The sequence below is a fragment of the Lycium barbarum genome, chromosome 1 (assembly GCF_019175385.1).
Source record: "Lycium barbarum isolate Lr01 chromosome 1, ASM1917538v2, whole genome shotgun sequence".
NCBI lineage: Eukaryota > Viridiplantae > Streptophyta > Magnoliopsida > Solanales > Solanaceae > Lycium > Lycium barbarum.
Window position 1 is genome coordinate 164,750,275 of NC_083337.1, and position 72,089 is coordinate 164,822,363.

A 72,089-nucleotide genomic window follows, 5' to 3' on the forward strand; every position below is an offset into this window, starting at 1 on the left:
TTTATAATAAAAATAATTTTTGGGCATTAGTTCTGGAAGCTAGACCCAAAAACAATACACAGCCTAACCCAATTTAAGACATTTGGAATTTGTCAACTGATCCTTAATCCAAGCCTCATAAAGCTCACTGTGCTGACCATAAGATATTAAAGAGGCATTGGTTTTTGATTTGTGAAAAATTAAGTTTGCTAACAAGGCTAATTTGAATTTTTGCAAATGTGTTTTTTAGCTATATATGCAAGATAAAAAGAGCAAGTGCTTTTTAGATATCCAAACTCAGTTTTTCAAAACTTTCAAAAACACAAGGCCTAATGACGTTTCCAGGAGCACATCAAGGAATTGGGATTTTTTTAATGTCAAGATTGTCCAAAATGATCATTTTTTTGTGCGGATTGTCCTTCAAACGCACTGGTCTTTAATTTTTGTCCCTCAAATTGCTGGTCTTTAATCTTTGTCCTTCACTTAAAAAAGTGACCGAAAATATCTCGAGGTTCTGGGTTCGAATTCCACTCAGTAAAAAATAAAAAATCGCAAAGCAAGGTTTTCGCGAAACCTTTGCCTTAAGGTCTAACATTTGTCTAAAATTAGGCCTTAAGGTAGAGGTTTGTCTTAAGGCCTAATTTTGGACATAGGTTTGCCTTTTTGCTCAAATATGCCTAATTTTTGCTACGAAACTCTGCCTTGCTATTTCTTTTAATTGAGCCAGAGTTCGAACCCAAAACTTCGGGGTATTAGGCGAAGGACAAAAATTAAAGACCATTAATTTGAGGGATAAAATTTAAAGACCACCCCAGAATAGGGACAGTCATGCAAATTGCTAAAATGGGCCGGACTAGACTGCCATCGTATCAAGGCCCAAGACTATTTGGTCAAAGAATATTTTTGGGGGAGAATAACCTATATGTACATAAGAATAGAGTATATTTACGAAATATGACGATATTTTTCAGATTACAAAACATATCAATAGATTTCTTACACAACATATACAAAAATTTATGTATGAAATGTGTATATCCCGCTCAAAGCTTAAAATTTTCGCGCATAATTTTGTGTATGAAATATGTATGTCTCATTCAAGGCTTAAATATTTCGCTCATTTTTTTGTGTATGAAATATGTATATCTCGCGCAAGGCTTGAAATTCTCATTTTTTTTTGGTATGAAAACTGTATAAATTTGTAAAAAGTTCATGTTAGGTTTTTGGAAATTTAATACAACTACAATAACATTGTATACAACTTTCATACAATACTCATACAATTTTTTTGTGTATGAGGTTGTTCTCTTGATGACTGTGATTTTGACCTCCCTCTTCTTTCATGTGATTTTTTTAGATGCATAAAACTAAATATTGACTCACTTATTTTCCATCAGGAAAGTCCTGCTAGGGCCAATGGTCACAATTTTAGTGTGCGCTATCCTAACAATGACGTTACTGTGCACCAATTATCACCCATGTTCCAAAATTCAATTTTGAACAAAACCCAAATATTTTTCTGCCTAATTATGACCGAAAATCGGCGAAGCGGGATAATGAAAGCCTGAAATACAATAAATTGCACAAGATCCAGAAACTATTTTGCCCAAAAGAAGCAGAAAATCTGCAAAATTGGCACCGTAAATGGAGTTCCAGGTTCTTGATATGATTGAAAATGGAAATGCAGATTCATGATATACTATGAAAATCTCACCATAAACACAGATTCACAACTATTGTTTTGTAAAAAAAATGGAATGAAATTGGGAAAAGGGAAAGGGAAGGGTGGCGGCTGGGAAAAGGGAAAGGGTGGGCAAGAAAATGGGAAGGGAAGGATGGGCTTTTATTTTTTTCAGATTCGATATGTTTTGTAATTAAGCTGGTATGTTTTGTAAATAAGAAAAAATATTCTTATGTTTTGTAATATAGAGTCTTAAGTAGTCTTATTAGGTAATTTTCCCTATTTTTTATGTTAAGATTATCCAAATGATTGGTAAAAATTATGTGGGATGATCAGCTTTCGCATTACCTATGAATTTTTAGCCATTATATGGAAAACAATAGGGAAATAGACACTTTAATATGGAAATAAATTTTGGATAAAACAGAGACAGTGTTAGGATTTTGAGTTTTACGAGTTCTAAATTCTAGAAAACGCAACTTCTTGGGTTCTTGATAAATTATTTATGCATATTAAGTAGATTTTTAAACATAAACACGGAGTTTGAATTAAAGCTATTGGTTTCTGTCAAACCCAGAATAGAGCTTCGCCCCCTGGATATTCACTTAGAACACCGAAGAACTTATAAAGGTTTGAACAATTGAACCCCGTTAATCGTTTCTTAATTTTAAACATATAAAGGTTTGAACCCCATGCATTATTCATTAATTTGACTTTTAGAATTTTGAACCCCATTAATTATTCCTTGATTTTAAACTTATAAAGGTTTGAACCTCATGAATTGCTCCTTGATTTTAAACTTATAAAGGTTTGAACCTCACAAATTGTTCCTTGATTTGAACCACATGAATCGTACCTTGGTTTGAACTTACAAAAGATTTGAATCCCATGAAATGTTCCTTGTTTCGAACTTATAAAGGTCTGAACCCATGAATTGTTCATTTGAATTTGAAACTCTAGCAAAGTTTTAAACCCCAATTAATTCGAACTTCAACATTGTCAAGTGGAGTTTTTCATGTTTTATCTGGGGTATTTTTGTCCAAAGCTTTTTGGGGAAGTTACATAAATACTTTTGACACCCAGTTTTGTCCCTCCTTTATTCCAATTTATTTCCTTGGGCTTCTAATTTTATTGTTAATCTAAATACTTTTATTCACTACTATGTTATTACTATTGCTGCTATTATTTGTAAGTATCGTCACTTTATTATAATTACTATTTTAATATCACCCTCACATTACTACCTATTTATTGCTTGTTAATCATAAAGTTAAGCTAGATAATATTTCTTACTCCATTATTACATTATCTATATATTTATAGTTTTGCTATTATTAGTGAATTAGTAAAATTGAATTGTATTCTTATTACTATTAATTACTAATTGTGTGATTGTTACATATACTTTCCAAGTTATAAATTTCTATAAAGAAACATGAGGAATTGGATTAGAATATGGAGAAGACCAAGCACATAGCCATGAGATAGCCCAATTTTCGGCCAAATTAGCAGCCCAAATACCACAAAAGCCCAAACAGACCAATCCATTACCCACTCACCCGACCAGTCCAGCCCACACCTTCCAACACCCGACCCGATCCGGCCCAACTACTACATCAGCCAAACCTAAAAGAAACAAAACCTACTTGTTTTCTCCTTCACGCCTCCTCTGGCCTCTCTCTCTTTCCCTCACGCAGCCGCACAACCCTCTCCCCTTCCATTTTTGCAAAAAAACCTAATCATATTTCAACCATGGCAGATCATGTCCACCCCATTTCCACACCAAATTGTCGCGACGCCTGAGCCGCCTGTCGTTGACAGAAAGTCATTCCCTTTTCTCGCTTCAAAACACAAACGATTCATAAAGACCAGAGAATTCGGTCCACTTGGGGAAAAGGTTGAAGCAATCACGTGAAATGGACTCCAACGTTCAGATTAGCAGAAGCTTTGACTCGATTTCAAAGTTTAGTTTCAAAATCTCCAACCCGTGACTTTTCTTTTTCTACAAAAATCTCGAATTCAAAAGTCGGAAAAAAACCCTAGCCTTTTACCTATAAATATGATCTTAAGTCATAGCCGAAAGGGGGGACTGATTTTGGAAAAACAAAAAAAAGAGAACACGGATTGGGGGGATTCACGGGAAATTATCATCGAGCCACAGCCTCACTCTAAAAAACAGCCAACATATTACTCTATTCTCATTTTTGGTTTGAAACTTTAGTTAATTTAATCGGGTTCGGGTTCGTTCGTGTTCGAGCATAAATCCGAGACCTCGACGCCCCGTTCACTGCACCCACAAAAGGTCGGTGAATCTTAAGCTTTAATTTTTCCTCTGTTTTCTTTTACTGGTAGTGCGTAATGAATCTGTTCGTTTGGAAAAGAGCATGAATTAGAGTTCTCTAGTGTAAAATCATGCCTTCAGAATATGTTAATGTCGTATATCTGATGCTTGTGTTGATTTTTGACATCTGTTATGTATGGTGAGAATAGACGTCGAGCATTCCTCTTGTTGATACCTGTGTCGTCTGGATTAAATCATGTGGTTATCTACTGTTTTTTTTTTTTAAAAAACCTCTAAATCAGATAGTGTTCGGATGTAAATAGCATTCGTGCCCCCAACTGAAGATTAAGTGTAGACACTGTGCTAGAAACCATGCTTAGGGGTTATATTCTGGTTTGTATGGAATGTGCTATTTTGCCTTGACGATACGCCGCCGACGTCTTTTATTTATTCTAAGACTCATAGTCATTCGGAGATGTCTAGTTTGTGTTGAGTAAATCTGATTCTGCTTTGTTCATTTACACCCTCCATGCCTACTGCCTTTGTTGGTTTAGAAAATCCATGTTCATGATCTTATTTTCGTGTGTTCTGGCAGCGAACGTTTAAAGCGTGAATATGATTCTGCTTGGTTAAATTAATCTGTTTTTTTTTTCTTCTGCTACATGTCACGCTTAAATCTTCCTGAAATCTTATTTCTGGTTTCTTTCATGTACTACGTGAATAAGCATAAATGTTAGGAAGGCTTGGAAGATTTATTTTGATGGGTTATTTTATTCATCCCTTTAATCACATGTATGAAGGTTTGATAAAATGTTAGTGTCTTGGTTCACATTTCGATATGCTACTATCTCGATTTATAGTTTATTATACGGAAAAAAGTATGTTCTTAGGTCTCTGTTTGAAGCTCTGGTTATGAAATCATGGTACTTTCCTTGTGGACATTATTATACTAGCAGTAATGGCTAATCTTTAAACCAATACCAAAATGATCCATGACTTCCCTGCTCGTGTAGTTCATACTGTCTTGATGCATTATGGCCTGAGTCGAAGTGGGTGATGTTAATTAATCTATCTCGTTATGTCCGTAATTCAAATGGTTAACACCACAAGGAATCTGTATTCCGCATATTAATGTCAATTAACTTTATGTTGTTCTTTTCCCTTCGCTTCACTTATTTATGTTATTTAACGCCTACTGGGCTGAAAATCTGTTTTCTTGAAAATGGAAGGGACCATCATTTTTCTTCATTTTTAGTTTTGTCCCACGCGTGAAGTTTATTATTTGACAACTGTTCGGGATTTTAAAAATGAGTCAAAAGACTGCTGTATTCATTGAAATTATTTTTCTTACTGTTCTGTTTGGAGACTGTGTCAACAGGATTAAACATGGGCAGCCCCTGTTTCGAGTAAAATTATCAAGAGATATAATTTAAAAAGTGTGCCCTCTAGCTGTGTTCAAATTTAGCTTGTTGTGATCTTATTGCTTGAGCTTTCACTGCCAAAAGAAAAGTATTCATTGAAGCCAAAATTTTCTTTTATTTCTTGTTTCTCTTTGAATTTTGTTAAATATTTTGCGGGTTACATTCTAATGATTTCATCTCGTCTATTTATTTTCCATATTCAAATCTGCTTCTCGTTCTAATCTTCTTCCTTTTTTTTTTTGCATGTACACCGGAGCCGAAGAGTCTCATTTGAGACTCAACGACGCCGCTACCGCATGAAGCCCGCACATCCTCGATCGTTTCCAGCTCTACATCGCTTAAGAGCGAACCATGAAATAATCAAGTCTTTCTGTCGGGAGCCTATTTTGGCTGTCGATTATTTGTTGTTGTTGTTTGTTTACTTGTTTGGTGTGACTACATTTTACCTTAGTTGTGTGGTTATTAGACAATGCTTAGGTGCTTTATTTTCACCCAGTCTCATTTTAGGAGATCTTAATCAGCAAATTTAGGTCTTAAATCCAGTGGAGTTTAATTGTCCTTCTTATGGGTTTGGGCATTTTTTTAGTCAGAGGGGGAGAGATATGCTTCAAAGTATCACAAATTTGACACACTAAACGTTAGCTTATTTTGAGAATAAAAATACAAACTAGTTTTAAAAGAGAACTTTTAGACTTTAGCCCCTTTTCCAATGTTCGAAGCATGTTTCTTGCAATCTTCAAAACTAATTCAGAAGTCTAGAATTTCTTTTTCAAAACTTAAATGCAATTTCCCGGAATGGAATTCTCAATCAAAGTTTGTCTTGATATATGTCTTTGTTAAACTAAGCCATTTTGGGCCTTAAACAGAATCCAAAATCCTTTTCCTCTTAAGCTGAAACCATACAAGTGTTTAAAATATTAACAAGCGTTTTTTCCCCAAAATTTATTGAGTTCGCTACTTTCATATGAATATATGTGTTTTTTTTTTAAAATGCTTCCACATTTGTATACTACAATCAGCCTCAATTTTCTCAAACTTAAGTCCGTGGTTAACCATTATTAATGGAATTTAGAGGATGCCTAATACCTTCTCTCTAGGTTAGTTGAACCTGTACCTAGAATCATTTGGTTTCGTAGATTTTAAAATAAATTCAACTTTAGATAATTACTTTAATAAACTTTAGGTGCCTTAATTCACCGTAAATAATTAGGTGGCGACTCCTGATTTTAATTAACTCCGGAATTATCGGGATGTTGTAAACTATTTTAACCCCAATTAAAATAGGGTATAACAAATACAACTAAATTAATAAATTATTTTGTAATCTACAACTATTAACTAAATTAAATAATCTACAATATATACCGATGAGTTATGATATGTTGTCGTTTTGATGATTTAACAAACACACCAAGGACCAGGTCCTTGATCATGTCCCTGGGCACTATAAGAAACATGACAGCTGGAAAAGCTGTGTGCACTGTTCTGACTGCAGTAGCACAGGTGCAACACGCTGGAGGTCAAACTTGTAACCAATGTAAAAAGATGAAAGGTCCCTATCTATGGTCACATGCTTCTCACATGTTCCTCACTTGGACCCCTATATATACAACATGTTGGCATTGTTTAACCTAACACTTGCAAATCTGAAAATTATATTTCTCTCAAGTGCAACCACCACCCCTATCAAGGTGCTCTCAAGAACAAAGCCTCAACAAGCTAAAGGACCAGATCTCTGAATTGAAGATGCTTCAAGTCCTTAGGTTGTTGAGTCTTTGTTCATTTGTTCTATAAATTGTAAACAAACTCTTCTCTTTTAAGAAGTTGTTTGTAGGTGCTTAAATTCTCAAAGGCTATTTGCAAGAAGTTTATCTTCACAAGCTTTTGAGTGGTATACTAGGCTAGAGTTAGTTTAGGTGCATTGATCTGAATTCTCAGAAGTTAATGTGGGATGTTCACCTACTTAACCTTTGAGTGGTACACTTGTCTTAGGATAGACAAGGTGTATTAGTTTGCTTGGTTAGAGGTAGTCAAGAGTTGCTTACAATAGGGATATTGTAAGGGAGAGGGATTAAGAGTTTAATTCTTATGTTGCAATAGGTTATAATCTGAACATTGCTCAGTTTAGTGAAATTGAAAATCCTACTTGGGTAAGTCGTGATTTTTAATCCCTTGAGCAAGGAGTTTTCCATGTAAATATCTTGCCTTATTTACTTTCCATCATTATCTGTGAAAACAGTTTAGGGACCAGGTCCGTTAGACTATTTTGGTGAACTTTCAGGTGGTGAACCAGAAAGGGTGAACTCATAGGTTCTTTCATATACTCTATATTTAGGGTATATATATGATTTTATACCATAAATAAATAAAATGTTGCTATGAATAAAAGGCTAATAATAAGGTGTTTCCTATATTACTGGTAACCAAATTAAATACATATCAGAACACATTAATTACTTTTCTAAACATCCCAATATACTCAGCTAGCATTTTAATCCATAAAATAGTATACTACTGTTTATATGATATATATTATACAATTCCTTGAACAAGTATATATATACTTGTACTTATATATTACGTATATTTCACTATTATATATTATATATAATTGTTTTTTATGTATATTAACTAGTATATACTATACAGGAGTATAAAATAATTTCTTATGTATAGTAAACAAATATATATATATATATATATATATTTAATTGAGTTAATTTTCCAATTTCATGGAAGAGAGAGAGAAAAATTGATAAGTAATATGTGATGGCAGAAAGGAAGCCAAGTTTTATTGGATGGGGCATCAATTATTAATTAAGATATTATTTTAGTGGTAATCCGTAAGTAATTATATTATTCTTTCTATATATTGCATATTTTATATGTTATTGTAGAGTACAATTGGTTGACACATAGAGTAATATATTCATAGATTAGGTATATCATAATACTATATACTATACACTCAATTAATATTATTGTATTATATACTGTATATAATATACAAACATAAATATACTAATTTCTACTATTATATTCACAAATATTTTGGTATCATCTTTTTAGTTAAATATAACAATTTGAATATACCATATACCTTTTGAGGTATATTTTCATGTGCATTTCTTATACCATATCTTTTCATGTACTTTTCTTAATATTAATATATTCAAATAATTTCTTTTAGTCACAAAAAAATAATTGAATCATCATCAAGTGAAATTAAAAAAATAAGAATAAAAAGGAGGAAACGAAAGAAAAAAAAATTCTTTTTAAAACAATAGATGGAATATGGGATTTCAAGTTGATTTTGTTGTGTTTATTTGGAAAATTACATTTTAATAATTTTGAAAAAAACAGAAAGTAAAAAGTGGATATGCTTTAATGGTAGTAGCTCCTAAAATTAAGTATTAGTAATATTTTAGGAATGTAAAAAGTTGTATTTTTGTAATTAAGAATTCAAAATTTTGAATAAGTTGTATTTGTGTAATTTTTTTAAAGTAGTTATAATATTTTTAATTACCATTTGAAAAAGCTGTATTTGTGTGACTTTTCCAAGCTTTTTCCGTAAAAAAGGTTAGTTAATGTTAATAGCATTCAAAAAATGTTAAATAGCTTTTTAAAGTAGTAGCTAAATAGTTGATTGCAGGTAATAAGGTGGCAATTTAACATTTTCTTTCCCCAAATGATCGCTTAAATGGGCTGGTCTAGATTGCATCAGTCAAGGCCCAATTCTATCTGGTCAAAGGCCTTATTGAAGTCAAGACTGTCTCCAATATAGAAGCCACTATCCGGTTGATAAAGAAGTACATTTTAGATGGAAAATGTATTGACATTTTGCAAAGAAATTTCATGGCATGCAAAAAACGATTATCTTCTATTCAAAAGCTGGATTAATTAGGTGGAAGACTAAGCTCAAGTAGTGGAAAATATGCTTCGGCTCTTCTCATTTTCATATATAAAACGGAAACCATTGGATTCTAATAGATGTTGGGTTGTGATATGTGCAGCTACATTTGGCCCACAACTAGGGTTTCCAATGCTTTAAGTACAATATTGTTCCTAGATAGTATAACACAACTATTCCCCCTTTTTCTACCAATTATTACTAATCCAAATATGATTGATTAGCTAGTAAAATCTTTCATTCTCCCCCCGCTATTGTCTCCCTTGAAAGTTGAAATTAATGGAATAAAGAAATTCATTTCTTTGGATTTAAGGATTCTAAATACATATACTTTTTTTTTTTAGAAAATCATTCTTATTACATAGGGGGTAGGGGAAGGGAAAATGGGAAAGGGGATTACAATGTGGGATTCGAACCCTCACCAACAAGGTGAGAGTTCAGGTAGCCAACCAACTGAGCTACTAGATTCCTACTTCTAAATATATATACGATAACACAAGTATGAAGAATTTTTATACTATTAATATAGTGAAATTTATTATAACTGATTAATTACGCATTATTTTCTAATTAATTCTTATCATACGAATACTTGTCAACATGACATGATCGGATAAATATAAGTGAAACCTGAAAAAGAGAAGAATAAAAAGATCTCTCTTATTAGTACTAACCAGTTTAAGTACCCGCATGGTGTGCCGTGAGGCCCGTGATACCTTAAAAAAATAATTATTCATATCATATTATGATCTGCTTATTGAGCACGTTAGATTATATTACTTTACTATAATTTCAGCAGCCATCTTATTTTTCAGCAGTCATCTTATTTTTTTAATCAATACTGAGTGACAAAATCTCCTAATAACCTTATATTCCTTATTTTCCATTATTACACTATGAACCACTTAGTATTACATTGATAATATGATTTTTTATTAACTTACCACTGGATTTATCCATCGCTTTTGTTTTAGATAAAAAATTTAAATTTTAATCATTGAAATTACGACAGAAAAATTCAAAATTTTATTTTATATTCAACTTATTGCTTATAATCATTTTTTAAGAAAAAAAACTTTTTAGCATTATTTAATAAGATTTCTTATAACTATAGTATGGCTTTTCTTAGCATAATTTTTAGAAATAATTTAATCTCAAATTAAAATAAGTCTTAACCTTCTATATTTCTACACTTAGAGATATAGTATGACTTTTCTTAACATAATTTGTAAAAATAATTTATTCTCATATTAAAATGAGTGTTAAACTTCTATATTTCTACACTTAGATTTTGATTACATTTACGTCAAAACACAAAATCTAAAAAAAAAGGGCGGGAACATGTTAATAACAGAAAACTTAAACATTTTAAATTTACAATAGTAGAATAAGACTTCCAATACTTGATGCTAGCTAGTGAGACAATTTTCTAATTACCAATAAGATAAGCTAAAGTTTAATGTTGTCACCAAATTTGTGTTAGCCTCTTGATATACAAACTTGGCTTTAACAATAAACAACAATTCGAAGAATATTCTTTTTTATGAAATTATAAATAAACTCAAATTATGGGTATCTTGAGAAAAAAAAAGTTAGAAAAGAAATCAAACCATTATTATTAATAGTCTATTAATTTAGAAATCAAGCAAAAAAATATTAAATTTAGAAAAACATCAAAAATTTAAGTATAATAAACTTACGTCATAAGTTCCACTCGCTGCTTTATCATAACCTTATGAATCTGCAATAGATGAAGATATAGTAGTCAGTATTGATAGTCTCGTGGACTATAAGTAGAAATTAATAATTAAAACACGATGAAACTTTTGATTTATGGATAAATAAAAAATCATAGCATATATACATGTTTAAAACTAATTTAGAATTGAATCAACCAAATAACTAATTGCCAGAGTACTATTTATCGAGTAAGGAAAATGCACAATTCACTGATAAACCTATAAAAATCTAACAATAAAGATTTTGCATTGTTACAACTCAAAAAACACTTAAATAGGGAAGACTTTTGTATTCGTAAGCGAAAATTCAGAGGGAGAAAGGTAATTTTCTCATTTATTAGAACTTTCTTCTCACTTGTGAAATACACTGGTATGTTGTTGTTGTTGAGAATTTTACATTCTATCTTAATAAGAAATATAATTCTTTAAGCAAAGAAGAAGTAATTTCTTTCATCAATAGCATTCTTGCCGTTTCATCTCCCGATTTATATGATTACAGTCGCTTGCAGTTTTCAATTCAAAAGTTTGGATATAAACCGTGCATGTATGTTTATGAGGTAGTGGGGTAATGGGGGTGAGCCGGTGAGGGACGTGCACATAGTTTTATTTAGTTTATTATTTTTTCTCTTCTTCTCTCTTTTATTTTCTTTTTTTAAAGTAAAAATAACATGCAAAGTAAAATAGGGTACTAACCTGTACTAATTATAATTAAAATTCAGAAGATTTTGCTACATGACTACGATTAATTCTTTCACAATTATGTTGAATGCTTTTATCCTTTAAAATTGTCTTAATTGGTGGAACCGTTCCCTCTTTTTTGGAAGCATATGATTGCAACGTTATTTTTTTTGTTCAATATTAATTTTTTTTTTCAAATTTTTTTTTCTATATATATATATATATATATATATATATATTTTAAAATTCCGAATTATTTATTTAGTTATCTTTTTTATTTCTATTCTCTACTTGAATTTTTTTGGTGATGACACTTGTCATCGTAATGTTGTTTTGCTTCTCCTATTCTTATAGATAGAAGATAGATAATTAAGATTGTACCCAGGGGCGAATCTAGGTATAAAAAAGGGTCACGTGAATCCATCATCACCTGACTAAACTTGGTATATTATGTATATAATCCTTAAAATATATCTAAGATTAGCTGAAGGAACATATAGTTAAACTAAACTGAGTGGAGCACTGGTTAAGTGTTGGGTTCAATCCCTTAAGGTTGTGGGATCGAACTCTTCTAAATGAACTTTTGCGTCTTTTTTTCTAAAAAAAAAAAAAAAAAAAAAGGTGAACTCACCCTCTTGAAATCCTGAATTCCAATAGTTTATGTGGATAGAGACGCTCATGTGAGTTGTGACACACCTTAACTATCTCACTAGATACATGTTATCTCCAATTCTCCATTAACCTAGATATCGAATAATTTTTAAAGAGGAGTCTTGGCGTAATTGGTAAAGTTGTTGTCATGTGATCAGGAGGTCAGGGTTCAAGCCGTGAAAATAACTTCTTGCAGATATGGAGGATAAGACTGTGTACAATAGACTCTTGTGGTCCGACTCTTTCTTGGAATCCACACTGTGTACCGAGCTGACCTTTTTATAGATATCGAATAATTTGAATCATCAAAATTTAGGCAAATGGATAGTGCTAAACATGGAGCGAAGCACAAGGATACAAAGTAGAAAAAATTCCATGTCAATTCTATCTATATCAACATGCACTGGGATTTGGTGTACAATTCCAAATTCCCAAATGGCATCCAATGCGTACTGTAATATTCTCCCAATAAAGACAAGTTGCCACAGAGAGATGAATAGATCGGTGAAGAAAGAGATAAGAAAGCCACGGTGCCCGTGACATCAGGCGGACACTATTTGCCAGCTAAAATTAGGTGGTCGTTCGGTTTTTCGGTTCGGTTTTATCAAATTTCGATTTGGCTATTTCGGGTTCGTTTTTTTGAAGGTGGACACCAAACACCGAACCAAACTAGTTCGGTTCGGTTCTTTCGGTTTTTTAAAGTTTGGTTCAGTTCGGTTTCGGTTTTTTCAATTCGATTTTTTTAATATAATATTAGAAGCGATTCCATTGACACTAACTCATAGTCTCAAAAGCAATAAAACATAAAACTGATAAATTGAAATCAAAATCAAACAAACAGGATACACAAGAACAGAAAACTATAATTATGACATATGATTACTAGGTGTTATATACATACCGTAAGAATAATTAAGAAAACACATAAAGGACATACATTATTCCTAAAGAGACATCCTAGTTACCTTTCTTTGTTAAGGATATTTGATTTTTTTCAATTGAAGTGGAAAATTAGGGATACAAATGCAAAAGAGGACTTATTACAATTGAGTTTTTTTTGCTTTAAACTTAATGGGCCTGGACTATTTTAATTTTTTTGGGTAATGTATTAAATTTCGGTGCGCGTTCGGTTTTTCGGTTCGATTTTATCAAACTTCGGTTCGGCTATTTCGGTTTCGGTTTTTTGACGATGGACACCAAACACCGCACCAAACTAGTTCGGTTCAGTTCGGTTTGTTGAGGTTTCGGTTCGGTTCGGTTCGGTTTTTCGATTTTCGGTATTTATGCCCAGCCCTAGCTAAAACTACTGCATGTGCTTTTCTCTCTCTTAAATTTAAATTCTCAAACAGAAATTTGTAAGTATACGACAATGGAAGACAAATATTCTGCAATACAATTCAAATTTGGAACCATATTGTATTCTTGGGGTATTCACTAAATCGATTATGCTTTTAATTTGTCGATTCCTGGTATCCCCACATACTTAATCCTTGCCACAAGCACAGGAGGAGCTAAGAATTCAATTTTATGAGTTCTAAATTTAATATAACAACTTTAAGTGCATAATTAGTTTTAAATTTTAATGTGTACATATTTCATGAATTTCTTAATATAAAAGATTATTTGAGCAAAAGCTACTGATTCAATCAAACCGAACGTCTACCTCCGCTCCTGGCTAGAAGTCATGTTGATGTACATACATACCGACCATTTTCTCTTGCGGTTAATGTATTAATTTTTATTTGCAACCTTTCAAAAATAAGTTTATTACTATGATATAATTAAAGTATTTCAACGACTCAAATAAATTAAGATGTGTAACTCCACAATATCAGTAGTCCCAAACTTCTTTGTCTAAAGTGAAATTTTGGATCAAATTGATGTTAAGAACATCACAGAGAAGGACACCTAATCGATACTCTCTTCAATCGATAAAGAGGAATTTAAAATCTTAATCGATCAATTTTCAAACAACGAAATACTTGAGCATTAGATGCGGGAAAATGAAGGAAATATGAAGACTACGTAGGATTGAAATAAATCGATTTACAAATTACATAATATATACTTTATAATAAGTTGTTGATCATTATACAAAGTTATTTTATTTTAACAAAATATACCGCATGATCTTTTTCTTTTTTTGAAAACCACTTTCCCTTTGAATCCGCGACTTAAATAGCACAAAAAATAAAAAGTTGAACAAAACTAATATAAAAAAAAAAGTACATAAGTAGTATTCACGCACGAAATTCGTGCGTGAAAGGACCAATCTACAAAAACATAGTTTTGGCCTTTCACGCACGAATTTTGTGCGTGAATGGGGTCATCATATATTGACCCCATCTTCCCCACCTGACCCGACTTGCTCCCTTCCCCACCGTCATTAAAGCCTGTTCCAGTGGTCCCACCCCCCTTAAAATGGTAATTTCGTGTTATTTTTCAATCCAAAACTCAATATTCTTGGTATATTGAAGTGTAGGAACAAGTTTCTAAGGTTGGATTTCGGAATAGAGCGACGTATAACACATTTCAAAAACTCAAAAAAAGCTTCAATCTAGATATTTCACTACGAATTTTCTATTACATTGTTAAATATATCATTACCCTAAGCATGATCATTGTATAGCTGTGGTGGATTACTCGTTTTGCTTTTTTTTCTTTTGCGTTTTTGGGCAGTCCGTGCACTGTTGGGACTGCCCATTTTTTCGTTTTTTTTATTTGTTTATCTATTGTTAATTAGTTAATTATTTATTGCTTGTTTATTTAGTATTTGTTAATTGTTGGATTAGCGACTAAAGTATTTATTAATTGTTAGACTAGCTATTTCAATTGTTAGACTGGCTAATTATTTATTTTATTTTTGTTAAGCCAATTGTTTATTTGTTAATAATTTCTTAATTGTTTCATTAGTTAATTAATTGTTTATTTGTTAAATATACGATAATAATTTATTAATTTTTTGATTAGTTACTTAATTATTTATTTATTAAATATTTGATAATAACTTGTTAATTATTTGATTAGTTAGTTATTTGTTTATTTATTAATTATTTATACTAATTGTATGCTAATTAATTGTTAATTATTTGACTTATCTTTATATTTTAGGAATGAAAACCCTTAGTTTAGGATTCTTAACCCGTAGCTTAGGATTGAAAACCCTTAATATAATTTTCTATAAAAGATTACATAACTAATATTACTTGTTAATGATTTATTTAAAATACGTAAAACAGATGAGTCACCACAATCTTTAATAAAATATTCGATAAAAGATTACATAACTAATACTAATACTACTTGTTAATGATTTATTTAAAATGCATAAAATAGATGGATCACCACCCTCTTGATCCGGGGCCCTTCGACCGATAGTTACTGTATCTTCAGCCCGAGCATAGGTCGCAACATATATGGACATCCGACCTGCAGCCTGAGTCTCAGGTCCGTACCCGGTTAGGGGACTCAGCATGGGAGATCTTAGCTGCTCGCCCCCCACATCCTCGTGTCCTGGATATACTACGTCGGGGCGGTATCTAGCGGTGCGTCGAAGTTGGTCGGGTACAGCACGATAGGTCGCTAGTGACAGCATTGATTGAGAGGTGGCGACCGGAGACGCACACATTTCATCTCCGTACCGGTGAGGCTACCATTACCCTTCAGGATGTGGAGGTTATTTATGGGCTACAGATTGATGGACGCCCATTGTATATTGAGGAGCCTCCTGTGCTGCCGCCTTACCGGGGTGAGTTGATTAGGCTCATCGGTTTCGCGGCTCTGGATGGTCATATTTCTGGCCAGAGTCGGCTTTTGTTGTCGGCCCTTTACGCTCACTTGCGCCTCACAGACATGCAGCATCCGATTGGAGAGGACACGCCTCAGGCTGATGTTGATCGACGTGCGCGTCTATACCTACTAATCATATTTGGGGCCATCCTATTGCCGAACACTTCGGGTTCGCATATGAGCTTGAGGTATCTTCGGTATATCGACGATCTCGCTGAGATAGGATGTTATAGTTGGGGCGCTGCTGTGCTGGGCTACATGTATCGAGGATTATGCCGATGTTCTATGGGCACGAGGGTAGAGGTCCCTGTATTTTGCTCGCTTCTTCAGGTAATATATTTAAGTGTGTGTAATTATACACAAAATATATTTTTTTAAAACGATGACTGATAATTTTTTTTTAATTGACTATATTAGATATGGGTGTGGACTAGGTTGAGACCTTTTCAGCCCATACCAGCTGACCCTCCCGCTGACTATCTTACTATCCCGATGCCATACGCGCGGAAATGGTCGCGAGGCGTACGCCGACGTGTGGAGACGCACCATAGCCTTCTCCCGTTTAGGGATCAGCTAGACCGCATGACGGCGCAGACGGTATGTTCATATTTTGGATTCACACGCTAGACCACATAACTATTATTTTAGTCTTTTGTTGTTAACTAGTTCAATTCTTTTTACAGGCTTTTATATGGACGTCGTATGATCATATTTTGGATGAGCTGCCGGCGTTTTGTAGGGCTCGTCAGCACATGTGGATGTCGCGGTGTCCATTGATACATATGGATATCGTTGAGTATCACGCGCCCGACCGCGTGTTACGGCAGTTTGGGTATGTATAGAATATACCCGTGGCTATGGTTTGGGAGCATGACCGCTATGCGAGGGACGAGCGTACGGGCGTCGATGATGCATGGCGACTCCATATGCAGCAGCAGGTCCAGAGTTGGGATGTGAGGATGGTGAGCCTAGCGGTGGTCAGACATGACACTCCCATCCATGTGTACATGGAGTGGTACATGCGGATCACTCGCATCATTATTGGCAACCCCTCTAGGCGTCGTCCAGATGGCCTGGGATATGTAGCTCTCGCAGGAGCGTACGAGGCGCTGGTAAGTTTTATTAGTCTTAAACTTTAACCATCGTCTTATGTACTACTTCACAAATTTATTCAATTGTTAATATTTGCAAACATATCCAGGTACGGACCGTTCAGACGATGCGCTATGAGAGCACTGCCCGTACGGAGTCCCCCGAGACGGCGGAGTATGCAGCACGGATGATTAAGCTTGCCGAGACTGGTATGAGACAGGCACATGACTTTGAGCGTCTCCATGAGCGTGTTCCCGGTGCCCCACCTGGGGCAGCAGGTGGCCGTGGTCGCCGAGGAGCTGGTGGCCGTCGCAGAGGTGGTAGGGCCGGCAGAGGTGATGAGGGTCCATCGACAGATATCCTATCGACTTCTCATTCCCGGCCGTCGACTTCACAGACACCTCTGTATACGCCGGGCCTTTTTTCAGGTTATGTGCCCTGGCCTTCACTTTCAGATCCACCAGTTCGTGATCCATAGGGTGAGCGGCCGGTTCGTGATCTACAGGGTGGCCTACATTTGCAGTTCGACGACTCCATGTTCGAGGACTTCGTGTTTGATGTGGCACCATCTGCATCTCCTGCTCCAGGGGCCGCTCAGGAGCCCTCTCCCCAGGCATCTCAGGAGGCCGTCGACACACAGGTTTGACTTTTACAATAAAGTAAAATAATTTATTAATTATTTTTTATTTCAGTTCCGTTTTAGAATAAATCAAATCTAAATTATTTATATATTATTTCAGGTTCATTGTTCTACGCCTGTGGGTCCACAGGAGCGACCCATTCAGGAGACTACCTCATATTCACCACCACACCCATCTCAGGAGCCTACTCAGGCGCCCGTTGACACACATGTTCTATTAAATAAATAACGTTAATGTTTCAATATAAATAATAAATGGTGCTAATTATTATATACTTTTCAGGTTCATCGTTCGGCGCCTGAGGTGGCGACTCTCGACGAGGTAGAGGTCGAGACACCAGACCTAACTCAGCCTGAGGTTCTGAGTGTGCCAGCGGGACCAGATCCTAGGAAGAAGCACGTTCTAGTCAAGGGAGCACGGGTCAGGCGAAGAGATGATGATCATGACTTGGAGCGCCCGGTTATTAAGAGGAAAAAGGGCGATGGAGACGATGACGAGGGCGGTGGGGATGGTATGAGCCTTAGGCCTAGGGATAGTCTCCGGCATACTACATGTGGGACCCATCCTCGATAGTGTATATATATTAGTGTTGTAAAATTTATCGTAAATAACATATATTTTTTGCATATTTAGTGTTTATTATTGTTTCACATCGTAAATTGATAATAAGAAAGTGGCCCCCTTTCAGGCACAAAATCTGGGCGTGAAAGTGCAAAAAGTGCAATGTTGCACATAGGTCCTTTCACGCACGAATTTCGTGCGTGAATACTACTAATGTTTTTTTTTTTTGTACTTGTTTGGTCCAACTTTTTATTTTTTGTACTACTTAAGTCGCGAATTCCTTTCCCTTTAAAGATCACCCAAAAGTTATAAAATAGATGCTTTTATCTGACCACCAAAAAGAGTGAAGGGCTCCATAATTTAATATCAGAGGCAGAGGAAAGTATTAATAATTGGATACCGTGAACCCCGAAAATGTATTTTTTTTTATAAATAGCATTTTACTCTGACATTTGGATAACAAAATGATTAAATAAATAATACTGGCTGTCATATCTTAACGTGAAAGCAGTGTCATTATAGACGAGAAGTCGACTATTGATGAAACAAGACTACATCAGGAAAACGGAACGAACATTAGTCGAGAAACGAGAAGACGTAATCTCCCACAAGAAGATAAGAAAGAAAATAAAAAGACAAATATTGAACACCCCCCCCCCCCCCCCCAAAAAAAAACTGTTTCTCCATCTATTTTCAACCTAAGCTACTTTTATCATTTCATCTACCAATATTCCATTTCCAATCCCTTATTATACTTCATGTCAGATCCTCAACTTATAAATCAATTTTTTCACAAAGGACGCGATGAAGATAATCCAGAAGGAATATTAGACCCAAACATATTACTAAACAGTTCTAGTCATACTGAACAAGAGTTGTGTCGAACGCCAACTTGTCGGAAAAACAAGATTCCGATAGTTGGAAGCTGCCCTCCACCGGCACCGAAGAAATCGGGAAAAATATTGCTTTGTAAGAGGAAATTTCCACAGTTTGATGAATTTTTTGAAGCTAGTGGAAATGAAGAGTTAGAGAAGTTCTTCATATCATGCACTCATGACCTTTCTCGAGGTATGGCTGTCAAGAAGAGACTTCTGTTGGGTTAACAAATATTTAAATTAGTTATATATGCGAAGTATTAATTAATTCCATGTGAATTAGTATAAGAATTATACCGCCCTTTATATTTTAGGGTTTTGCTAAGTTCCTTATTCACGAAATATTATAGGTAGCTGATTATATATTATTTCTGTGTTAGTTTTTTCTTCTGGGAAGGGGTAAGAGAAGGTGATGAATAAAATGATCTGTGGAAATTATGGTATGTAATCGATATGTATACAAATTGTTGAATTATATGTTTCCTTTACTATGAACAAGTTGAGCGGATTTTTTTTTTTCGATTCCCCAATTAAATAACTATTGGACGAACTAAGCTTTTACCTGGAAAAATAATGATTTTTGAATTTTTACCATTGGTTACTGCCTTACTGGTTGAGTCAAATATGTTGCTTCGTAGTTATGATTGGTTGGAAATGCTCATAAATAACGTATGAATCTGGTGAGATTTAAACTCTTGTTGATGTAAAATAGATGAAAATTTCAAGTATGAGTCTTTCCACCTCAACAATTGAAGTGTTATATTAACATAGAATTAAATCCTCGAGCAAGTACAATGAGTCTCGCGAATGTTTTTTGTTTGTAACAGTGATTACAAATTGATAAATAGGACGATTGCCTAGCCACCCACTCACACAAGGTGGCTTCCTTTAGACAATAACCAAAATTTAAACGAGAGTTCAATGGCGGCAATTAATGTTGGCTAAAATTTTGAATGAGCTGGGTGTGTTTTGTATAAATGGAAAACATTTTGTGGTGTGTACTTTTTCATGTTTGATTGATTAAAGTTTTTGCATAATATTTTCTCTAGGAAAATAGTTTCTTAAAAGAGAAAAGGTTCAAATATATCCTTCTACTTTAGTTTATTAGTCATATTTGCCCTCCGTTGCTAACGGAGGGGTATATTTGGTTATTTTGACTAACGTAGGGCAAAGTTGACTAATAAATTAAAGTAGATGGGTATACTTAACCCTTTTTCCCTTCTTAAAATGAAAAAATGACTTAAACCCAGATTTTTTTTTATTTTTTTTTAAATTACTTATTTCTTCATACCAAACACATCCTAAGTTACTCCGTTGAGTCTTTCAGAATGCGATTAACCAATATATCAATTACGATAAACTGGATCAAGTTTAACATGAACTCTAAGGCAGTTAGCTCGTAAATGAAAATTATAAATTCTTAAAAGTAAGAAGTAAGAAGAAAGCGGTAAGCTGAACTAATTTGAAAAGCAATGACAAGAGTTTTTGACTGTAGTACTGGCCCAATATGTTTTCTTTGGGTTTGTCTATATAATCCACTGATGATAGTACGGTCCGTTACAGGTTCGATATTATCAAATCCAGGCAGCAAAAATCGACTCAACGAGACCGAATTTTTCCATTTAGACACATGCATTTGGGTATTAACGTACAATAGTACAGTAAATTTAATGATGCGATTTTGTTTTTCAGATCAATTTGGAAGCCTTGAAGAGAAAAAATATAGTGATCTGCGGCTTAAACTAGCCAATTTAGGCAATCTTTCTTTAGAAAACAACCAGACATGTTCAATGTTTCCACCTCGAACAACTTTTTTGTGGACCAATAGGATGTGACAAGAGCATAACTTAAGCCAGACAAGGGTTCTATCATGTAGAATGGTAACGTGACTCGTTATTACAATTTTATCGTATGCCTTAGAATGTTGCACACTGTATTTATAATATGGGTGCAAATGAAAGTCTCCCTCAAGATCTCCAAGTAATTGACACATGCAAATAAATTCCGATCCCCACATATATTCACGTAAGATAAAGCGACAATTAAATACCGGAAGTCATTGCTAATAGTAACAACTTGTAGAAATGACTCCATAGCAAGGCCACTAAGGCATGCCTTAGGCCCCATAATTATGGGGCGCCCACTTTTGTTATTAATTTATTTAAATTATGTGTTACTCTTTTTTATTTAAGTATTTTTAAAGAAAAATAAAGTTTTTTGTACAGAAAAAGTAATGATAACGTTTCTTTTACTGTAAATTATAGTTACTTACGGGCCGTGCTTTTTTACTTTTAATATATATTTTTTGTTAGTTTCATAATTCTGAATAATTTTAACAAAAGTCAAAATTTGTTGCATAAAAAGAAAGAAATTATAAGAAAATTGTTAACAACTTTGCATAGCTAATAACTACAAAAATAAATTTCAAACAAGCACATGTGATTGATTTAAGTTGAAGGCCCTGCATTAGAGTTTGACCTTAGGTCACAAATGTTGTTGAGACGCCCTTGACAACTTGTCACGATTCTTTAGTTCAAATCGAATCTATTTTCAAGATATATATAAGGATTGAGCAGCTAGAGAAATACAGTGCATTTTCTCAGAAATGCAATAAATAATGCCTTTCCTATAGTGGAACTGAAAATTATTTGCCTCTTTAACTTCTTTAAAATCAAATACCGCTTCAAATTTTTGAGTAATAGACATTATTTCATACCTATCTTAAATGTCGTGTTCGGTCAAATGGGTTCACATAAATTAAAATTTATGATTCAAAATAAGTCTTGAATATTTGTGTGGCTGTAAATCATTTCATAAAGTGAATTTATTTCCAAATTAGGAAAGAGGTCATTCATTTTGGCACGGACTAAAAAGAAAATAGGTTCACATAAATTGAAACAGAGGGAATATTATATATGATATATTTTTATTTTTTTTCACCTACGTAATTTGCATAGGATAATTTAAGATCGTTGAATAAACTAGTCCTCAATAATTAATTATAATAGTTTGCCACCAAAATGCAAATTAAGATGCATCCCCATTTAATTCTCAATAAGCTGTTCAAAATATTCGAATTTGTGTTCCACCGGCCAACACATTTCACCACGATTGCATATCGTGGATTGTCGCCGATTTTAAATTTATTAAAAGAAAAATGAAAACAATGCTGAATCTTTTTTCAAACAAAACTTACTTCGGGTACCTTTTCAAGCCCTAAAATGACGATCCGAACGTCTACGTATCCTTGATGTATTGGGCCTACATTATTGTACGCAGAAAAAAATATCAGGTTCTATATAAAATATTGACGTTTCGGAGTCTTGACACACGACTAATCATTGGTCAAAGTATGGAAAAAACACTAAGTGTTGCAAAAAATAAAGTTGGGCAATTTTTTTTTGTACTGTTTATATAACGCAGTATTTTACTGCGTTATACAAAAAAAAAATTGGTACTTCTATAACGCAGTAAAATACTGCGTTATAGAAAGAAAAAAAAAATTGATACTTGTATAACGCAGTATTTTACTGCGTTATAGAAGTACCAAAAAAAAAATCTATAACGCAGTAAAATATTGCGCTATAGCACTTAACGACTCCGTCTCCATTAGTGCTATAGCGCAGTATTTTACTGCGCTATGAATAATTTTATAACTTTTTTTTTATTGAATATTTTGGTTTGAAATGTTTTTTAGGGAGCATTTTGGTTCCGGACTCAATCTTTCTCTGGAATGTTGCTTACTCCATTTTTACCCCACGTATCTTTTAACTTACAGTACCTCAACACCTGTCTTCCACGTGTCCCTCTCCTAGAAACCTCTCCACAGTTAAAAACCTGGCTTCATAAACCTTATCGTTCCACGTTACTTTTTCAAACACACTACAGAAGGAGAGGGAAAAAACATAGACCAAAACAAAGAAAACCGACATGGCACCAAAGAAACGTGGAGGAAGGCCACGCGCCACCGTGTTCACCGCCCGAAAAGTGGTAGAAGAAACCGTCTCCGTCGTCGTAACTCCAATCGCCGGTGAAACTGAGACCGAAAGTCAAACTTTGACTCAGAGTCAACAAACTGAAGAAAATCAATTATTTGAAATATTAACTCCACCACCTTCTCAAGAACCAACACCTAAGAGAACCATTAATATTCAAGAAACATCTACACCACAAACACAGAAGAAAAGGGGCCAACAAAAGAAACCCGACCCGGCCCAGAAGGAACAGGAAAAACAACAAGAAGTAGATGAAGATGAAACGCAACCAGCTGAAGAGCCAGAAGAGATGCCAACACCTCCCAAAATGGAAGCTGATCAAAAGAAGGCCCAAAAAAGGAAACCCGACCCGGCCCAAAAAGCAAAAGGAGGAGAAGAAGGTGGTGGAAAGAGGAAAAGGAAGAGAGCTAAAGTGGGTGGAGGAGTAGGACCCAGTGAAGGGTATAGAAGGTATGTGTTTAGGGTGTTGAAGCAAGTTCATCCTGATAAGGGAATTTCATCAAAGGCTATGACTATATTGAATAATTTAATGGGTGATATGTTCGAGAGGATCGCCAATGAGGCGGCGATCCTCTCGAAGTACGCGGGCCGTGCCACGTTGGCATCGGTGGATATTCAGGATGCCGTGAAGTTGGTGTTGCCTGGAGAGCTAGGGAAGCATGCAATTGCTGAAGGGACTAAAGCGGTTACTGCTTATGTCTCTAGTATTGGCAAGTCCAAGTGAAGTGTGTAGTATCATTAGCGCTTTTGTTGTTGGTATTGGTGTAGTTTCTTACTAAGTAACATTTAGTTTGTGTTTAGTTCATTTTATCCTACTCTTTTGTAGGTGCATTTGCTTCTTGGGAAGTCACAGCATGCAAATTCGGTCTCTTTTTGTGATCTTTTGTTATTTGCATGCTTGTAGAGTCGCTGTGTGGCGATGCGGATGTATTTGATTACGTTGTTATCAAATATTCAGCCTTTGTTGTATCTAATTACTCCCCTCCTTTTCCTCTCTTGCCTTTAGTAAAATTTTAAGCAATTACTTGTGGCTGGTGAGGTCTATGAGGGACGTCGGTTTTCTTTTTAATCAAGGTGTGGAGGAGTTAGGCATGACTTTTCAAAAATGATAATTACAAGGAGGAAGATATAAAAACGATAATTACAAAAATGATACGGAGGAGGATATAAATCTTAGCCTCGTTTACCAGATGTAGATTGAAAGTCTCCAACCTAATAGCAATCAGCTTAGAGTACATATACAAAAGTTTGAGGGACTCCATCCTCTACAACGTTGGTTGATTGTGGTAATTCGTGTTTAAATTTAAAATCCCATCGATCACCTCAAACTGGTAGGAAAGCAGAGATGATGAAAAGAATATGACTATTTGATGGTAGTAGGAACAACACCTTATCATCGACTAAGTACAAATGTTTTCAATGTTCTTCTACAAAGTTTAGGGTAAGAAGGTATACCAGATTTAGTTTTAACTTCAAAACAGAATTAAGTCGAAACTTAAAACAATACAGCAACTACTATAAAATAGCCTTTAAACACACCTTGCTCAGAGGTAATTGAATTGGTAAGTTAATTCATGTGTATATTAAATTTGAAATACTCCATAAATTTATTACTTTGTTCAAATAATCATTGAACAACTCGCAATTTTAACACACCCATTCAAGGGTGATGAAAATAGAGTAATTGAACATCTAGGTTCCACATAAAAATGCCTAGCAGTACAAGGAGAATTATTAGGGAATGCTGAAAGCACAGAAGTGTAATGCTTTTCTAAATCTTATTATTACCATATACTAATTCTTTGCAGAAACAGATTAAAAAGCTTTCACTCAATTGAATACATCATTCTAACGACAATTACAAATTAAACACCAAAAACCAAGATATTTTACCTTGCCCGGAGATAAATAATTTGGTATACTTTTCAAGTGTATATCACGAATTTGAAATACTCGGTAAATTAATAACTTTGTTCACTTAAAACAATTTTTACCAATACCCAATTGTAACGTACCAATTCTAGGTAAGGAAAATAGAGAAGAAACACACAACAAATAGAAAAATTATTGGGAAATGTTAAAAGCATAATGGTTTGTTCCTTTTCTTAAATCATAACATTACCTTAAACTAATTCTTTACAATTTATTAATATTGTAAAAGGCAATATACCACATTTATGCTCTGTTGACAAATTCAGGATGAAGAAACACAGAACAAATACCGATAGAATATAACGAAACAAAAACAGATCCAACACAAGGAATTTCAATACAGAAAAAGATACCATTCATTTGCATTAATCATTCTAAGGCCAATTACATTTCAAAAATCAAAAACCAACAACCTTTACATTGACCTAAAACACCCCCAAATCAAGACCTAACCGCTAGTAAACTTAGTAACAGCCTTAGTCCCTTCAGAAACAGCATGCTTGGCCAACTCCCCAGGCAAGACAAGTCTAACAGCAGTCTGAATTTCCCTACTAGTAATCGTCGGCTTCTTGTTATACCTTGCCAATCTAGAAGATTCCTGAGCAAGCTTCTCAAAAATATCATTAATAAAGCTATTCATGATCCCCATAGCCTTGCTGGAAATACCAATATCAGGATGAACTTGCTTAAGCACTTTGAAGATATAGATCTTGTAGGTCTCAACGCTCTTCTTTGACCTCTTCTTCATCTTGTCGGCTCCTCCAGCGTCCTTTGGAAGCTTCTTCCCGGCTTTGGGCTTCTTCTCTGCCGGAGCTTTCTCAGCTGCCTTCTTTTCCTCCACTGGTTTTTTCTCAGCTGGCTTCTTCTCTGCCTTTGGTGCCATTTTAGAGAGTTTTCACAGAAAGATGGAGAGAGGTTTTGTTTTGTTTTCTGGTGAAGAGATTGTGTGAGTGATGGGGATTGAAATAGGGGAAGTGAATTTTATATAGGGTTTTGATTCTGTTGTTTGATTGGTTAGTTTCGGATGACGCGGATTGGGTATGTGGGCCGTTGATGAAGTAGAGAATGGACGTTCAGTATTGGCTCTTACGAATAGTTAGGATCCATGAGGACTTTCCAAGTGTGTTACTATCTGTAGCGGATAGTCAAGTGTATCTAAAGCATTACCGCTAGTCCTTGTTACAAAGAGTTCAAGCCAGATTTACTTGAAACCAATTGTCGATTTTTCAAAATTCAAAAATAATTTTCTTCTCCTTTCTGTCGGCAATAAGGGACTGTTTGGAAAACCACCCAGCTAATTGAAATTGGGTGTAATTACACAATTTGACTTATTTATTTGATCAAGTAATTACACAGTTAAGTTATAATGAGTATAATTATACTCTCCAATTCTCAAGGAGGGTTGAGAATTGGGTCTAATTACACCCTGTAATTACAGAGTTACTTTTTATTTTGTTTCTTTTTGTTTATTTTAATTTCTTTTTTTATTTTTACTTTTTAATTATTTTTATTTTTTAAAATGTATTTTCTTTTTATATTATTTATTTTTCATTTCTTTTCTTTACTTCTTGTTGTTTCATGTAATTGCTCGTATTTTTTTTTATTTTTTTATTATATTCTTTTAGCATAACCCTGTTATTATTCTAATTTTTTAAACTACAGCTCTTAATGGAAAGAATTAGTCATTAACTATCTTGGCATATAACGAGTGACGTTATTAAAGTAGAATTTTGTTGTAAATAAAGGAATAGACTTATATTTTTTCCTTTCTTTTGAATTATTTACTCAAGTTATGTTGAAATTTATGTAATGCTGGAATTTGACATAAGAGTATAGAGGTGTCAAAATGGGCTGGCCCAGCCCAACCCTAAAGGGCCAAAGAATTAAATGGGGTAGGACGGGTTGACCCTTTTAATTGAAGGGCCTGCAAAATGTTAGCCCAACCCAGCCCTAAGCGGGCCGCGGGCTAGGACGAGCCAGCCCTTTAAGTTTTTTCGTCTTTCGAAATAACATTTTCTAAGTGATTTTTGATATAATTTGAACATGAAACTTTTGCAATATGAAATAAAGTCTTCTACCACCCATTCTTGCGCAAATCCATATCATAGAAGAAAAAATTCAAGAGAATAGATATAAATTATTATTTTTAATCACTAATTTAAATCACGTTCAAAAGAATTTAAACATAACATAAATTCTAACACTAAAAAGTATTACTCCAGTTTCTAATTACTACTTAGTAATAAGTACGTTCTTTTTTCTCATTACTTTTTATCTTTTTGTTTAATTTACTTATATTTTTTTAAAATTAATTAATTTATTATTCTTTTCTGGCCTCAGCCCAACCCTTGAGGCCGGTGGGCAAAGAGAGGTTGGGCTTTTGAGCCTCACTTCTATACGGGCCAAAGAAATCTTAGCCCAATCCTACTTAAATGAAGGGTTGGGTTGGTCGGTCTCACGGGCCAAGCCTATATTGACAGCTCAATAAGAGTATTATTATGTTAAACTTTTTCTTTGGATTTTGAATGTTATATTTTGAATTTTAAGTTATTTGCTTTCACATTGCATGTTGTTTATTTTTCACTTACATGTGATGAATTTTTTATGTCAAACATTTGAATAATATTATGGCATTATATTTATAAATATTATTTTTTGTCAAACATTCAATCCATGACGTTCTCACAAAAAAAGTCTTCTTTTAAGTTTTTAATTATATCAATCATTTTTTACAATATTAGTTACAAATATATGATTATTAATTAATATATTTTCAAAAAATAATGTGTTATTAAATAACTAATTTAATGTCATTTATAAAGGCAAATATTTTTTAAATATTAATTTTAATTTTTTTATAATTAAATTTTATTTTTAAAATTAAATTAAATTAACTGTGTAATTACACTTGTGCAACCAAACAACACGCTTGTAATTACACTATAATTATGTTATGACAAACAAACAAATCGTTGTAATTACAGTACTGTGTAATTACTACCCTAAAAATTACATCAATTGGGTGTAATTACACCGTTTGACCTGTTTGTTTGACCAAGTAATTACACCACCCTACCCTCAGTTTCAATTTATATGAATCCATTTGACTAGACACGAAATTTAATAAAGAGTGAAGACTTTTGAAATTTATGGTTCAAATAAGTCTTAAATATTTGTGTGATTGTAAATCACTTTATAAAGTGAATTTCTTTTCAAATTAGGAAAGAGGTTATTTATTTTGACACGAACTAAAAAGGAAATAAATTCACATAAATTGAAACAGAGGGAGAGAGAGTATTAGAGAACATATACAAAAGTTTAAGGGACTCCATCCTTTACAACGTTGATTGATTGTGGTAATTCGTGTTTAAATTTAAAACCCCGTCGACCACCTCAAATAGGTAGGAAAACAGAGATCATGAAAAGAATATGACTATTTGATGGTAGTAGGAACAACTTGTCATCGACTAAGTACCAATGTTTTCAATGTTCTTCTACAAATTTTACGGTAAGAAGGTATATCAGATTTAGTTTTAACCTCAAAACAGAATTAAGTCGAAAGTTAAAACATACAGCAACTACCATAAAATAGCCTTTGAACACACATTGCTCAGAGGTAATTAAATTGGTTAGGAGCGCTGAGGTGTCTTGCCACGTGGCATCCACCTCATCAAATGACAATGCCACGTAGAATTTGATGGCCACCTTGGACAAACTTAACCGAGGAGGGTATATTTGAACCAATAGTATACCGGCAGGGGTATATTTGGACTCAAAGTATAACGAGGGGTATATTTAGACCTTTTCTCATGGTACAAGGGTATATTTGGCCCTTTTCCGAATGATCTTTTCATCAAGAATGAAGCTGTTAATTTACCAATAAGGAGGTTGATAAGCAAGCATGAGTTGACAAATGACTAAGAAGGAAGTTGAATATCGACAGGTTGATGATCAACCACGAAGAGATGTTTTTTTTTTCTATATGTTGATAGTCGCCCACAAAGATGAATAATCATCAGCCAAAAAGTAGATCAATCAATAATAAGCTACTAATCGACCGAGAAGGTGATTGATAATTGACCTTAGGTCAAGAATCGATAACAAATGCAGTTGATAGGACGATAAATCATCAACCACGAAAGAAGTTGATAAACTACCAATAAAGAGGATTGATATAAGCTATAGGCATATAATTGATCAAAGGAGGAAGACGATCAAGTTGATAGCTTTTTATTTTCCTCTTTTAATTCTTAATTGTAATAAAAGTCATCCACCTAATATAAAAACATTTTCCCAAAGACTTGAAAGGGGTCATTAAAATTGCAAAACTTTTGTCATTACGAAGAGCTTTAAACTAATTTTTTATGACAACTATAATAAATCACAAAAATTATTAGAGGGAAACAAAAAAAAAAAATTATACCATATTTAGGCATCCGATTTTTCATTACAGAAAATACAATGCTTAAACTGGCGTCACACACACCAAGCGCGTACTACACATCCTACAAAAAGGACAACCCTTGGAAAACCAAAACCACTCTTTAACAATGAAAGATGATGAACAACTTTCCAAATTGAATGAATCCAACTAGACGTTACTCTAAACTTTTCATGAATTCCTTCTGAACAATATCCAGATGTTTCTCAGACAATTGTATTCTTTTCAAATAGAGTTTTCCTCTTCCTGTTTGATCAAACGCAATTCCTCCTTCTTCTTTCCATCCAGCTGAGCTTTCCTTATGTTCAGCTCTACCTCTTCCCCTTTCAGCAGCATCCACTTCTCATTCATGGCCTTCAACTTCTCTGGTCCCAAACTAATTAAGGCCTTTCTAATGGACTCATTAACTAAGAATAAGCTAATTTCGCGGGCGGCCAACAGATACGGATAATCATTCAAAGAGACTTCTTCAACTGCATTCTCAGCTACAATAGAAATTAATTAGATTTAGAACATTGTAATACTAATTAGAGATGTGAACGGTTTACTTACCTTGTGCTACAGTGATGCGTGAACTGGCTACTTCCTCGGAAGAGCTTTCTGTTAGAAAGGTGAAATAAAATCTTAGTTAAAAAATCAAAATTACACAAAATGTTAATCTTAGAAGAAAACCACAAAAAAAGATGGACCTTGTGCCATGAGGATCTTCAGCTAGGTGCAACTAACGCCTGCGTTTAGCCCTACACTTTGTGCTGTAATATGTTAAAAACATGGATTAAAACTCCTTTATATAGTACTAAAGTATTCACGAATAATCCAACTTAATGAATAAGGTCATCAATTTTTCATTCAAATCAAACGAATTTCTATGCGCATGAATTTAATTTATAGTTAGAAATCAGAGAAAGCAATTAATAACTGCACCACTGGAACTTGAGCTGAAGATTAATGTGTAAGCAAATACTATTACTTGTCTACTTTTGACTTTGCACACCCTTAAATTAATAAACAAAGTATATATTTTATCATTATACTCATATTAATTGGTTTATAGTCTCAATAGACTTGAATATTAATTTGAAATGAGCAATTAATGGTAATGGTAAAACAAGAAGAAAAAAAAAAAAACCTCTCTTAATATGTTAAAGTGGACAAGGAAAGGTAAACATTAATTTATCCTATCATGGACAAGGAAAGGTAAACATTGATTTTTCTTATAATGGACAAGTAAGGTGCCGTTTGGCCATAAATATCAAAAATAAATTCTTTTTTCAGAATTTTTTAAGTTAGAGTTCTGTTTGGTCATAGTTTTTGAAATTGTAATTTTTGTGAAATGTAGTTGTAAAAGTAAAAAAAAATTGAAAAATAAGTTTTTGAGTTTTTAATATTTCGGAATACAACTTCAAGTTGTATTCAAAATATTTATGGCCAAAGGCCCAAAAGTGAATAATTTTTATAGCCAAACAGAACCTAAAAGTGAACGCACAGAGTAAAATGGCGCTTTACTTGTATAATCCCTTAAATATGGTCCACATCTTTATTTCTTTTCGATTTTCCAAGTCTTTACTCAAGTTCCAACAAGTGATGAGATAAGAGGTAATTAAACATGCAAGGTACAGTGGACTGTATTTTTTCAAGACTGGCCCGAGTCCTCTTAAAGTTCCAATAACTAAAGTCTAAAGAGATGACTAAGAAAGTAGGTTGACAGTGGTAATCCGTGTTTAGATTTAAAACAATCGACCACTTCAATCACTTACCAACATTTGAAAGTAAATGTTCAGAAAACAGAGATGGAAAGAAAATGACTATTTGATGGTAGAAGGAACAAGACCTTGTAATTCAAAACTTATTTGCATTTCGACAAAGTATGAAATGTTTTCCACGTTCTTCTACAAAGTTTTATAGAGTATAATTGATTAAGTTCAACTTTAAAAAAAGATTTAAGTCGAAACTTAAACATACAGAAACAATCATGACCTTTATGAAATGCTTAAACTAGTCTATATTATATAATAGCCCCTAAACACCTTGCCCAGTGGTAAATTAATTTATAATTTTTTATCATTCTCTAAATTAAATTTGTACGATTATTCAAGTGCATCACCAATTTGAAATAGCCGGTAAATTTAACAATTTATTCACATAATCATTTACCATTTCACAAATGTAACAAAACCCATTAAAGCGCTGCCAAGTACAGTCACAGCTACCCATAACGACAACTATTGGGAAACGTTAAAAGCATATTAGTGTCAAGTTTTGTAAATCTTGATATTACATTATTCTAATTCTGAGCAATTTATGTATGGAATAGACCCAATCAACATATAGTAAAAAGTCATATACCACGTTCATGTTCTGTTTCAAATTCTGAATGAAGACACATACAACATGACGAACGAAAACAGATCCAACACAGAATTTCAATACAGAAAAAGATACCATTCATTTGCATTAATCATTCTAAGGCCAATTACATTTCAAAAATCAAAAACCAACAACCTTTACATTGACCTAAAACACCCCCAAATCAAGACCTAACCGCTAGTAAACTTGGTAACAGCCTTAGTCCCTTCACTCACAGCATGCTTGGCCAACTCCCCAGGCAAGACAAGTCTAACAGCAGTCTGAATTTCCCTACTAGTAATCGTCGGCTTCTTGTTATACCTTGCCAATCTAGAAGATTCCTGAGCAAGCTTCTCAAAAATATCATTAATGAAACTATTCATGATCCCCATAGCCTTGCTGGAAATACCAATATCAGGATGAACTTGCTTAAGCACTTTGAAGATGTAGATCTTGTAGGTCTCAACGCTCTTCTTTGACCTCTTCTTCTTCTTGTCGGCTGCTCCAGCGTCCTTTGGAAGCTTCTTCCCGGCTTTTGGCTTCTTCTCTGCCGGAGCTTTCTCAGCTGCCTTCTTTTCCTCCACTGGTTTTTTCTCAGCTGGCTTCTTCTCTGCCTTTGGTGCCATTGTTGAGAATTCTTAAAGATAAATAGAGATTTTTTTTTTTTTTAATAAAGAGGATGTATTGTGTGAGTGATGAGGAATGCGTAATGGTGAGTGAGGATTATATAGGTTTTGGGCTCTGTTGTTTGATTGGTTGTTTTCGGATGACGCGGATTGTGTATGTCAGCCGTTGATGAATTAGAGAATGGACGATCAGTATTGGCTGTTAAGAAAGTTAATGAGCCACGTGGTTGTTTATGATTCGTTATTTGTTGTTTTCGCGGATCGTGGTTATCGCAGCCGGTAATGAAAGAGAAAGTGGCGGTAGATTTTAAAATGTTCTGCGATCCATGTGAAAATTTTGTGTGGCGCTTTTTGAATTTTAGTTTCTAGTTTCTACATGGGCGGGAATAGGAATTTGCCCGCTTAATTAAGTTTTCCCTATTTCAACTGCGGGGCATTTATAATTTGAGGGAATTGTAAATGTTTTTTAAAGGCTTTCGTGAAATAATTTGTATTTTGTTGGAATCGGATGATTTGTGAAAGTAGAAGACAGTAGTTTTGATACATTACCAAACATTCAACTTACGCCCTCGTTATTCAGTTAGTGTGCATCGTATAACTTTTTTAACGACTAATTGTATAGAAATCCATTAACATATATATATGTTACATCCCAAATTTAAGTGGTTCTATGAGACTATGACCGGTATCTGTTGGTGAATATACCACAAATAACATTACAGTTGAAAAATAAAATAAACAAAAAATGAATAAATAAATATTTTTCAGATTGATGCGTGAATATTTCGTTCTCTTTAAGGAGATTCAAGTCCACTGCGGCATAATATTCATCGGCCCAACAGTAATACTCTGACTTGTCCCTTTCAAGATACAACAGTCCATCAACGTCGTGTGATTCAAATAACTCCGGACTAGTTGAGGAGTCCAAAACTCCACCAAAAGAATATCTTCCTTCAACATATATAAAATTACTCTCTTTTCACTAGTGAATAAGTTGGACACTTAGAATATTTTTCTTTGTCTAAACTCTCTCTCTCTCACTACTCGAGTCCGGAACCAAAATAACCCAAAAAAAAAAAGTATGAATCAAAATACCCCAGGAAAAAAATGGGTACAAAAGTACCTTTAACGCATGATTTTCATGCGTTAAAGGACTTAACGCGGACGGAGCCGTTAAGTCCTTTAACGCATGAAAATCATGCGTTAAAGGTGTCCCTTTTTTTTGGCAAATTTCTCTCACCTTTAACGCATGATTTTCATGCGTTAAAGGTCTCCCTTTTTAAAAAAAAAAAACTTTCTTCTTTTCTTTCTTTTTTTCTTCCTTTCTTTCACACTTTTTTACATATTTTAGACATAGATTAATTATGCTTCGAGACTCCAAAACTTGAATATTTTATATAGAACCCTATTTATTTTTGTGCGATTAATAAGGTAGGCTCAACACATCAAGGATACACAAAACTTCGGATTGTCGTTTTAGTGATTGAAAAGTGCTCGAAGTCCATTTTTGTTTGAAGACTTGTTGTCATTAGCTTTAAGTTATTTATGTTTTAGGGTTATACATTATTTTTATATTAATGCGTAACTTTATTTTGACAATTTCACAAATAAATAAATTAACAATAAATAAAAAATTAACAAATTAATAATCCATAATCAATTAACAAATATTAATTCACAATCAATTATTTCTGTGTATTTTTTATTTTATTTTTTTGCGTTATCCCCTTCAACACCCAACTAATTGGAGTCCGCAACTTAAATAACTTCAAAAGTGGGTTTGGGTACCAAAATAATCCATTAACGAATAACGAACAATAAGTTAAATCCTGAATAACGAATAATAAACTAAATCTCGAATAACGAACGATAAACTAAATCCTGAATAACAAACGATAAGCTAAATCCTTAGTTTTAGATTGAACATCATTAACAGAATTTCCGAAAAGGATTAGTTAGTTAACATAATTTTTTGATGAAGGATTAGTTAGTTAATATAAAATTTTGTTCGTTATTACTTTAACTAGATGAATTAAGTAAATTATAATCGACAATACAATATCATGGATTATTCAAAATAACTAATTAAATCCTCCATAACTTATCCTAGTTAAGTAAGTTTCAATTAGAGATTTTTTTTAGTTAATTTCAAGAATAATGAATAATTTAGTATTTACAAATACGACACCTCCATGGATCTCCGTTAATTATTTGTTAATTATGGCATTGTTAATATTTGTTAATTATGTCATTGTTAATATATTTATTTCTGAAATTGTTTTTCCCGTGTTATTTACTTGTTTATCCCATGTCAATCGTTAAATAAATTAGTTCATTTTTTTTACTAATAATATCTTCTCAACGCTCCCGCTGAGGTTTGATCCATGGTGGATGAGATTAAAAAAAGTCAAAAGCCAAAGGCTTTACCACCATGCCAAGTTGCTTAAAGTAACAATGTAGACACTTTTTATTATTTTGTATGTTCACTAATGCTATCTAACTTGTTTTCTTAAATTGAATTTGGAACCTTGAAATTGACATTGATCTGGAAAAAATACCCAAAATAAAAAAAAATCGCATCAAATGGACATCCGAGCACAAATTTATGACCATTTAAAATTTCACCAACTTACAAATAAATTAGTGCGCAAAAGGTTTTTTAATGGGTTATTTTGGTACCCAAATCCACTTTTTGGGTTATTTAAGTTGCAGACTCCAATTAGTTGGGGGTTAAAGGGTATAACGCAAAAATAAAAAATTACACATAAATAATTGATCATGAATTGATATTTTGTTAATTGATTATAAAAATAAAGTTATAATCACTAAAAATAAAGTTACGCATTAATATAAAAATAATGTGTAACCCTAAAACATAAATAACTTAAAGCTAATGACAACAAGTCTTCAAACAAAAATGGACTACGAGCACTTTTCAACTAAAACGACAATCTGAAGTTTTGTGTATCCTTGTTGAGCCTACCTTATTAATCGCACAAAAATAAATAGGGTTCTATATAAAATATTCAAGTTTTGGAGTCTCGAAGCATGATTAATCTATATCTAAAGTATGTAAAAAAGTGTGAAAGAAAGGAAGAAAGAAAGAAAGAAAAGAAAAGAAAGAATTTTTTTTTAAAAAAAGGGAGACCTTTAACGCATGAAAATCATGCGTTAAAGGTGAGAGAAATTTGCCAAAAAATGGGACACATTTAACGCATGATTTTCATGCGTTAAAGGACTTAACAGCTCCGTCTGCGTTAAGTCCTTTAACGCATGAAAATCATGCGTTAAAGGTACTTTTGTACCCATTTTTTTTCCTGGGGTATTTTGGTTCATACCCTTTTTTTTGGGTTATTTTGGTTCCGGACCCTCACTACTCCAACCTCACTACACACTACATGCAACGACTCGCTAGGTCGTATGGGGCTTTGACCATTTTACCCTTACTAGTACCTTCCCAAGAATAGAAAGAAGTTTAATGCGAACTCGAAAAGTTAAAAGTCTAAAAACTGAAACTTGTGTTGGTTGTTGTTGTGCATTGTCTGGAACTTGTCTTCATTTCCGTTGGGGCTGACTTAGTAAATTAGACGTCCATTGGGAATTCTGATGCCACGAAAGAGTTCGTAGCGTGTTTTTATGAATATGTACATGTTTGGTTTGAGTCTGTAGGGCCCCGGATTAGTGTTGGGATTTTGGGTGGAAACCCCAGAGCTATTGGTCAATATGGACCGCTGCAGCGGTAATAGTATTACCCTTGTAGCGGGTCCGCCGTAGCGGGGAGGTGGTCGCCGCCGCGGAGTCGGTGAATTAAATGAAGTCCGCCATACCGGGACTATTTCAGCTATAGCGAGACCGCCGTAGCGAACGTCGACCGCTGCAGCAGTCAACGGGAGGTAGAGACAGTGTTTTATATTTCATACTTGGAACCGATTCCCCACATAACACAAAAAATAGTTCCCAAAAATACTAAGGCGATTCTAAGTCTAAAAGATAGTTGTTTAGAATTTGATTCTTGCTAGAATAGTGTGTAATATCAGTTCCACTTTTTATGTTAGAATAGCTTAGCATAGATTTTGCTTTCTTTTTTGGATTCTTCTATAAATACTTGGATTTCTTTAATAAATTTCCCACCATATTGGTGGTTTCATAAAAAAAAAGGCGATTTTTATAAGGCTAGGGCACCATTCTTCATCATTGTAAGTCTTCACCTTTAACTCTGTTCATTCCATAATCGTCTCAAGTCCCTACATCGTTTAAGGTTCTTTAATGGTGAATTGAAAGGCTAGAAACCTAGAACTTATGAAACCCTTGAACAATGTATGGGTATTGATTTTATTATTGTTTAATCATCTGGGAGTATAGATTATCACTTTTTAGATAGAACGCATGAATTGTTATAGTGATTGTGGAGATTTATTTTAGGATGAATTCATGCTTAATGATAGTTCACCCATTGAAAAGGGGTAGAAGTAGTGGGGTTTCCTTCCCCAAATTGTTATTCTGTTGAGTGGATAATTCAATACTCATTGAGCGTTATCATTTCTAGACTTTGAACGTTCCGAAACTTTGCGAAAGGGGAAAGCGGTTGCAAATGTCACGCCGCAAAATAAAAGGAGATGTGGCACGGCACTTGATGCCTGCCAACTTGCACCAAACGAACCGATTTAGTATAGTGATTACCCATATACCGCAATTCAATTAATTAACATCAATATTAAGTGAGTAAGCCGAAGTGAACAATATTAATCAACATGCTCGTTAACCAAGTCATAATATAAAAATTTTCTTTGCAAATCCAAATGGGATTCTATAACCTAAAAGTAATACAAGTTTATCTATGGAGCCTCTATGAAACTACGAATGAAATTATACAGTTGCGAGAATAGCTTGCACTATACAAAAATAAAAATATACAACAATGTGAATCCCAGCTCGCACATTGACCACCCTGCACCTGACCTCTTGCTCGACCTAACACCATTTACACAAATGATGTCTGAGTATTGGAATACTTAGATATGAGTCATAGCCACCATCTATGATGGGGCAGTAGTTATAAAGATATATGAGAAAATATTAAGTGCATGAGAGATGGATTATATACACATTTCAATTCATCAAAAATATATGATGTGAACACGATTTATAAATACATGGGAGATAAAAACAAGTACAAAATTTAATTTATCAAAGCACATAAGAAGCAACAGTCACGTAAACACGTGTAGGATCTTTCTAAAACTTCTCAATTTAACAAAAAAAATATCTATGTCATAAGCTAGGGTTTCATAATCCAACTTTTCAATTAATACAAATGATTTAAATCTTCTCAAATACTCATAAATTACTAGTTCGAGTAGTTGGAATTACCTTAGAATATTTGAATCTTGAAAATCCCTCTTTTGGAGTTTTGGTGTTCTAGAGGGGATTTCTTGAAATCTAACAATTTTGCAAGTTGAATGCTCTTAATATATGTGTTAACCACTTTAAATCAACACAAAGTATATGACAAACTTACCTTAGGTAGCATAGTAGGAGGCCTTGGCCGAGAGCCACTCGAAGAACCAAGAAAGTGTATGTGTGTTGCTCTGCTATGTCTATTTCTATTTTGATTTTAATAAATAAACAATAGGATATTTATGAGCCCAAACTTGGTAATTGCAAAGGAAATGGACCTGAATAATTTAGTCCATTTAGTCACCACTAAAGAGCATATATGCAGAGGCTAAAATTAGCTTTCAGTTGTGGATATTTGTTTCCACGTTCTTCTCCCTTCTTTCCTTTTTTATAACATAATTGAATATTCATATACCACCCATGTATCCCCGCCATGTTATATAAGTATTAACATGTCCGAAATATTTTTCTGAATTTGTCGTCGTCGTTGGTACAATAACAAATATTTCCTATATTTGTTAGCCCACTTAAAGTGTTAAAACTTAAATCGAAATTTTTCAAGTATGCAACAACCAATCAATGAGAACAACATGTTCGTATGAAATTATCGGGTATAATCACTATATGGTTAAGTCAATTGCATTGAGCAAAAACTTGTTAATAGTCAACTGAAAACAAAAATAACACGGCATGACCTAAGCCTATCGCTTTAGCCTTTGTCAAACCCTGCAAATGCTAAAGCAAAATAATTGCATTGTTCCAGTTCAATTTCGAGGTAGGTTACGATTTACTTGAGTTACACTTTGATTAGTTGATTGTATATGTGTAATGAAGTTGATAGGATAAAGTATGATTGGTTGTATAAATTCTGACTATGCGGGCTTGTGTCGTTCCTTCATATACCGAAACTTGAGATAGAATGGTTGTGTTTTGAAAAGGAAGCAGTCAATATATACTCTTTTTGTTGATTGAGATGGTTGCATAATCATGTTGTATTGAGTTAATTTATCTGAGTCTTGTTATGACTTGTGGCATGATGTCTTGTATTCATTGACATTGATATTATTGACTGATCATGTTCCATATTGACTATTGCACTGGAAATACATTGAGATTCATATTGTGACCAAATACAGAGATATAAATATATAAAGGCACATTTGACAGGGGGTGAGGATGTGGCCTAGTTATGGGCTAGTGATCCGAGATCAGTTCCGGAGCTAGTGGTACATGGGTCCCCTGCAAGTCTTGGCTATTTAGAGGAAAAAAATAACATTCAGCATGTGCGTACACAGTTGAGATACTTTCATTATTTTATTGCATTGCATCGGACTCATGTAATTCCGTTATTGGCTGATGATCGAACTTATATCAACTCGGTGATTGATTGATAGCTGCACTTATCTTATTCATGTGTTGGCTGATTTATGTTGATGACATTATTTCTGTTGTTGTGCCTATCTTATTGATTTTATGAAGTATGCGTGATACTAATCTTAGTCGGCATTGATATCTACCAATACCAGGTGTTTGTACTGATACTACCTTGCTGTACTTTTTATTTGAGTGCTGATTATGTTCCAGAGACATCTTCCAAACCTCATATCTAATGTGAGGCCAGTTCCCGATCAGATCCAAGGGTGAGCTCCTATCCATGCAATGCCGCCTGAAGATATTTCCTTATTTGGATGTCTACTTTCATTCCAGACATTTATGATTATTTTAGATAGTTATTTCATTCATTAGATAGTTTTATGTTCTAGAGTCCTTGTACGATGACTTTCAGATTTTGGGATGGTAATAATTAGGATTTCTGCAGTTTATTTGTTTATGGCATGATTAGACAGATTATGATTTAATTTGGCTATTGATTTGTGATTGTTTAAATGATTAAGTAATTGGGTAAAAGGGATGGTTCGCCCACTAGGGGAAAATAGTGCCGGTGCCGCTCACGGCTAATTGGATCGTGACACTATAGTATTTCCCACATTTCATACAATACAATATTTTTCTACTCACCACAAAATAAGAATGACTTCTATTTATAGGTGAAAAATTCATCCTTAGAATGAATTTGATGAAAAAGTGGAATAGTGGGATATTAAATTTGTAAGAATGTGGAGTAGTAAAGAGTTGAAGTTTATGAAAGTTACAAGAGAAATTATGGTCACATTCATCCACTAACTCAAATGAGTAATGCGATGGTGGTTATGAGTATTTCAAGGGGTAAACACAACCATACCCTGTACTTAGGGGTATCAAATAGGCGGGTTGGGCTGAAATTGACCCAATTAAAATGGGCTTAGGTAATAAATGGGTTGGGCTAACATTGGCCCAAAAGTTACTTGGGCTGAAATGGGCTAAAAATGGGTTGGGTAATGACCCGCCCAACTTGACCAGTTTTTTTGAATGATCTATTTTCTAGAAAAACATTTTTCGAGAAAAATATTTTTCTTGAAAATTATTTTCGCGGATTTTTTGTGAAAAATATTTTGAGGAAAACATTTTCCGTGGTAAATATTTTCAAGAAAAACACATTTTTCGTGAAAAATATTTCCCTTCATATTAAACATACCACAACCTTATAAGATACATGATACAAGAAAAGTGTATACATAAAAAAAAAAAAAAAGTAAATCTCAAGTAATAAATCCAAATTTAAGTAAATCTTAAAAATGAACTAGAATTGGACTAACATTGGGCTAAGTTGGAGATCACTTTAAAATGGGCTATGTTGGGTTGGGCTAAAATCATCCCAATATGAAATTATCTTGAACCCAACCCATAGAATTTTGGGCGGATTGGGCGGGCCATCACCTTTTGAGTCAAATTTGACCCCCCTACCTGTACTACACGTGAAATGGAAAAATGCAGCAAACTGTGTTACTTTAATAACATACAATTTAATATGAAAATGCTCTTTAACCCTACAGTATCTAATATCGTCAACTCGCGCCGAGCAAATCACAATTATACCTATATCAAAAATCACTCAATGCATGCACATGTGATTTTTTATTTCACATAAAATTTAAATATGTTTGAACAGATGTTTTGGCTCTTCTAAAATTATCATAAATCATATTTTTATTTCAGATAAAATTTAAATATGTTTGAACAGATGTTTTGGCTCTTCTAAAATTATCATAAATCATATCAAAATGTTCATATCCCATTCATACAATCATGTAAATTAGGTGTGTGCATCGTTTGAATAAACTAGATTCAAATTAAAACGTTCTTTACAGAAAGTTTCTTTCTCCAACGATGGTAAATTCCAATTCCTCTTCATCCGATGAAGGAAACCAAGCGCTAAAGGAGTGGAGGCTATGGTGATCTTGTGGTGCTTTGGCAAGCAACAATGAGGCTGTGGTGTCACTGTGGAGGAGGAAGAGGCGGAGCCAGATCTGGCCGGAGAGAGGCACCGAAAAGAGGGAAAGTTATTTGGCAGGAGAGAGGGAAATGTATTTGGCCAGAGAGAGAGGGGTGAGGGAGAAATAAGTCATAGAATCTAATGTATTTGGTATAGCTATGATAGGTAAATTGAAAATTCAATGAAGCTATGAAACATAATTAAATTAAATTAAATAGTACTAACTATGAATGCCTCTTAGAGTTAGCTATGCCAAGTAAATATTCCTTAAAATTAATTACAATTACTTTTACAAACATTTGGCCACACTAGCCAGTCCAGCCACCTTCATGAGGCCGTTAGCTGCAGCGGTGGGCAGAATAACTTCGGGTTCATTCTTTTTAGCCCAAACCCTTTATCTAGCAAGTCGTTGGGTCAACTTCACTGATCAAGCCCATTAAAAAAAAAAAAAAAAATCTAAATAACCCACTTGAATACCTCATGATATTCCAATTTATACTTTTTCAAATTATGTTCAGATCTAAGTATCATTGGGATTTGGATAAGAATGAGATAGCTGATTGAATTATCAAGAGACATTTATTTGAGTATCTTAATTCCCGTAGTAGCATACATGCTATGTTATTTTACAAGATATGTCTGCATATAAGTAGGTGCTCATTTTTAATAAAATGCCAGCATTATGTCCCACAGGAGCCATATAACTATAAATGTGTAAACTTTCAGCTCTTTCTTAGATAATTGATGGTCTCAATTAACTTGATAAGGAATTCTTATCCATAAAGTCTCTCCCCACTCTTCCAATTTATCCTTGTCATGTAGGGAGGATAACATTAAAAAAAAATGTAAACATCCGATTGAAAATCTGCTAATGGACCCAAAATCAGATAAGTTCCTGTTCTTTTTATTTTATTATTTAGACCTATATGCTGATGAAATATAACATCTTCTCATCTTTTAATGCCCTGTTATTATCAATTGTAATTGCATGTTCTTACTGACAGTGGTGAATTTAGGATTTTAATTTTGTTAAGCATATTTAAGTAAAAAATAATTGGTGTCTAAAATCACAGGATTGGATATTGTTTGGGCTTTTAAGAAAATATCCACAAAAAAAAAATCGAGATATATTTGACTAACTGGATTTGTAAGGTCACCTAGTCCTCATATGATATGATGATTGGGTTGCCAAATTTTTTATTTTACACCCTTTTTAACAAAAAATGTTTTTGGGGGTTAAAAAACAGTTAAACGTCAGCTAATTAATTATACTACAAACTAATCCTTCATATGATGATTTGACTTGGACCATTTGCACTTGTCTTGTAAACGTGTGTTAATTCATTCATATCAACAGCTGAAAACCTTAAGTGAGATTAGTTCGATGAAGTAGGTATACTTGTTTTTATTAGGAGGATTCTCAACAGCCATAGAACATGAACCGGTGGTTACATGAAACAAAAATATAAAGTCGACAAGTACTACTTAGGCCTCACCAATCAATTATTTCTAATTACGTACTTAATTACAGGTGTTGGTCCATTAATTAATTGTCTACAGTACTCTGGAGTTCTTGAATTAAGTTGGATTCACATTTGATCAGTTTTTTTTTTTTTTGTTACAATTTTTTTTTGAAGAGTTTTAGGAAAACTAATTGGAAAAAAATTCAAAAATGTTTTCAAGGCATGGGCACTGATTCATAGTTTCAACAAAGCAAATATTTTACCATTTCAATAGAAAAAAGTAAAGAGTTCACTTGTTATAAAGGAGTTATTGCACAAGAGTTAGAGAGCAGAAAATGCAAAAAAAAATGCTTTCCATGTTAATTAGAACATGAAGTCTATTTAATAGCAAGATGCAAATGCATTGCCGGTATAATGGTCGGCAAATGGCATACTCTGGGATTACATCAGCCCCTTCCACACTCGACAGTTCACATTGACACACCGTACGAATTCAAGATAAGATTTCAACTCTATGAATTCAACTTTTAAGATTTTAGCATTAAATTTATTGTATTCTTAAAATTACTGATTTAGAACTATTAAGTGTTTGTCACATTTTTAATATATTTATACACATAAGTTTATGTTCCTCATTGAAAGTACAATATTCAAATAAACCTAGCGGCACAATCTATACACCATCTGCCCCTGCTCCTTCCTTCCATCATTCAACTATTTTTATCCATGTTTACAAATGTGGATTGTATACCTTAAAAGTCTAGAACGTACCCATTAAAGTCTAGAACTTTAATGCGTAAATGTGTACAGATGAATAAATATTATCATGAAAAAGCTCCAGTATAGTATGCTCAAGTCAAGATGGTAAATTTTGTCTCTATCTACGTTTGGCCCCCTTAATTTTAGGTACTAGAACTACATTTTACTTGTATAGAAAACAACGGAAAACAATAGAAAAAGGGGAAGGAAAAAAAGGAAATAACCTAAACTCTTGGACATGATTTTTTAGTGGATTTTTAGATGAAAAACAAGCAGCTGTCGAGTTGAGAAGCACGCCATCTCAAAGGATCAATTCTGGTGAGCTGCCCACATGATATATGCTTCCAATGAAGTATGAACTCAATATAGTCACAAATTCTATAGCCACTATGTTGCCTCACTGTCACTTGCTTTTGCTTTGATCATCATAAGTTATACTCTAAACTACTCTATTATACCCACTACAGTAGTTCAAATATAGCAATGGAACAAATTAAATTTCACTCAGTGTTCACAAAGAATCAATAAATATTAATGTGTTTGCACATAATTTTATCACTTAATAATCATTAATTTTACAATATATATTTTTATTTTACTTTATTTTATTCACATAATAAGTTAACATAATATGATATAAATAATGGGGCAAACTTACAGATATAACTACCTTATATGAGACTCTTACTATACGTAGCTACCATTTGTCAAATTACAATTCGTAGCTAATGTATTTGACTTGGTCAAATACACTCATCTCATATGTATTTGGCTGGGTTCGAACCTGGGAAGGAAGGGGCAAAGCCACGCCCAATAACCACTTCATCCACTCCAACTTGATGATACATATGATGAAATACACTTAATACACTCAAAATATAAGGAGAAGAAGTTAGGAATATATAAGAAAAGTAATGTTATTGGCTGGGTTCGAACCTGGATTAAACCACTCCAACTTGATGTATTTTGATATAACTACGAATGGTAATTTATAAAATTCTTGTAGCTACTAAATATAAATAAATTGAAAGATAATTATTATCAATATTTATCTTTTAGAAAAAGTTACACCAATTAAAATTTCTGAATGGTCTGGTTTTGTAGTACGTTTTTGTTATAGCAACGTTGCCATCGTACGCCGTCACTGAAACCTACAACTATGGGCAGACAATCACGACACGTTGACAACTTACGGACTTTCCAATCTGTAAATTGTGCATCAGATAACTAGAGCATTGATTTTGCAATGTGTCTTAGTATTTGCTATTCCACAGTAATTATTTATACTCTCAATTTTCCATTTGTTTGTTTATAGCTTGGATGGCGATAGAAGAATCTACGAGATGACTCTTTCTTTCTTTCATTTACTGGTCTAAATTAAATTAATAATGCTTTTAAATGATGAATTTAATTCAATTTACTGATGATTTAGAGATTTTTTACAGAATTGACATAATCAATCTTGCGCCAACATGGATTTCTAATACATATTTAGCCTAGTCTGACGAGGTTTAACATGCTACTTAACTTCCTTTTCAAATTACCCCTCGATTCTAAATAGTTTGATATAATTTGACTTTTATGCAATTAAAAATATTTGATAATAATTGAAATTAATACGAGATCATTTTGAAGTTAATGTTGAATAATTAGTAGTCCCCACTACATGTGCAGATCTAAAGGAAAGCCTCAATCTTTCGCATTTATTCCCACTCTCTTTCACACATACAGTCATACACACACATTGTATTTGGACATTATCTCAAAACAAGGTATCAATGTATCCACATGCTTAGCTTAATTACCAATAATCACGAAACGTGCACATAACAAACATCTTTAAATAGTAACATTTTTTAGGCGACTTATGGCGTCAATTGCTCCCCCTATCTCCCCTTAAAAAATTTACTCCATCCATTACATTTTAAGTGTCGTTTTAGCAAACAAAAAAATTGTCCTCAAATAACTGTTGTTTTAAAAATTCAAGACAAAGTTAGTAATTATTTTCAATTGTACCCATAACATTAAAGAAATATGCACAATCGTTAAGAGAAAAAATTAGTCTATCTCTATTTAAATATGGGTAACATAATAAACTGTACCTTGTATCTGCTGTTTTTCTTAATGAGCGTAAAAAGATCTAAAACTACAGTTAAATTAGGACGGAGGGAGTAGTAAAAAGTTCTTACTGTATTTAATACTTTGATTATGTACGTGCCGAACCATTCAGAATGTTTATACCATTTCCATCATCTCTTGTATATTTCTGCCATTGTCTTTATACTTAAGTATTTAGTTCTATATTAAGCTATTCAAAGGAAGCCTTATCACTATGGATACGTACTAAAAAAAATATGTTTTTAGCGGCAATTAGTTAATGACAATAACTTAATTGCCGCTAATTATATTCTAGAATCAATTATTACCAGCAATACCAAACTTTAGCCCTAACAATAAATGTCGCTAAAGGCTTTAGCGACCTTGGATCTAATGACATTTAACCAATTACTGATAAATGTTTTTGTGGCAATAACTATTACCGCTAAAAGGAAAGTATATTGTCACTAAAAGCCTCTTTTAGTGTAGTGACGGAGTTTTAATAAAATTATTTACTTGCTTTATAGTTTGTCATATCATTTGTTTTTTTTTTTTTAAGACGAGGTCAATGGGGCATTTCATTTGTGTTACTTCATTTTTTATCAGATTGTGGTGTAACCCAAACAAATGATTGTAGAGAGTTTCTCCCTTTAGAACCCACGTTTAAAAGCACAATAATTAGATGTGGTGTAAACTTTAGACCTCATACCCAACTGCTTGTGACGTGTGATTTGTAACGCCTATTTCTGGTATGACAAATCTCACTGCACAAGTAAAGTTTATTGTTAAGAAGCTTGAAAATTAAGGGACGATAAGATTAAAAATTAGGTGTGATGGGTATTGGTTGGCTGAGAGCTACTACATCTATTCCCAGAAGGACCCAAAACAGAGAAATATTTCCCTAATACACTGAATTGCTTTGCAGCTCATGCATCACACCAAAGAGCAACCCCTAAGCATAGTATACTTAAAAAATGATTTTGAACAATGAATGACATTATGTCCTAATTAGTGATAGGACAGCGACCAAATTATGATTATCACAAAATAAAAAGATAAAATTAAAGGTATTGATACTGCGACAAAACATGAAATCTGTCACTAAATCATAGTACTAGAAAAGAAGAAACACATATAAGCAAGTTAAGAGCCCGTTTGAATTGGCTTATAAGTTGCTTATAAGCTGTTTTCAGTTTTTTTGAGTGTTTGTCTGACCAGCTTAAAGTCATTTTGTGCTTAAAATAAGCTCAAAAAAATAATTGGGCCCATTTGACTTAGCTTATCTAAAACAGTTTATAAGCTGAAAACAATTTATAAGCCAAAAAAAATAAGTTAGACTACCCTAACTTATTTTTTTAGCTTATAATCGGCAAACAGCTTAAAGGCATAAGCCCATCCAAACAGGCTCTAAGAGCCTGTTTGGATGGGCTTATACCTATAAGCTACAAACAGCTTATAAGCTAAAAAAAATAAGTTGGGGTAGTCTAACTTATTTTTTTTGGCTTATAAGCTGTTTTCAGCTTATAAGCTGCTTTAGATAAGGTAAGTCAAATGGGCCCAATTATTTTTTTGAGCTTATTTTAAGCACAAAATGACTTTAAGCTGGTCAGTCAAACACTCAAAAAAGCTGAAAACAGCTTATAAGCAACTTATAAACAACTTATAAGTCAATCCAAACGGGCTCTAAGTTGGTTCTTAGGTGAAAGAAACAAAGACAAGAAATTGTAATATACAGGTGGCATTCACATGGTATTGGCGATTACCCAACCCATCTTCCCTATCCATTTATATTTAATTTTATTGAAAAAGAAACAACTGAACGAGCTCCTCGCTATTTTCTCACTACCTGTTTTCTGCTACTAGTGATCACAAAAACACACAGAAAGAACCTGATCCACAGGCTTTTTTGGTTATATATAGACATACAGAATATCAAAGGCACACTTACGAAAAATTCAACTGAATTCACTATTTTCGATATGAATTAAATACAAATATGCAAATCAAAATTTACAAAAATACAATATGTTCGGCGACAGAAATTTTAAAGATCGAATCTATTAAATTTGTATTGTGAATCCGTTTTTGACCATACTATAAATGTTATGGAAACCCTCCTCTTACGTACTATCCCTTGTTTTTTCTTTTTGTGGGGTGACAATGTGTTATACACATCGCTTTCCACTCAAGAAATAACCAAAAAAAAAAAAAAAAATTAAAGAAGATATGGAAAATACTTCTATGTTTTTTATATATCCGTATCAGTAAATTTAAAAGATGCCCATCACTTCACTTTTCGTGAATGAAAAGCAACCATGAACACTAACCACTTAAAAGTAGTAAGAAACTTCAAATAAAGTAGATGAATCAACATTGGTGAAAACAACTTCTTCTCCCGAAAAGGATATATACACAATCTACATTAAAATTCTTCATGAATAGTACTAACAATTATAAATAGCAATAACAATGATTGTAAAAATAATAATAATGACAAAAGTGTCAAAAAAAAAAAAAAAAATAAAACTGATCTCTTCCGTTTAACTAGTAATGACAATCCACCAAAGTAGCTGCCGAGAAAACGAAATTAGTATCTAGGTGATGATCATCTTCAGGTGACGCTGGCAAGTTCAGATCAAGCGATAAAAATATTTTTGGCTTCTCCTTTATCGAATTTTCATCATCATGTGATGAATCTGAAATATTGCTCGTTTCATGAACCATAACTTTGGTATTTGTTGTTGTAATTGTAGGTGGTCTATGTCTTCTCATATGACCACCCAAAGCTTGACCTGATGAAAATTCTGCCCCACAAATTGAACACTCATGGATTTTACCTTTGTTGACTATTTCAGTAGAAATTGATGGCGTAATAATCCTATTAAATTTCTCTTCTTGTTGTTGATGAGTATGATGATGATCTTGTGATTGTGAAGTAGAATCAGCCGTTGATTTTTTCTCTTCGGTTTTGATTTTTTTGTGACTTGTTCTATGTCCACCAAGTGCTTGAAAAGATGGGAAAGTTCTGTTACAAGTTTTGCACTCGTAGACATAGAATCCAGCTTTTGATCCAGTGGTTGTTGTGGCCATCTCTGTAAATTTCCGGCTACTTATTTTGACCATCTTACGTTCATGAGTACTACTTTCCACTTGTAGTTTCTTGCATCGGTGGCCACTTTGTGCTAATAGAATTAAACAATTAGCCATATCTTCATCTTCCTCTGTAGTACTACTGCTAGTTGATATTTGAGTTGTAGAAGTAGCTGCTGAATACTGAATTGATGAAGAATAATTATAAACATCATCGCCGCCACTTGCACCGCCAGCCACGTCACCGGTTGATGACGTGGAAGCGACCATCGCTACCGCCATGAACTGACGTGGCCGCTTACTACGCTTCCCTTTGAACACTAACGTGCGATCAAGTGAGTCTTCTGAGAATTCCATTAAGACAAAAATTGAGAGAATTGTAGTGAAGGAAGTGAAAAAGAAGAGAAAAGTGATGTGAAGGAATAGAGAGGGTGGTGTGAGATATCAAAGTGCTTTTGTTAGTTGTGTATATATATTGTGTGTGTAGTGAATGGTATGAAATATGTTTGGACAGTCAAAATACCAACCTAGAGTTAACTAGTGGATGAAATTAATGAATGAGTTTTCAAGTCTATTGGCCAACCAATTTTGCCTAATTCCCCTACTAAGAAATAAAGTGTCTTTTAACAAAATAGTAGAATCCTCATTTGCACTGCACTCCCTTTTACTACAATTTCCTAGATTAGCATGACAAACAACTTTTATTTGGTGTCAACTAAATTTGAAATTGTGTCTAAAAATTTAATATTAGGGTAAAACGCTTTTTATATAAGGCGATATCATACACATGGATCGAATCCGATATCTCTAGTTAAAAATAGAAAAATACTTAACACTCCAACGCAACACTAGGTGGTTGCATGACAAGCAGCTAAAGTATCGTATTTCCTAACTTCTCTATATATCCTTGAAATCACTTTTCTTGAATTTACAGAAAAATAATTAAGTTTCAAACGATTTTCTGTGGTGTATATCAAGTAAGGTATAAATATGGTTATGACTATCAGAATAACATTAGCTGAATGTAATTTATTAGAGCTGAGATCTGCTCCTAGTGCCATGTATAGAGACAAATTGTCATCCTTTGCTAAATTATATTTATGAAGAAGGTGAAATGTATATATATTTATGAAGAAGGTGAAATGTATATACTTTAATTTGGACATAAGTTCAAGTGGTTACTACGCACTAAAAAGGTGAATGAACGAGTTAAGCATTAAAAAGGAATTGTCATAACTGAAAAGAAAAACAGAAAACAAAATAAAGAGAAGTAAGACGAAAGAAAAGTAAAAATACAGACAGAACATGAAGGAAGGTTGGTGATAGCTTGAAGTTTGGTTTCCACATTACCTTCTTTTCTTTTCCTTTATATTATATATTTTCTTATTTGGTCTTGTTAATTTATTATGGCTAACCAATTTGCCAGCGAAAGTCACGAAGCAGATTCCAGTATCAAAGCAAGTGAGGATTGCACGTCAAAAGCACACTCCACCTCTCTAATTCCATAGTCTTCTTAGACTCAAAGGAAAGTAGTGTGAGCTAGTAAGGCAAACCACCTAGATTCGATTGGCTTTCAAGCAAACCCTTCATTTATTTTTCTTAATTATGTGTGCGCTGATACTGTATAAATTTCTTATATAACGAGTTGTTAGGTTGACTTACAACTAACATGTAACTTTTTATGACAAACTTAATAAGCTAAAACCGAAAAAAGTAACAATCACCGTTATATCTATCCAGTTAAATTTTATAATAATAACATACCAATGTAATCTCACATGGTGGGATCTGAAGAGGGTAGAGAGTACCAAGACCTTACTTCTACGTTGGAAGTGAAGAAGTAAGGTAAAATATTATAGAAAGCATGACAAAACATTCTTAACAATAACTACAACAAAGTAATATGCGATAATCCAAGTACAAGAAACAACATATTATAAAAAAGATCGAAGGGCAAGAGACTACATGAATAATGCTACGACTTACTAGTATGAAATGGTAAGCAAGACAAAGCTCTACTACCTAACAACTTTCAATCTATCTATTCAAATTTTATTTAGTTCAATTGTTTTTTTTATAGTATTAGAGTATCAGTGTATAACTAATTAAGAAAATTGAATCTCCACCGCCAGATCTCTCGCTTGCTTACTCTACCCACTCTTCCTTTCCCTTTAAAACCTGAATGGTGGTCATCCACTATTAGGCCACTCAAGCATGACTATTTCAAGCTTGGACTCAATTTGAACAATTAGTTTTCATTTTTTTTGTTTTTAAGTTGGTGTTCCGTATCTACTTTACAATCCCGATTAATCTGAATTCGTGCCACATAAGATTCATTAGAAAAAAAAGCATACCCTGATTTTTTGTATTCCCATAACTAATTTCACACTACTCAGATAATACTAGATATAATTTGTACCTTGTGCCTTTTCTTGAATGAAAGTAGAGAAAAAACATTTATGGGTAAGATTATGTAGATGGAGTCGTGACTATTGAGAGCTTTAGATCTCCACGTGTCCATGTCTCTATCACTTTCATGTCTAACATATACAAATAAAAAAGATATATGCAAAGCAAGAATAAGGAGTTGTAGGGACACTAGTAGAGTGGTGGTGACCGTGTCAAGTGGGATTAGTAGTAGTGTATGAATGAGAGAACTGTAGACCATACAGGTACCTTTCCTTCATATTCATATATATTCATATGGACACAAATTTAAACTCGTGAGTTATGGATTTAATGTGTGCTTACTCGCTCCTAGTGGCTGGCATGTTCACAGTTCGATCACTTACTACAAAGGTGGAATGCCGAATTTAGTTTTTGTTTGGTCTATTGGTTACGTTATGAATATATTCTTCTATTTTCTATTTTCTCAAAACATTGTACTCTTAGTATTCAAATGTAAATATCTGGGAAATATATGATGCAATAGCTCGCATTTTACGTCTATCGGAAACCTCTCTACCTATCAAGGTAGGAGTAAGATTTGCTACACTCTATCCTTCTTAGACTCCACCTGTGAAACTACACTGGATAATGTTATCAGGGGCGGATTTACTAAGGGCCGAGGGAGTGCCACGCCACCCGCAAGCTTCAGCGGAAATTGTATATATATGTATTTATATGTATGAAATAGTACTAATAAAGAACTTGCCACCTGCATTAACAAATGATCCCGTAGTGCCAGTGGCAAAGAGCCAAAAGAACCACAGTGGCAATGCGGGTTCGAACTTGGCTGTCACTTGTTTTTTAATTTTTTGTTTGCTGGATCAAATAAATAGCACACAGTCACTGTAACCTTCACAAATTTATGAGCCCATACACGGTAGTAACCTCTACATATTTAGGAATCCATTATTATCTAGTATGACTATGAATTGTAGCTTTTGCATCTAAGTATGAAATATAAAATATATTCTAATTAAATGAGATTGGTGTAACTAACGAGTAATGGGTATGATTGATGTTGTTGTTAGTAACCTGCTTTTGTTACTTTTTTTTTTTTGGCTTAAGCTGTAAATTTGAATTAAAGATATTTATTTGAGTATCACTTACTAATTTCATATGTTTGATTTGTAAAAAGCTCCTACGGTTTAGGACTTAGATTATGAGCAAGAGAAAAATTGATGATTTCAAAAGTAAATAGAAACCAATTCATTTCAAAGACGCTTAAGGTGGTAAAATAGTTGCCTCATTTGAACCACAATATGATATATTATCTATTTTATCATGTATTGTTCGTTATATTGCAAAGTAAAAGGAATAGAGTAATCAAAAGGATTATATGAGAGAAAAGAAAACGATTATTTAAAATTTTATATAGTTTGATTTCGTTAATATTTCAAAATAACTAAATGTAAAAGATAAAATGGAAGTAATGATATTAAGGATTGCCAAAATGGGTAGAACTTGAAATTTTTCTTATCAATATTAGTGAGCATTTTCTGGTTAAAATATTTTGTTAAGTTAATTTAATCTAAGCCTAAAATAATATATGAGTCAATCATCTAATGATACACTTGATCAGAAAATGAAAAAAATGTGTAAGGAAGAGCAGCTGAATACATGAGCTTTATTCTCTTTCTTTATCTTTTTTTTCCTTAATGCTTCGTAACTTGTTTTAATTATTAATTATATTATTATGGTTGCCTATTTTTATTTATTAATTCTTAACTTATTGTCTCTTGTTAATTATTTAATATAAAAATTTAAATTAATACTATAAGTTTCCTATTCCAAAAATTTCTCTCTCCGATCATAACAAAAACCCTTGTTTTGCCAAGTTGGAGTATATTTTTTCGTTTTCTCGGTTTATTTCTAGTATAAATCGAAAGACGAATAACCCGATCCTAAGCCCAAGATCATCAAACCGACCAAATGCTTATTCTATTTGGATTCAAAAAACTGTGGCACCCGGAACCTCAAAATCCTGGATCCGTCTCTGAATGTTATTGTTATAATTCGAAGCTTATAGCATAATCTGGGATACTCATGGTTTAGAAAAAAATCTTGACAACTTTCATTTACGTACCTTTCTTTTTATTATCTATAAATGCACTTTTATATACCAGATCAGTGAATGAAAAAAAAACATCTCAATTTTAATTAAGTATTCTAATTTATATTAAAATGTTACTATGAAAAAATTGAAAGCCAAGTCCACAAAATAGGGACAGCTAATCTAAAATAGGTTGATTATATAAGTGAGACGGAAGAAAGAAGCAATTACTGGGTCATAATAGAATAGAAGTGGTTCTCATTATCCAAAAGGAATATTTTCATTATCCACGATTTATAACTATCTTCAACGTTAGTTTATATTTAATAAAATGAAGTTTCTCTAACATTTTATTAATTATTTTTTGGTAAATATTCAAGAGAATTAGATAAATATTTGATCTTTTTTGTCTAGAGTTGAAAATTAATTACTTTAGTTGGTAGCTAAGATAAGATTTCTCAAGAGTTTTAAGTGGAAAAAAAATGCGAGGAAGGAACCATAAGAAAAAGTCAAAAGTCAAACCCAAATGAGAGAATGTGCTCAGCAGGTCAGTATTTCCTCCAAACTCATACCCATGTTGCAGAGTTTCAGCATCCAAAAATGATTCTTTCCATCAGTGATAGCTGTGTTTTCTATTTAAATTATCTCCATGCCATTGATACCTTTGTTATTTTAGTATTTATCACTCCATTACTTTTCCAAACAAACTCACTCGGAATTTTGAATAACAGAAACTGGAAGTCAGCCCTCCAAAGGTGTAAACGAAATCTGCTGGCTCTTTTTCTTTTTAAGAGATAATTGAACTTCTAAAGTTCTAACCCTAAAATATAGTATAAATTTTGATTTTGATTGTTGTGATATCTGGCCAATAATATTTAACCTTTGATTAATTGAAAATTGCACTTTTGATTCAATTTGTAAAATTTTACAAATCCAACGAATTATTAATTATTATTTTAAAATTTCTACAACTACATCATAGTTGATGGATTAAAAATGCAATCACAGGAGCAAAATAATAATTCCTCAATAATGGATGGATTAAAGTGCAATTATCCCCTTTTTCGATCGTAGTGTGCTCTTTTTTTTTTTTTTCCGTAATTGAAACCACTGTCATAATATTATAAACGTAATATCTCTTTCCTGGTTTTTTCTCTCTATTTAAGAAACAGCCGTAATATGTATCATAAACGTCTAGTAGTGCAGGTAATGACTGCTACTTTCGAGAGTTTCTCACGTTAATCAGTTAAGAGGTCATGGGTTAGTTGACACAACTGGGAAAACAGCTTAGCCTTTCTTTGTGTCTTTGAGCTCAATTCTCATTTTTCTTTTTAATCCATTATGGGAAAAAAAAAATCAAATGCTGCCATAGCATGATGAAGAATGTCACGGGTAAAAGGAAAAAATAAAATGAAATGTCTGACTTCATATAATTCGCCGAAGGACAAGTGACTTGTACTAAAAGAGAGAAGAGAAAGAGTAAAGGAAGAGGAAGAGGAAGAAAAGAAGAAAAAAGCAAGTTCCAAAAATGGGCAGCCAAAAGTCAAAAAATTTGCTGACGGCGGATTCTTAGCGTAACATATTAATGCAGCAGCTAGGTTGGTTATGTCAAGCACTTAATATTTCTCTATGATTTGTTTAATTCTGTGGGCAGTGGAGTTGGGACGGGAGGGGGGACCCCGGGTGGGGGAGCGGTTCAGGCAAAGTTATCATTAACATTTATTATAAAAACGGAAAAAATACATTAAAACTCCCGACGTATAGCCAGATTAATTATGACGCGCTCAATCTTTGCGGGTGACCTATTACCCCCAGTCTTAATTTTTCAGTATTTTAGTAGCATTTTTGATTGACGTGGCAACAAAAATGGCGAGTGAAAATGAGATATTTTAATAAAAATTAAATTTTCAAAATTTATTTATATTTTATCCTCTCACCCTCCCTCTCTTTCACATTTCAATTGTTAAATGCAATTTATTTTTCTCTTTCTTCTTCTTTCTCCTCAATCACCGCCGCCGCCGTCGCCGCCACGCTGCCGCCGCCACACCGCAACAGTCGCAACGCAGAAGCAGCAGCAACCACCGCTGCCGCCACACCGCAGCAGCGGTGGTAAATATAATTAATAATTATAATTGATAAAAGAAAAATCAAATGAAAAAAAAGTGGCAGTGACGTGGCAGCAGCGTGACAGTGACGTGACGGAGAGTGTGCAACACTCTCCACTGTGCAACTGGGCTTCAATTTTTTTTTGCCACGTCAGTCAAAAAAGGTCACTAAAATACTGAAAAATTAAGACTGGGGGGTAATAGGTCACCCGCAAAGGTTGGGTGCGTCATAATTAATCTGGCTATACGTTTGGGGAGTTTTAATGTATTTTCCCTTATAAAAATTTACTTATAATTAATTGAAGATTAAACGATACTCCGTTAGCCCGCCCGATATCATATGCATCAACAACTTACGAATAGAAAATTCCCTTATCCCTTGGAAAATAACAGTCTTAGTACTTCATTTAGTGAGTAATTTTTGTCCTTTGTTTGCAAGAGTCAATGCTCTTATATTTGGCACCAATGAATTATCAGTACCAATTTGAAGTTTGAGCATCGATTAGAATTCATTTGGAGCACACTAGTGAAGGCAACTTGCTAGATTAAAAAGGATAGCCGGCCCATCGTAATAGGACTTTGATTTATTTGAGGCCTATGAGCAACCTTTCATATCTTGAAAAGTTAACGAAGGCCTAATCATAGTCTTTAAGAATACTTTTAACTTAATAGTAGTGTATGAATATGACTAGTCCTTTCCTTTTCATTTTCTTTAATTTGTTTTTTCCTTTGGAGTTGCAAAACTTTTGAGCTTCTCAAAACGACATGTTGGTTTTCTGTTATAAGTTGCAAACAAGAACTCAAAATGACAACCTTGACACTCTTCTTATATGCTTACAATGGAAAGACTATTTTCCACTTGGGAGGCTTGTTTCTAGAGAATTTAAGTCTTTCTTTTTTGGCTAAAAGAATTTAAATACACACAAACAGTATGAAAAATTATTTGTTATCGCTAGTCAACTTAATTATGATGTAAAAAATTCATATACACTGTTGGTGCCCAACATCAACATCACTATAATAGCAGGAAAGTACGGCCCTTTATCTAAAATATAAAAAAAAAAAAGTTAAGGCAAGAACGGCTCGTTAGTTGTTTAAATTTTGTTACTCCTTATCTTTTTTCCTTATGTATTTCCCTGGGTTCTAAAATATGATTATTGCGATAATTATCACAACGAAGTCCACTTAAACCAGATATACTAAATTTACTACGTAGTGTTGACTAGAGAAGTTCAATAACTCCAATATGATTAGCATAGTAATAATCCACAAAGAATAATGACCGATTAGTGGTTGGTCGAGCTGAACATATGTATGTAGTTCACAAAATCCGCATTTTCAACAATTAAGTTCCTGATGCATCATAGATTAAATGATATCAACATACTTATACGATAACCTGGCTTTCTAGATCTTTACAGGAAACAAGAAAATAAATTACTGGAATTTTCGTTTCATATTGCTGTTTTTAAGGATCTAGAAACCTGATTAAAATATTAATTTTAGAAAAATTTAAGTCGATGCATCTTTTTTGATATTTCGTGATCCATCTTATTGCTGGCATTATCTGTCGCCTTACGACCCTATGAAAAGCTCGAGTTGCACCTAGGGCGAAGCTACAATTTCACTTATGGATTCGACAGAATTCAATAACATTGGTTCAAATCCTATAACTTAATATGTATAAATAATTTATTTAAAACCTAGTAAGCCGCGTTTTCCCAAAATTTAGAATAACCAAATTCAAATAATCATTTATTTGAACAACCAAATAATCTTCTTTCAAAGATAACGGCGCTTAGTTTGTAATATGGAAGGTCTACAAATTAAAGAGAAACCTAAGCTTGACATTTCGAGCATCTCTTACGGCTCTTTTCAACAACTGAATAAAAATGGATACCCCACAAAGTATAATCAAAGAAGCCACATGAGGAAATAGTGGTCTCCACAATTATTTGTCTAAAGCTAATAAGTGTCCGTTTGGATTGGCTTATAAACTGTTTTCAGCTTTTTTGAGTGTTTAGCTGATCAGCTTAAAGTCATTTTGTGCTTAAAATAAGCTCAAAAAAATAATTGAGCCCATTTAACTTAACTTATCTAAAACAACTTATAAGCTGAAAACAGCTTATAAGTCAAAAAAAATAAGTTAGACTACCCTAACTTATTTTTTTTAGCTTATAAGCTGCAAACAACTTATAGACATAAGCCCATCCAAACAGGCTCTAAATATTCTGATATGCCTTTTTTTGACTTGCCAGTCAGTGCAATAAAATTGTGAAATGAAACCAAAATGAAGAACCATAGAATAAAATAACCCTTGGCTTGGCGGTAGGGATGACAAACGTGCGATACGGCTCCTTTTTAAATTCGCAAAATTTTAACCTGACCAGCGTAGCATTTTTACACAAGTCCACCATCCTTGCATCCACCAGCCCCACCGCGCCCCAATTTAGTGATTTCTTTTTCCTTTTATTTTGTTAGTTTTATTTCCTTTTTATCTTTCGCTTGGATTTTCCATGTTTACTCAAGGCATTCGAGTCCGACTACATTTGGATTCACACTGCGTGTGGCCATTCGGTGAAGTGCTCCCTACCAAGGATATTTTTATATTCAGGACTCGAACCCTAAATTTCTGATTAAGGAGAACATCGGGTGAAAAAAAAATAATAATAATAATAAAAAAAAGGGTCGGGTGTTGTTGAGTCATTTTTGGCCCCTTGGTGCAGCTGCTTTACTGAGCTTCTTTTTGAGTCTTTAGTTTTTATCTTGGGCCTTTAGTGCAATTGCAGACTGCTTAGTGAAGTTCTGTTTTTTTTTTCGGAGAATTGACACAATGGTACAAGTCGGACATAAAATTGGCAATTTTTTTTTTACCCAAAATGTTTTTACCAAAAGTAGTCCTAAAAATAATAGCATTATGTAGCCAAATTTGTATTCAACCCCTAAAATCATGCTAAGCAAAATATTATTTTCTCTAAAATCAGTAGAATACTTCCCCCTAATTCATAGTAACATAATTTTCAATAATAGAATCCTTCTATCAAGGGTGTCTACTTGGACTAGAGTCTATTCAAATAATATTTCAAAATGATTTCTTCCTACTTTGTTGCCAAATTAGCTTCTATAACGCTGAAGATTTTCTTCATCTTCCGTATATTATATCCAATATAACGTCTATATTCTACGGTCAAAATACATCAAGAAAAAGAGTGATTTTATCTTTAAAACTTAAAAGGTTATAATTCTACATATTTAATGCATAGTTTGGTATCATACTTGTATCCGTTTTTATACATAACAAATATACATTGTTTAATACTAATATAATAATTATTTTTGTCTCTGTGTGTGTTTATTTATGCATTTTATTTGGCAAATATTTTCAGTATATTTTTGCAGAGTAGGCAAAAAATACATAAGATATATAGCAACATACTTTAAATATTTATAAAGTAATTCTGGTATATTAAATTTTAATCATGAATATGTTGGATTCCTCTATGTATGTGCTACGTTGTTTACATAGCTGAAGATATCTTCACAATATGTATATACGAAGTTTATCCATATACAATTCTCAAAACGTATTTATGGTGCTTCACAATTCCCAGAATGTATATATGGTACTCTTCTTCTTCATCAGATTCCCAAAATGTATACATGGTATTTCACATTATATATCAGAATGTATACATGGTACTTCACAATATATGTCTGAATGTATACATGATACTTCATAGTATAAATCAGAATGTATACATGATACTTCACAATATACATATAAAAATGTATACATGGTACTTCACAATATATACCAGAATGTATACATAGTACTCTTCTTCTCCATCGAATTCGCAGAATGTATACATGGCACTTCACAATATATCATCATAGATTTTCAATTTTAATCGGAGAAAATTAAGAAGATAAGGAAAGAGAGTGAAAAATGAATGAGATAGATGGAAGAAATAAGAGAGAGAGAAACATTGGACAGATCTTAGGGGGATGAATAAGTGAGTGAAGGATTTTTTTTTTTTTTTTTTGAGAAAATGGGAAACAAATATTTGGGGGCTGATTTATGAGTCATGTGGTACAACTAATGGTTATTTTGTGCCAACTTATTAAAGTTCGGCTAAAATATCCCAATTAAGTCCAATACTTAGCACACCATGCCAAATTCCCTTCATTTTTCCTTCTTTTTTGGGCCTTTAGTACAACTTCTTTGTTAAGTTTCTCCACTATATTTCATAGGATTAGAACTACATAAACTCAATACAGATCTGTAGAAATTAAACTTTCTTTTAAAAATGTTCTCAAGGAGTAGTAAAATTTATGCAAAAGTAGTAAGTAAAACATAAAATACTAATTTGCGTCAAGACTTGAGTGAAATATGTTCGTTTCTATTTAATCATCACGACAAGATCAAGACAAACCAACTAGCCAAGTGAGATTCTTAAAAAGCACTGGCACAACTAAGGCATTTTGAATTTTGATACAAGAAAATCAGAGCATATAAGTTTTGTTTGAATTTCTTATGTAATTAGTTTTTTTTTTCCCCCTTATAGATGATCAATTAGTTTAAAAAAGAAACCACCCCTTCAAAAATTAAGGAACTTGTTTTCATAAAAAGTATTTGTCAAAATTTTAACCAACCAAATATTAAAAAATTGGAATATTTTCCTCCATACCAAACACACCCAAATTGTAATCAAAATTTTCTTCTTCCATCAGTGTAAGTGGGCAACCGGTTACCTACCCCAAATTATATTGGACAACTTACAGGAATAACTACCCTTTAAGGGTTGTTAACAATCAGTAGCTATCTTTTATCAATTTGCAATTCGTAGCAAGTTTATGGCAAATTGTATTTAAGTGTATTTAAATACACTGTTAAGTTGTATCCAAACTTATCTAATTTTGCGTATATTTGACTGTATTTGAATACATGCAACCTTAATTTCTCTGACTACACGTGTATTCAAATGAATGTATTCCAGTGCATTTAAATACACGACGGAGCTGTGTATTTTATTGTATTTATTTATTGACATATCCTTTTATTTTGGCTGTATTTAAATGTATTTAAGCTCCGATCAGCAAGGTGGTCACCGGCGTCGCAGAGTTGACTGTATTTGAATGTGTTTCAACAAATTTTCAGAAGCAAATTTTTAAATATACTGTATTTACTCAAAAATTTATGTACAAACATATGTATATTGATCATTCAAACAACATGTACAATCAAATACATCTAGTTTACCTCTAAAATACAATAAGCCAAATACATATAACTTATATTTACACTAAAATAAAAAAAATCAAATACACTCAAATCTAAAATACAACAAGGAGAAGAAGTCGTGGATTCCGGTATCCGTCAGATCTGAGAAGCGTAGTGGCTTCATTTTTCCTTTGTGTTCTTTACAAAAAGTTTCTTTCTCCAAGGATGGCAAGTTCCAATTCCTCTTCCTCTGATGATGGAAAACAAGCGTTGAAGCTCTTTAGGAGTGGCGACTATGGTGATCTGCTGGTGCTCCAGCGAGCAACAATGAAGCTGTGGTGTCGTCGTGAAGAAGGAAGAGGCGGAGGTCGTGGCGTTTCTCAGATCTAGTGGTATCGTTGTCGAGGAGGAAGAAATGGAGCCAGATCTGGCCAGAGAGAGGCATCAGAGAAAGGGAAAGGTATTTGGCCGGAGAGAAGGAAAGATATTTGGCTGGAGGAAGGAACAGAGAGAGAGAGAGAAATAAGCCATAAAACCTAATGTATTTTGATATGGCTATGATAGGTAAATTGAAAATTCACTGTAGCTATAAAAATAATTAAATTAAATGGCAGTTACTAATCATAAAAACCTCTTAGAGTTAGCTATGCCAAGTAAATATGTCACCATATTTTTTGCGCGGATTGCCTTTCTTTTGGGGTGGTCTTTAAATTTGCCCTTCGCTTGAAAAGGTGGGGGAATACCTGAGGTTTTGGGTTCGAACCCCGCTCAGATATATAAAATAAATAAATCGCAATACAGGGCTGGGGAGCGTGTATGCCGGATCGGAAAAACTAAAGTTATGCTGGATCCGACATAACTAAACGTTTGCCGCACAAGCAGAACTTTTCTTTAAGGCATAGTTTAGTTATGCCTTATGGGGCAGACTTTTAGTTAAGACATAACCAAAAGTAAGCCCCATAAGACAGAACTTTTCCTTAAGGCATAGACTTTGACTTATAAGACAAACTTTTAGTTATGTCTTAAGAAAAAGTTTCACCTTATGGGGTATACTTTTAGTTATGTCTTGTGGAGCACACTTTTAGTCAAGACATAACTAAAAGTATGCCCCATAAAACAGAACTTTTCCTTAAAGCATAACTTTTTCTTAAAGCATAACTAAAAGTTTGTCTTGAAAAGTAAAACAAATAAAATATACGACTCAAGGCAAAGTCTATCCCCTCTGCCTCGTGATTTTTTTTAAATTTTTTAACTAAACTAGAGTTCGAATCTGCAAAAGTTTTAGCGGAAGGATAAAAATTAAAGCAATCCGAGGGACAAAAGTTAAAGACCACCCCAAAAGAAAACAATTCTCTGACTGCCTTGCCGTTGTACTTTCTCCGTTTCTCGTCTTCGACGTCTCAACGCCATAAGATCTGACGGCAAATTATCAGCATATATTCTAACGTGCCGCCGTCCTCCGACCGCTACATAGAGCTGTATTAGCGAGGGGATATAATCACTACCAATTTTAGATTTTTGATGGGCGATACTATTAAAATTATACACATGTGAATTCTGTCCTTTATCGGTTTCGATGGACTCCTCAAAACCTAATCCCCAATCCATGCGAGTTCTAATTCGACCTCCAATTCCACCTTCTCACTCTCAAACTCCCCCTATACCCCCACCACCTGCCACCTCACCCTCTCCATTAAACGGCGTCGTTGTGGTTGGTTTCATCGGTAAACGCAGCGATGACGTGGCTTACTTAATGAACAGGATTATTGATTCTAATGTGTTTGGCAACGGGGGTCTAGATAGGTCAATTTTTGATGAGAAGACTGATTTTGCTGTAACTGATGAGATGAGGAGTTGGTTTGAGTGTAGGAATGTAAGTTATTATCATGATGAGGAAAAGGGGATTTTGTTTTTGCAATTCGCTTCAACTAGGTGTCCTTTGATGGAGGGAAATTTGGAGTCTAAGATGGGATTTGATTCATTATTGGAAGATTATGAATATGGTGATCTCCAAGCTATGCTCTTTATGTTCTCTGTAAGTCTTTTTTCACTTTATCTTGAAATTTCAGACAAATTAACCAAAGTAGCTTCTTTGTTTTGTTTCTTGATTGTACAATAAATACTGATGAATTTTCTGAAATATGTGAAAGTACAAAACAGGGATGGGCAAACATAATTTGTGTAATGGGGTGGGGCAAGATTGTTTGTCCTTAATCTCAAATTAGTTGAGAGGTTGGGTGAATGCAATATCAATATCTATTCCACTTCACTTGGACCTGTCTTCATTCATTTGGAAAATTGTTGAAGCGCTTAAACACAATTTTATTTGGACTATAGAGACTTGATGAATAAAGCTGGCTGAGAAAGTGGAGCAGTAGGATTGATGTAGTTATTTTAGTCATAGCTGCCTAATTGAGTTACCCAACTTTCATTTGTTTTACTCAAGAAAGGTTATTTCTTGTAATTGTGCAAGGTTTTGGATTTGCAGTTGTTTAGAAGAAATGTGTGTAGAAAAGTTTGGTATCATTCCAATGTATCTTTTCTTTCTCATGCATCAAAATGAGCACGTAAAAATTGTAGCTTAGTATTCAGTTTGAGTTCCCATCTTCTTTACTAAAGGGTGAGAATTGAATTTTTGACTTCAATTGTTAGACTGATAGTCCGGTTCTTCTTCTTACCATGTGCCTAAAGGTCTTTTCCAAGTTTTGTTATTACTAGTTTTAGCGTACGTGTGTTGCACGTGTGTATCACGTATATATTTATAAGAAGGAAAAAAATGCTGAAAGAGGGCAAAAACTTTGCAAAAAGTCAAAGTTGTGAAGTTAGAAGTTGTAGACTTAAAAAATTATGCTACTTTACTTTTGGCTTCTTTAACGCGAATCTGTTGTTTAATCAACTCAAATATAACTTCTGTTAGAAACCCAAATCCTATTATATTTGAAAGTATAATCATTTAACGGAGTCATCTTATACTCATAACACATTCAAAGTACTAAATGTGATCACGAACCAAATGTAGGATATATTAAAATAACACAATTATTATTCAAGAACAGAATTTACCTGCTATTTTCAAGTAACCCGAACTGAAAAGTCTGTGGAGACCTATCAAAACGAAACACATGAGATAATTTGAAAAGACCGACAAATACCGCAAAAGTTAATATCTAATTTGAAAATTTCATAAGATGTAGCACATACATAAAATTCACCAATGAAGGCACGAAGTATAAGTATTACAAAGCCCCTAAGTATCTAAAACATGAATAATTAAAAAAAAAAATTAGATGACCGTACTTTGATTGAGACTTAGGATAACAAACCTTTGGATGAGCTCAAGAGGAAAGTATCATCTTAGTGAAGTCTGCTATTAACCAAGAACCAAATAACAACCTTTTACTGAAATATATAGCTTCGTCTGCTATCAACCATCAACCATGAGTCTCATAGTTGAGTCCTTTTTAATAAGGCCATCAATGTGGCAAACAACCTTAAAGATTGAAATAATGTATGGTAGTTTTTCATTTAAGGTTTAAACTTTTGAAAAGAAGTTACCCGTGTAGTTGATAATTAGAGAATCCGTCAATTATGTAAATTAGAACAATAGTGATAACATGAGTCGTAATGGAAGTAAAATTATGTTGCAACTTAAATACTTCTATTATTATCAGTTGGACTCCAAAATCGTACATATTGAGTAGTCCTAAATATTGGAGTATTATATAAGGAAAAGTAACATGGAAATAATTATAATTATGCTACATAATTCAAATAAGTGAACTCTTTTTATGAGGTTACATCTTATTTGATTTTTAAATCCTAAATTTTACGATTCATACATAGTTAAAATAAGGAAATATTAAATTTTTTAGTAGATTTCAAAGTCATAAATAGTATGAAAATGATTAAATTACGATTGTAACCAATATGAAAACTATTTTCATTTCACTAAGGTGCGTCGTGCTTTCGCATTTTTACCCTTCATAATTGCAATTTATATTAGACAAAATAGTAATTTAATTATTTTCTAATATTTAGGAATTTGAAATCAACTAAAATTTTGGTTATTAAAGGCTTTCCTTATTTGAACTATGTAGAAACTAATAATTTTTAGGAATTTAGAATACGTGCCTTGTAAATGGAGCCTATTGATTATTGCAAAATTTTTATTTGAAGTAATGATCTTTTAATATATGAATAACTTAAAAACATTTAATTAACTTATAAATAATATTTAAAGCTTACAAAAGTGCAGATTTTAGAAGCAAAAAAGATTCCTAGAATGATAAACAGTCATGATAGCAACGTCTTACCTTACAAATTACAACTTACTTCTAATAAATTATAAGAATCTTAAAACCTTACCAAAACAAGGTATTGAGACGGACAAAGATAGTGATGAAATTTTGTAGCTTACTACGTTTAGATTGCACTACTTGAACATGCTAATATGAGATGAACTTGAGCTAGCTACTGCCAAATTTGTTCCGGCTAAAAATTTAAGCACTATGGTTTTTCATTGATCCACCTCCTTATATGGTTTCAGAAGTGGTGCAAAAGACGTGAAGAGAATCCAAAAAGATGAATAATTGTAGTTGAAAAAAGGACTCCTATATGATATATATGTTGCATGTACAACTAATAATAGAAATTACAAAGATTTATATATATAATGTATACTTCGACATACCTCTGACACAGGAGTCACGCAGTGGACTTACGGACTCATCGTCATGTACTCATCCTTAACCTCAATTTCCTCCTAGCTCTAATTGCAATAGATCGACAAAATATATGGTTATATCGATCGCGGCAACAACACAAATATAAGCACCAAAATTATGTCAGGATAATAAAATAACATCTACTACAGGTTCGGAGAAAGCTTACAATAGATCAAATAAAAGTTAAAATAAAAATTTCTCAATTCAATAGGAACATAGTAAAATTAAACCAGATACTGGACTTACAATATTTAAAGCTAAACCAAGCCTTTATAAAACTTTGAAATTCTACCAATTCGGCAGTAACCATGAGCTCCTGGGCTTTGATTTCTGTTCAATTATCTTCATTTTTTCCTTTACCTTCCTGCAATCAGAGCCGGATCCAAGATTTAAACTTTAGGGGTTCAACCTTTTACGATTCTTAGCGTTGAACCTATTGTATTTTAAAAGTTATGGGTTCATGTCTACTACTTATTGAAATTTTGATAAATTTTTACACTTAAATTTATGCTCCGCGTTGAAAGTTAGGGGTTCAATTTAACCCCCATCTAATATGCTACATACGCCCTGCGTGCAATTGAATTTGCAGCTGGGTTAAAAAAACAATTTAAGAGTCTATTGATTTCTTGATGCTGACGACTTTCTACTGTCGGACATTGATTGTTCCCGATGTATTTCGTCAAATAATGAGTAGTAATTGGAGACCAGCTTGAGTTGCATGAAAACCAATCAATTTCACTGTATGTAAAAAACTTAAACCTATTAATCAATATAAGGAAACAACAAGAGTATTTGGAAACAACAATAGGAAAGCTCCCAGGCACTTATCCCGAGGCAATGCACTAAACTTGCTTTGTGATAACTGGCCCCTAACTCCAGTGGTCCTTCTGATCACCGGATTTCTCACTCTACTTCCTTTTTTTTTTTCAACCTTCTAGGAGATGGATGATAGCATTTATTTCGCGGTAGGCTTTAAGTCTTATGATATTACTAGATCCTCAAACACAGCAGAACATTGGTTTGACTGGACCGAAAGAGGTAAAAATTTCATCAGAAGAGTTTCTTTGAACAAGAAGACTTTGGAATGGATAGTCCAAAACATGAGGGAGGCATCAAATGTACGAGGCAATGTAGTGAGAAGATGGAAGAGGAGAGACCGTTTCTCTGAGACCTTTTGTTCTAGGAATTTTAATGGCTTTGGTAGATATATTAGCATTATCAGTTTACGAGGGAGAAGGAGAGCGGTGATAATCATACCCGAAGTATCGTTTAATGCTGGCCGGACCTATCTGGCTGACAAGATTGGCAGATTCATTAATAGCTTTGTTGACAAATTTAATGTGAGGGAGCCTAGGTTTGTAGACAAAAAGTTCCAATATGCAGAAGCAATTAAAAGCTGTAAATGGTCGAACAATGAAGTGGTTGGAGGTTCCGCATTAAAGAGGGGAGAGGTTATTCAGATAAAGGAAGGTATGACACGTCATCAGAATATGGTACTTGGCAGATGCTTGGTGGGTTACTTTGTAAATGAGGAAGTTCCAACTTTGTATGACCTACGAAGATGGACTTCTTCCACTTGGAAACAGATCCATGGGCTCAATATTCATGCCATGGGAGAAAATCGATTTCTATTTGAATTTCCATCCAAAAGCATAGCTGAGCAAGTCCTGAAAGGGGAGTGACACTGGAAAAGAGCCCAAATCAATCTTCAGTGGTGGTCTTCTTTATCAGGAGTCATAGAACAAGGAAATATGCCAAATTCCGTCTGGATTAGGGTTGTGGGTGTGCCGCTCCAATTCTGGTCATCTGAAGTTTTCAAAGTCATTGGTGAATTTTGTGGAGGCTGGCCGGAAACAGAGGAAGAGACTCAACTCCGGAATCATCTGAAGTGGGCTAGAATCAGAGTCAAAGGAGATGGTAGAGAGGTTCCTAAAGAAGTCACCCTGCAGCAAGGCAGACTTCTTTTTACCCTCCAGGTTTGGGTGGAATCTCCGGCGAGAGTTGTCATCGGAGAAGAAGAGGAGAAAGAGGTGTTACATTCTTTTACCCAGCAGATATCGAAGACACTGGGTAAAAGTACAGATATAGTCGCTAAGCAGAAGGAAAAGTCAGATGTTGCTGACTTTGCACGTGATTCTGCAGTGGCACGTGCGGTAGGTTTAAATTCAAATACTGAGAAGGGCCAGATTTATGTTGGATCTGAGAAGGATTTAACTCTGGGCCCAAATAAATTTAATTGTTTGGCCTAATATAAGTCTGAAAAGGGACCAGTTTTAAGTGAATCACATGGTGGGTCACGTGCATCTTCTACAGAACTTAAAACTCCGGATACTTCCACTGTAGATGGCTATAAGAATCACTTCAACAACTTGAAAGAGATGGCATCCAAATTCCTCGAGTGCTTTGCCAATTGGGAAGCTTCTACCAACATGCAAAAGGCAATTTCAATACCCTCCTCTTCTATATTACCACTTCACACAGGTTCCCCGGTTTTAGGGTTTAAGAAAGTGGCGAATTTAAATTTTGGGTCGGGCAGGAAAGATGCAGGAGATAAAGAAACGGATCAGTACCAAGAGTTTGTAGAAGAAGAAGAAGATGGGCAGATGGTTTTGCCAACTGAAAGTCAAGAAGATGAAGAGAAAATTGAAGAACATGGGAACACAAACCAGATAACTCTACTGGGAGAGCCTACTCCCATACAAACAGATTTTTCTGAATGTGACAAGGAAGCAGTGATGAGATCGAACCTGTGGGTTCAGGGTAATATTGTGAGGATGAGTCAGGAATTCGGAGCAGCATTTGAAGGTTGCTCTAGGGAGGCCGAAGCTTTATTCACAAAGATTGACCAGAGGAGAGAAAAAGGGATAACTTCAGTTATCTCAATAGAACACAATGCTGATAAACAGACAGTTCCTAGGGAGCTAAGAAATTTGATATTTGATATGAATTTCAAAGATGGGGAACCAAGGAGTGAATCAAGAAGTAGGGGGAGGAATCTAATAACTCCTTTATAATGAAGATAAAAATAGTTTCTTGGAACGTGAGGGGGTTGAATATGGAGAGTAAAAGGAATACTGTAAGGAGTAGAATACAACAATGGGGGGCTGATATCTATGTTCTGGTGGAAACAAAATTGAGTGGGGAAGTGGGAAATTATCTACAACAACTCTGGGGAAACAGATGGATGGGGGGTGTATGGCTTGAGTCATTAGGCACTAGGGGGGGCATTATAGTGTTATGGGATAAAAGGCAGTGGAGAGGAGAAATAGTGGAAAATGGGAATCAAAGTTTAACTTGTAAATTGTGTGGGATAAATCAGGATTTCATCTGGTTTATTACAGCAGTTTATGCTGATTGTGGGAGAATTGTAAGGAGGGAACTGTGGGAGGAGATAGGTGCTATGAGGGCTTTATGTGAGGGTCCGTGGGTGGTTTGTGGTGACTTTAATGTCACAAGGTTCCCATCTGAAAGAACTGAATGTAGCAGGCTATCTGGTGCTATGAAGGAATTTTCTGAGTGCATCAATGAGGTAGAGCTGGTGGATCCTCCTTTATTTGGGGGGTCCTATACTTGGAGAGGGGGGACAAATCATAGAACTGCCTCTAGGATTGACAGATTCCTCTTTTCAACACTTTGGGATGAAACATTCCTACAGATCAAACAGGATGTAATGCCAAACCTGGGATCTGATCATAATCCAATCATGCTAACATGCGGAGATTGGTCCTTTAAGAAAACATATTTCAAGTTTGAAAATTGGTGGTTGAAGGTGGATGGTTTCAGAAGCAAAGTGCAGGAATGGTGGAGCTCCTTTGATGTTACAGGAAGACCAGACTACAAGTTAGCTGCAAAGTTAATCCTGTTAAAAGGAAAACTTAAAGAATGGAGCAAGGAGAATAAGGGAAACTGGAGGGAAAGAAAAGACAAAATACTGGAACAAGTTGGCAGTCTAGAAGTTATTCAAGAACAAAGACCTCTGACCGAAGATGAGCAATTGCAGAAGGCTCAGTTGGCTATGGAGTATGAAGAAGTGGCTAGAAATGAAGAGATAGCCTGGAGACAAAGATCTAGAGTGCAATGGATCAAGAGTGGAGACAAAAACACAAAGTATTTTCACAGGATGGCCACAGCTCACAAAAGATTCAACACTATTGACACTTTAATGGTTGATGGAGTTAGATCCTCTGAACCTATGGATATTCAGAATGCAATTCTAGAATTCTATCAGAACCTGTACAGTGAGACAGAAGCATGGAGACCAAACTTGAACATTCAAGGTGTCCAAAGCATTACTGGAGAAGAGCAAATATGGATGTCAAGGCAATTTGAAGAAGATGAAGTATGGGAAGGGATCAAACTGTGTGCTGTTGATAAGGCACCTGGCCCGGATGGATACACAATGGCCTTCTTCCAGGCATTTTGGGATGTTCTGAAGGAGGATTTGATGCTGACTTTTCAGAATTTCCATTCTCAACAGATGTTTGAAAAAAGTTTCAATGCCACCTTTGTGGCCTTGATTCCAAAGAAGGTGGGTGCAACTGAACTAAGGGACTTTAGGCCCATTAGTTTGATCACTAGTGTGTACAAAATAATTTCCAAAGTGCTGGCAGAAAGGTTAAAGAGAGTGGTGAGCAAGTTAGTCAATAAGCATCAAATGGCATTCATAAAGGGGAGGCAAATTATGGATGCTGCTTTAATAGCAAGTGAGTGTATTGACACCAGACTTAGAGGAGAAGAGCCAGGAGTGATGTGCAAGCTGAATATTGAAAAAGCCTATGACCATTTGAACTGGAATTTTCTTATCAACACTCTAAGACAAATGGGGTTTGATTGCAGGTGGCTAAAGTGGATGGAATTCTGCATTAAAACTACCAGGTTCTCTATCTAGTAAATGGAGAACCTGTGGGTTTTTTTCCTGCAGAAAGGGGGCTCAGGCAGGGGGACCCTTTATCCCCTTTCCTTTTCATTATAGCTATGGAAGGCTTGGACAGCATGATGAGAATTGCTTCTCAAAATAGCTGGATCAGAGGATTTAATGTGAGAAATATGGCTAATGAGGTTATGGAAATCTCCCATCTACTGTATGCTGATGATACAGTAGTTTTTTATGAGGCAAATCAGGAACAGATCTGCCATTTGAGGGTGATACTAGTGGTTTTTGAAGCATGTTCTGGGCTGAAAGTCAACTGGAGGAAGAGCAGTATATTCCCAGTCAAGGAGGTGCAGCAGATCCAAGTGCTTGTAAGCATTTTGAATTGCAAGATTGAGAATTTGCCTACTGTTTATCTTGGAATGCCTTTGGGATCAATGCATAAAGCAGTGGAAATCTGGGATGGTATCATAGAGAAGACTGAAAAGAAACTAGCTCTATGGAAATCTCAATACCTATCCTTGGGAGGAAGACTCATCTTAATCAACTCAGTCTTGGATTCCTTGCCAACATATGTGATGTCCTTATTTCCTATCCCAAGCAAGGTGGTTAAGGCTCTGGACACTCTAAGGAGAAACTTTCTATGGCAAGGAAACAATGAGGAAAAAAAGTTCCACTTGGTAAATTGGGAAGTAGTTCAACAAAGCAGAATGCATGGAGGATTGGGGGTGAAGAACCTAAAATTACAGAATAAAAGCTTACTCATGAAGTGGTTATGGAGATATAATCAGGAAGATCAGGCACTATGGAAAGAGGTAATCCAATATAAGTATAGCCAAAATGGGAATTGGTGTACAAATGAGGTGACAAATACCTATGGTGTGGGGGTATGGAGGACCATTAGAGCTTTCTGGCTGGCTCTGAAGGCAAATGTTAACTACAAGGTGGGTAGGGGTGACAAGATTCTTTTCTGGAAGGAAAATTGGAGTGGACAGGGGACATTACAACTACTGTTGCCTAGCTTATTTTCTATAAGCACAAATCCAGATAGTACAATAGAGGAGATGTGGTCTCCCCAAGGCTGGAATTTGGTTTTCAGAAGACTTCTAAATGATTGGGAAATAACATGGGTAGCAGAACTACTGACAGTAATTAGTGGATTTCAAGGAACTAATTTTGAGCCAGATAAATTGACATGGAAGCATAATCAAGATGGACTGTTCTCTGTGAACAGATTGTACAACAAGGGTTTGACTGAAATTTCAGGGAGGACACCAGGACCTTGGAAATCCATTTGGAAGAGTGTGGCACCAACTAAGGTGAAGTGTTTCACCTGGTTGGTAGCTTGGAGAGCCTGCTTGACTCTTGAAGCATTGCAGAAAAGAGGAATAAACATTGCTTCAAGATACACATTATGCAAAGAGGCCTTAGAGACGAACAATCACCTTTTCCTTCATTGTAATGTTACGGCACAAGTCTGGGCATTGTTCATTAATTTGGCTAAGGTGAACTGGACTATGCCTGAACACACTGCAGACCTTCTAAGCTGTTGGATAAGAAGGGGAGGGAGCAAGAGTCAGAAGATTTGGTGGAAAACAGTTCCTGCCTGCATCTGGTGGAACATTTGGAAGGAAAGAAACGACAGAATTTTTGAAGGCAGAGAAAGTTCATTGCAGAAGATCCAATGGAAGGTCTTTACCTCATTAAGTTTTTGGTGTAAAGAACAATATGTAGAAGAGGAAGTTCAGTTAGTGGACTTTTTAGGATTACTATAAGTATATCTCTTTCAGTAAAGTGTAAATTTTTGGAGGTGGCCAGCGTACCCTTAATGCTGAGGAATACAAAATTACCAGT

General features: G+C 34.1%; 5 protein-coding genes across 7 annotated transcripts in view; 2 read left to right on the plus strand and 3 right to left on the minus strand.

Annotated features, from left to right (window-relative positions):
* The first annotated feature begins 23,156 nt into the window (after positions 1–23,156).
* On the plus strand, positions 23,157–24,262 carry LOC132604558 (histone H2B.11-like). The gene has a single exon (XM_060318115.1). The coding sequence runs from the start codon at positions 23,229–23,231 to the stop codon at positions 24,015–24,017; it is 789 nt and encodes a 262-aa protein (XP_060174098.1). The 5' UTR covers positions 23,157–23,228; the 3' UTR covers positions 24,018–24,262.
* Positions 24,263–25,557: 1,295 nt separating this feature from the next.
* On the minus strand, positions 25,558–32,710 carry LOC132604572 (histone H2B.1). Its single transcript, XM_060318134.1, has 2 exons — positions 32,209–32,710; positions 25,558–26,092 (listed from the first exon to the last, which is right to left on the minus strand). Exons 1-2 carry the CDS (start codon positions 32,636–32,638, stop codon positions 25,674–25,676), a joined length of 849 nt encoding a protein of 282 aa, XP_060174117.1. The 5' UTR covers positions 32,639–32,710; the 3' UTR covers positions 25,558–25,673.
* LOC132604564 (uncharacterized) lies at positions 29,630–30,557 on the minus strand. Its single transcript, XM_060318124.1, has 3 exons — positions 30,356–30,557; positions 30,219–30,266; positions 29,630–30,151 (listed from the first exon to the last, which is right to left on the minus strand). The coding sequence occupies exons 1-3, from the start codon at positions 30,363–30,365 to the stop codon at positions 29,892–29,894; spliced, it is 318 nt and encodes a 105-aa protein (XP_060174107.1). The 5' UTR covers positions 30,366–30,557; the 3' UTR covers positions 29,630–29,891.
* A 15,365-nt stretch (positions 32,711–48,075) lies between the features above and the next one.
* LOC132604580 (zinc finger protein ZAT5-like) lies at positions 48,076–49,282 on the minus strand. The gene has a single exon (XM_060318147.1). The coding sequence runs from the start codon at positions 49,172–49,174 to the stop codon at positions 48,272–48,274; it is 903 nt and encodes a 300-aa protein (XP_060174130.1). The 5' UTR covers positions 49,175–49,282; the 3' UTR covers positions 48,076–48,271.
* Positions 49,283–61,916: 12,634 nt separating this feature from the next.
* Positions 61,917–72,089, plus strand: part of LOC132604588 (uncharacterized) — an 18,374-nt gene continuing 8,201 nt past the window's right edge. For 2 of the 3 annotated variants that reach the window (XM_060318157.1, XM_060318166.1), the window contains exon 1: positions 61,917–62,676. In XM_060318157.1, the coding sequence (XP_060174140.1) occupies positions 62,218–62,676 (459 nt within the window). In that variant the 5' untranslated portion in view covers positions 61,917–62,217. The remainder of the gene's footprint in view (positions 62,677–72,089) is intronic. The other variant, XM_060318175.1, reaches the window with a different exon arrangement.

Excerpts from the sequence above, each read along its gene's own strand:
- LOC132604572 (XM_060318134.1), bottom strand. The coding sequence starts at position 32,638 with ATGGCACCAAAGGCAGAGAAGAAGCCAGCTGAGAAAAAACCAGTGGAG. Across the intron at positions 26,093-32,208 it reads TGTTACCAAGTTTACTAGCG|AGAAGAAGCCAGCTGAGAAA; the intron begins GTTAGGTCTTGA and ends CACCAAAGGCAG.
- LOC132604558 (XM_060318115.1), top strand. The coding sequence starts at position 23,229 with ATGGCACCAAAGAAACGTGGAGGAAGGCCACGCGCCACCGTGTTCACC.
- LOC132604580 (XM_060318147.1), bottom strand. The coding sequence starts at position 49,174 with ATGGAATTCTCAGAAGACTCACTTGATCGCACGTTAGTGTTCAAAGGG.
- LOC132604564 (XM_060318124.1), bottom strand. Across the intron at positions 30,152-30,218 it reads ACGCATCACTGTAGCACAAG|CTGAGAATGCAGTTGAAGAA; the intron begins GTAAGTAAACCG and ends TTTCTATTGTAG.